Below are 72,089 nucleotides of genomic sequence, written 5' to 3' on the forward strand. Positions count from 1 at the left end.
CAGTGACATCAAATTGTCATTAGCTCATTGTGACATCACCAAATGATAATGGCATCATAGCATTATAAATCATAGTGACATTGTTACATCATAGATGTAGCAGTGTGAACGCCTATTCTATGAATTCATTCTATTTCAAAAAACCATTTTGACCATATAACCATTGTGATATCACAATTCTTTTTGTTCTCGCATTGCCATTGTGGTATCATTAAACTGCTGCTATGCCATCACAAACCAATCCTGTCTTTATATGTTTTGTGACATGCTGCCATTGTCATATATATTAGGCCCTTTGTGAGCTCATAATCTGTTTTCAGTCTCATGTTTCTGGTATGACATGTGATATCAGAAATCCACTGTGACATCATACTGCCAGATGTCATGACCATTGTGTAACATTGTGACATCACAAAACTATTAGAACGGCATTACATTTGTGACAACACATGCTTTCAGAGACTTTACAGCCCCTTTTGAACTCATATATTCATTGCCAATTAATGACAATTGAGATCTGCCATGCCACTCTGACATCATGAACCCATTGTGAAACTTATTGTGACCACATCACAAGAATGGCATCAACAACAAATTGTAGTATCAAAGCATTATTTTGACATGATATTGTGGTATTGACATTGTGATATCACTGTCCCATTGTTTTTACAAGCCTATTATGCTACATTACATCGTAGAAAATTCATGGCCTTTGAGACTTTAAGCTCTTTCTATGAACTCGTGTACTTATGACCTCTAAGGCAAGGAGAAAAACCACCGAGTCACATTTATTATAATAAACTAATTTACACTAGAAAAGGGACTGTGATTACCTTATCCTGGACTGGATATGTCCAAAAGCAGCCTCGACCACCAAACCTCAGACCTCCAAAGGGCAGCCCCACCCTTTCTTAATTGGTCTGCAAACCAACAGCCAAAAAATTATGATCTCCAAAGCTCCAAACCTTAATGGGTAAGGCTTTTTACTTTTCCATTCCTCCCTCCTTCACTACAGACCTGTCCTTCCTTCCTGGTCTTTCCCTTTTTCCCTTCCACCACTTCCTTCTTCAGGCCTCTCCACTCTCCATAGGCCTGCCCTACTCTGCCTCAGTGACCACTTTCCCACCTTCTGCTCTCCCTCAACTTCTTCTCTTCTCAGGTTTTTCCCTTCCTGCTGTCTCATCACTTTCTTCCATCTGGGTAGCTCCCATTTTTATGTCCCCTTCGAGTGCTCTGAAAATGCAACCAATATATAGGTTGTACCCCTTCTCATTCCAACGGGTCTCCTGCCTAACAGTTTCAACCATCACTTCCCAAACTCCCCAATGCTCAATCATTTCTTGTCAGCTCACCATGTAAGGCTTGACACCTCCACCTTTGGCGGCATTCACCACTCTCTCTGGTGGGCCAGGCCAAGAATTTACAATGATTATCAACTCCACAGATAATTCTGGCCCTACTAGTTATTACAGTATACTCATAGTGAATTAGAAGACATTGATATTGTATATGTCATTGTTATATTTCAAACTTGATGAGACATCACTATCCCATTGTGACCTCATCACTGCGGTGACATCACAAATTCATTGTGATATCACATTGCCTTTGTGACACCATGATCACATTGTGACATCCCAAAACTATTATGACCTCAGAAGCTTTGAAGAAAGCATGGCCTTTGTGATATCACAGGCCCTTTGTGTACCCATATCATTTTGAGCTAATGACAATTGAGGCCAGACATGCCATTGCATTAACATTGCAAAACCTTTGTGACATCATCACCAGAGTAACATCACATTGTCATTATAACAACATCAGCCAATCGTCTCATCATAAAAAATGACATGATAACATTATGACATCACATGTTGATTGTGATGTCACAAATACATTGGAATACCTATTCTGTGATTTCATTCTATTTCAAATGTGGCAGGAGAGTTGAACAGAAATACATTGTGACCATATAACCATTTTGATATCACAATACCTTGATGACACCACATTGTCATTATGATATCACTAACCCACTGTGACATCACAAAACTGTCCTATCCTCATGAATTTTTGACATGCTGCCAGTATGATATCTTTGGCCTCTCTGAGTTCATAAATTGTTTAACTCATAATACTTCAGGTATAACCTGTGATATCAGAAATCCACTGTGACATCATGACCACTGTGACATCACACTGCCAGATATCATGACCACTGAGTCACATTGTGACATCACAAACCTGTTACAACTCATTACATTTGTGCCAACATATTCCTTTGGATGCATCATTAACCCTTGTGAAATACTTCATTGTCAATTAGAGATCTGGCATGAGATTGTGATATCACCATCTCATTGTGAAATAAAAACCTATGTGACCTCTTCACCTGTATGTCATCACCAAATATTTGTGACTTCAAAAAATTATTATCTCATGTAATGGTAACATCACCTTGCCAATGGGATTTTCACCATTGCATTTTTTCACCAACCTATTATTTCATCGTATTTTACAAAATTCATGGCCTTTCTGACCACTAGCTCCTAATGTGAACTTGTATCTTCATTGTGATCTAGTAGAATGAAATTCGATATATAATGGTGATATTACAAATTCATTGTGACATCACTATCCAAGTGTGACCTTATCACCACAGTAACATCACAAACCCATTGTGACACCACATTGCCACAGTGATATCATGATCACCTTGTGACATCCCAAACCTGTTGTGGCCTCTTAGCACATTTGAAAAAGCACATGGTGTTTGTGACATCACAGTCCCTTTGGGTAACCATATCCTCAGTGTGAACGAAGGACAACTGAAATCAGACATGCCAGTGTACCATTACAAACGCTTTGGGACATCATCTCCAGAGTGAGACCACATTGTTGTTTTGATACCATCAGCCCATTGTGACATCCCAAAATGACCATGACATCATAGCATTATAACATCACATTTTCATTGTGAGGTCATAGGGACAATGTGATTGCTTATTATGTGATTTCATTCTATCTCAAATGTGGCATATAGGTTGATTTCAGAAATCCATTGTGACCACATCACCATTGTGACATTACAATCCCTTTGTGACCTCATATTGACTTTGTGATATTATTAATGCAATGTAACAACACAAACCTGTCTTGTTCTTATAAATTTTGTTACAAGCGACAACTTTTACTTGGGCTGCATGCCCAGAGCTAAATGGAGCCTTAACTATGAACCCTCAGACCTCCAAAGATCAACCCAGCCATTTGTTAACTGGTCTTCAAACAACCAACCCCCCAAAATAATGATCTCTAATGCTCCACACTTCAAAGGACAAGGCTTTTTCTTGTTCCTCATCCTCCTGCCCTCCAGACCTGTCCCACCTTTGTGGTCTTTTCATTTTTTTCCTTCTACCATTCCCTTCTTCTCTTCAGGCTGCTCTACTCTTGACAGGCTTGCCCTGTCCTGTTCATGTGGCCAGTTGCCATCCTTCACCTTCTGCTCTCCCTCAATTTCCTCTCCTCCCAGGTCTTTATCTTCTTTCAGTCTCATTACTTCTTTCCTACCAGGCCTTTCCCCTTTTTCTCTCTCCTTCTGTTGCTCTGAACATGCAGCTTATACATAGGCTGTACCTGTATGGCATCACCAACTAATTGTGACATCAAAACCTTTTGTGATGTCACAATGGACACAATGATCATGACATCTGTCAGTGTGATGTCACAATGGTCATGATGTCACAGTTGATTTCTGGTATCTCATGTCATACATGAAATATGAGGAAACAAATTATGAGGGCAAAAAGGTCTAAGATATCACAATGTCAGCATGTCACAAAAGATAGGACAAGAGAGGTTTCTGATGTCACATTGTGTTAGTGATATCACAATGGTACTGTGATGGTACAAAGTGATTGATGTCAAAATGGTTATGTAGGCACAAAAATGAGTTTCTAATAGCAACTCTCATGCCACATTTGAAATACAATGAAATCACAGAATAGGCATTCACAATGTGTCTATGATGTCACAATGAGAATTGTTGTCATCATGCAATATATCATTGAGTTTGGTGATGTCACATGAACTGATGTTATAATGAAAAAGTGATGTCACACTTGAGGATGTCACAAACACTTTTTGATTTTATAGTGGCATGTGTGATCTCAATTTTCATTAGTTAACAACAAGGATATGGGTACACAAATGGACTGTGATGTTGAAAAGGGCATGTGATTTTTCAAAGGAGCTAAGAGGTCATAATAGATTTGCTATGTCACAATGGAATCATGATGTCACAATGACAATGTTGTCACAATAGTGATCTAGGTATTGAGGTGCTTACCAATTATTGCCAGGTTCTGTTAGCAGGGATAAGGCAGTGGCTAGAAAGCCAAATAATCAATCTAAGGTGAGAAATATGGTATAGTTCCCCAGTGAGTACCCTGATGCTTTTCTGAAACTTTTGCCAGAAGCCTATAGGATCTATAGGCCTTTGTTACCCTTTCTGAACCTTCTCCCAGAAGCCTATAGGACCTATAGGCCTTTGTTACCCAGACAGCCCCAGATATTAGAAGAAAGCTTCAAAAGTCAAAAGGTTTTGAGGGAAATGTGTATTCTAAGTTGGAAGTGGTTGCCCAGTGGGTGTTTGATAACAGAGATACCCTGGAAAAAAGGGGTCTAAAAAGGGTGTTTGAGTTTTAGTAGGAGTATCAGAATAGGGATCAAGAAACCCTTGGCAAAGACAGTACAATTCATTTGCAAATGGCAATAGAGAACCTCTAGACTAAATCAGTGTATTTATTGCAAGCAAAATGGACTTTGGGAAAAGGAATGTCCAAGGAAGAGAAAGATAGAAAATGACAAGTTAAGTAATCACATTAACCATCTGGAGCTTGGGGTGCTGAATTCCAACTATGTTCAACTTAAAAAGCAGCCCTCTGAAGTTAAGAAGTAATGTGGCCAAAAAATTCATATACTTCTATCTCAAAACACAGGCTTATAAAAGACTGAATCTCCAATATGTGCCCGTCAAACCCCACCAAGACGTTAAATGCACATAGAAGAGCACACTGGAGAAAACACAGAGAATTATTTGACATGAAGAAAAGATTTGAAGTTATAAATTAGGAACTTGTGACAGTTAAAAATGAGTAGAAAAATCCTCAAAAAGAATCTAGAAAACACTCAAAATCAAATGAAATTCAAGTACATTATCCTGCGTGAGCATGAGGCAAATTAGGGGAACACAGGTCAGAGGCTGACAGAAGCAGAGGACAGCAATGCTGCTATCCTTGCTAACCACAAGTGAGGCCAAGAAGAGATCCTGATGCTGGATTAAGAAATCATGGCCATGAAAAAGGAGCTGGACCTGATATAAGAATGTATTAGGCAGGGCTGGGAAGTGTCTCAGTGTTAGAGCACTTACATTGCATGCATGAGTCCCTGGGTTCGATTCCTCAACACTACATAAGCAAAAAGAAAAAAGCTGGAAGTGGCGCTGTGGCTCAAGTGGTAGAGCACTAGTCTTGAGCTGAAGAGCTGAGGGACAGCGCCCAGGCCCAGAGTTCTTGTCCCACGCCGGACCCCCAAGAAAAAGAATGTATTAGGCTGAAGTACATGTGGATTGTAAGCTTTGAAGAGTGTCACCAGAAATTCAAAGCAATAGAGAAAGAAGGAAAGGGTAGTTAGCAGAGAAGATCGGAAATTGCTGTGTCATAGAAGATGAGGCCAAGAAAAGTGAAAAAGAAAATATCAGGCTCAAGAAAGAGAATGTTACTATACAGAAAGAGTTAAAGGACTACATGCTCTGATAAAGAATGCTGGGGAAAGGGAAAGAGCATTAGGAAGGAAAACAGTAGAGCTAAACAAACAGTTGGAAAATCTGTCACAAAAATACACTGCAGTGGAAAACTAGAAAGAGAAACTACTAGAATAAAAGGCCAAAAAGACTGCTGAGATCTTCACCATAAATGTAATGCAGAAGTGTCTTGTCCCAATGGAACAGGTGGAAGTGGGAAAAATACCTCTCAATACCATCTCTATGAACTTAAGGGAGGAGCTAAAGACCAAGAAGGGTGTTGTGAGAAGGAGCAGCAGCTGGCCAGTCAAATGAACTCTCCTGTGACCCTGCCAAAACACTTGCAGGTTAAGGAGCACAATCAGAAGGAGAGTGGTATCATGAAAGCAAGTTTGAGAGAAAAGGAGGAGAATAAAATGGACGAAGTTTTCAAGGTTCATATTACTGTACAGGAGTTAAAGAAACTAGAGACTCTAAGATACAGGGGTTTAAACATCTGAGCTGATCATGTAGTTTCAGAGACTACTCTAAAGCTACTAGTCTTTAAGATTAAAGGAAGAAGCAAAAGCAATGAACACTGAACTTGTGAAAAAAGCATACAGGCTCAAGCTTTCTGTCAGTTTACATGTAGATATTGGCACCCTGGTAAATTGCCCCAGGCCACTGACTAAAAACTGTTCGAAAACCAGTGGAGCCTCAGCCTGAGAATCCTTTGTAATGCATGTACATAATTTCCAACAGGTAACTGCTGAAAAGCTGGAACCTATGGAAAGAATTGATATGTGAGGAACCTCAGACAGTGAATTTGGGAAAGTAGACTCCACAGAGGTAAAGCTTGGAAAGTATGGGTATTGGTATCTGTTAGTAATAGTGGACACTTTTTCTGGCTGAGCTGAGGTGTGTAATAATCCCTTGATTTGGCTTACCCTCAGCTGTTGGGTCCAAAGATGGCCCTGCATTCATGGTGCAAGTTCTCAATTATTAACTAACACCCTAGGAATAAATTGGAAGTTTCAATCCATTTATAGACCTCAAGTCACTAGAAAGAGTGAATATGACCTTAAAGGAAACTTTAACTAAATTAAATACAGAGACTTGACATGGCTAGGTGAGCCTCCTCCACTTTGCTCTCCTTTGAGCAAGATGTAGCCCCTATGTTAAAGGATTTAATCCTTTTGAAATACTTTAGGGTAGACCACTTTCTTTGTTTCCGAAACTTGGGATGACTGTATTAACAGAAATGTCTAACTACAATCTGCAGGCTTTACAATATATTCTTTTTTTTGGGGGGGGGGGTCCAGTTGTGGGCCCTGAACTCTGGGCCTGGGCACTGTCCCTCAGCTCTTCAGCTCAATTCTAGCACTCTACCACTTGAGCCACAGCGCCACTTCCGGCTTTTTTCTTTTTGCTTATGTGGTGCTGAGGAATCGAACCCAGGGCCTCAGGCATGCAAGGCAAGCGCTCTACCACTGAGCCACCTTTCCAGCCCCTACAACATATTCTTTTATGTACTTATCTTTTTGTAATCAAGGCCCACTGGCCGCCTAAGAAAACCTCCACCTGAATGGGAGGGGCCAAGGTGGTGATGGAACAGCAGGGAAACACCACAGCTCTCTCCAACCAAATATAGAGTTTGGATTTCAATGCTCTGTTTCCCCAAGTGACCCCCAAAAAGGCGATTACTCAAAGAGATAGATGAAGTGAAAAAGAAAAGGGAAAAACCTACACAGACAGTAAAGTTGGAAGACCCTTCTCCCACAACTTGTTGGATATGGGACTACGCACTAAGCAGCTTAAGTGCTGGGGCTTCGTACCAGGCTGCTTAGCTGGCCAGGCTCTGGACCCTCCGAGGACCACACACTCATAAGCATCCCAAGGCTCCCAAAAAACTCCCAAGAGGTGGGGCCAACCTAGAGAATACAAACAGAAATCTCAGAAGGCAGAGCCAGCATGAAAACTCCCCTCACCCTCCTTGGCAGGGTGTCTCTGCCTGGCTGGTACAAGCAGCCCAATCCATTCAAGAGCAGCAGCAGCTGTCAGCAATGGCGAACGACCCTAGACTGGCAGTGTGGCACCTCTGTTCTGATGGTGTAAACAGCCTTGCCTAACCTGGAGAAGCAATGGCAGCTGGCAGTGGTGCCTCTTGGCACTAGCCCACAGGAACAGACCAGACCAGACCAGACCAGGGAGGCAGCAGTGGCTGGAGTGGCGACAGCTGCAGTGAACAACCCCAGATGGATGGTGGTTTGTGCTTCTCCATACTGGCCTGCATAAGCAGCCCAGCCTAGCCCGAGGCAGCAGCAGTGGTTAACACCTGACTCGTGGTGGGGTGCCTGGCTTGCATAAGTGGCCCAGCTGATCCTGGGGCAGTGGCAGCAGCTGGGGCAGTGGCAGCAGCTGGGGCAGCAGCAACAGGATCGACAGCAGCAGCAAACAACTCTGGACCCATAGTGGGGTGCAGCGCCTCTCCCTACTGGTTAGCATAAGCAGCCCAACCCAGCCCATGGTGGCAAAGGGGGTGAACAACCCCAGACTTGAGGCAGGGTGTGGTGCTGAACAACCCCAGAAAAGCCTCATGAATGTTCCTGCCTGGGCTGGCTTTGAACCTGAATACACAGATCTGAGCCTCCTGCATGGATAAAATTACAGGCATTCACACCAGCAGGGTCTAACTCTTGTCAACCCCCTAACTTTTTCTAAAATAGATAATTTCTTATTTCATACAAGGGATTTAAGCAATACAAGAGGATCGACATAAAACCCTGTATTCTATCTCACCATAGTGGAATCAAACTAGTTCTCAATAACAAGGCATAAAGTAGAAAAAACTTACACACATGGAAATTAAACAGCACTCTGACATGGGTCACAGAAGAAATTATAGAAGAAATTAAAAACTTTCTACAATTCAATGAAAATTAAGAAACATCACAAAGAAACCTATGGGACACAGCAAAAGCAGTCCTGAGGAACAAATTTATTGCTCTCAGTGCACACATTAAAAAACAAAGACCGGGCTGGGAAGGTGGCTCAGTGGTAGAACACTTGCCTTGCATGCATGAGGCCCTGGGTTCGATTCTTCAGCACCACATAAGCCAAAAGAAAAAAAGCCAGAAGTAGCGCTGTGGTTCAAGTGGTAGAGCGTTAGCCTTGAGCTGAAGAGCTGAGGGACAGCACCCAGGCCAGAGTTCAGGCCCCACCACCGAACCTCCCTCCCCCCAAAAAGAAAAAAAGAAACAAAGACCAAGTAAACAATCTTATGATTCAACTAAAACTGCAAGAGAAACAAGAAAAAAATTGAACCTAAAGTTTCTAGACAGAAAGAGATAACCAAATAAGAGTTGAAATTTATAAGATAGAGACTAAGAAAATTATAAATAAAATTAATAAAACAAAAAGCTTTTTTTTAAATGTCAATAAAACTGAAGGACCACTGGCAAGAGTAACTAACAAGAGACCCAAATCAATAATATCAGAGATACCACAGGAAAATTACAACAGACATCCAAGACATCCAAACAATCATAAAGAAGTAATTCCAGACTCTACTCACAAAGGAAGGAAAACCTAGCAGAGAGGAATTAATTTCTACAAAAATACAAATTTCTATCCCCCCTTTCCTTTTCAGCCATGGGCTTCTCTACCACCTATGGTGGGGGCAGAAGTTCGGTAAACAAACATCTTTTCCTGCCTGAATAGCATGTGGTGTTTTCTTCATTGGCTACCTAATGAAACCTACTTAATTAACATTCCTTACATATGGTGCCATGATTCGGATGGGGTTATTGAGTCGGAAATGTTAGAATTTCCTAACCACCACTTTTCTATGAACCCCACTTCTTTGATACACCATGTGAGACTTTTCACCAATAACATTGCTGGCCTTCACATCCACGTCCACACCACTTCTCCACTCTGGTAAGTGAAACTACTCTCTATAGCTCTCTGTTGCTCAATCTCTGTGCAGATGTGGTGCCATGCCAGAGAGCTCATATGGCCTTTTGACGAAAAGCTGATCACCTCCAAAGCTGAGGATGCTTGGTTTGGGGGATTTGGCTATTTCTCTCTAGAGGGGTCTGGGGGACGTCGGGACACTGCTTCTGCCTGGTCAGCTCTCCTTCATTCACCAGACTGACTCTCCTACACATTTACTGGGGTGCTGTGAGTCATGACTGAGTCATGAAACCCCTCTGAAATGTCTCCTGCGCTCACTGGATAGCCGGAACACCTAATATTTTTATGCTGTTCTCATATTTTGACAATTTTTGAGTCTGCAATGATACATGGTGAGAAGTCTGTTTACTTTCAGGCTCTCTTGGCTCTCTGCTATTAATGTCGAACTTTCTATATCTCCTGTTTCTTTTCTACAACTTTTTCGATTGTGCCCTGAAGAATGCGACATGGGCTAGGTCCCAGGGACCCCCTCTAGGTTCCCTCTCAAAGGCTTTCCAAACTAGGCTTGATTTTTTGTTAAGGCTTTCTTTGCATTTTTTCAGCAATTCGCCATCTTGGCCACATGATGGGTTAAGGGTTTGGCCCTATCCAGTCCTTACCCTTCCACCAAGCTGACTACTCCTCTATCCATGTATTTTAATGTGCGTGCTAACAAGTTGCTCTTTGCACAGACCCTGGTAACTGAGGCCCAATCATCTGATATGCTTTGTTAACAAAGATGTCTAAACAATATTGTCAAAAATTTTAGGTTTCGAGTTTTGCCTTTTTTGTTTTGTGTTATATTCTAGTACTGACTGCGTGATTCTAAAATATTGGGCATATCTGTGCTAAGATTCTCATGTCTAATGAGTTTTGTCATTGCAGAATATTTGGTCAAGTCTTGATAAGGAACAAGTAAGTTCTCCTTACTCAATTTGAACTCAACTTGTTGCTTTAATTGGAAATAACAAAGGGCTTTTGTCACATAGATTGCCGTTCAAAGCCAGCCCGGGCTGAAAAATCCCTCAGACTCCATTTCCCAACTAACCTGCAAACAGCCAGGCAGGAAGAATTTGCTCAAGCCTCTTATCTCTAACCAGCAAACATTGCAAGTGCTACTATAACTCAAAGTGGTAGATTGCTAGTCTTGAGCAGCCGTGCTCAGGGACAGTGCTCAGGCATTGAGTTCAAACCTCCTTGAATACTATATGTGACAAACCATCCCAGCAATGAGCACCTGGACTCGGCCAGTCTGGGGAACAAGGGAACATGGAGAGGAGTAAGAGGAGATGATATCACATCAGCCACTTTGTGCCTGCCCTTTCAAAATTAACCAGAGCCAGGAGGCCAATAGAATTAAGAAGACTGCCCATCTAATGTCAATACTTGTCTACCTTTCAACTGGAAAGGAATTATATTCTTGCCTTTGTCACTTGACTTATTCTCTACCTAGTCAACAGATGTCAGAAATACCTAGGGACATTTCTACCAACATTTCCAGCCCAAAGTCCCTCTTGCCATTTATTTGCTCCCGTATTTTTTTTTCAGTCCCTCAATGCCTGAGTCTTCTCCAGACTTCATCCAAGAGATTTGCCTCCACGAGATTTCATCTAAGCACTCAATGCCCAAGTGACAGTTGTTGCCTGCTGTCTTCTTCCAGAGGGGAACACATCTCAGCCTTTTAACCTACTGTTGATACCCCATGAAAACAAGAAGTAGCCAGAGAGAATCTTCAACCTTTTTCATAACTGTCAAAAGGCTGGAATGTAAGGTCTGAACAGGGACACCTCCCTCCCTCTTGACTAAGTTTCAGCCCAGTATCTGTTACATAGGTAACTGGCAGATCTGGAAGCAGTCACCTTCCTCTCCTTCCCCTCCTGCTAGGTCACATCCTGGGCCACCTCTGGTCACATGACTCCCATCTGACCTTAGGAGGGTCACAGACCCTGAGGTCACATCTGGATCCAGTGTGGCCACACCTTTCCCTCACTTGGCCACACCTCTTCCTGTTCCTGTCTAGATAAGTCCTGGACCAGCGGTAGATCACCCCCTTCGTTTTCAGCCATGCTTCTCCACCATGCATGGTGGGGGCACCAGTTCAGTAAATAAATTCTTTTCCTAGCTGAAAAAAAAATACAAATTTCCCAAACAGTACCAAGAAGAAATAAATCAATTAAACATGCCAATAATCTACAATGAGATGAAGTAATCAGAAATCTTCCAACAGGAAAAGCCCAGGACCTGATGGATTCACTACAGAATTCTATAAGGCCTTTAAAGAGGAACTAAGACCCATACTCCTCAAGCTCTTCAGAGAAATAGAAACAGAGGGAGTAATCCCAAACTCATTCTATGAAGCCAATATCTCCTTCATACCCAAACCAGGCAAAGACCCAACAAAAAAGAACTACACACCAATCTCTTTGATTAAGACATATATATAGCTCCTCAATAAAATTGCAGCCAACAGAATCCAGAAACATAACAAAAAATCATACATTATAACCAAGTAGGCTTCATTCCGAAATGCAAGGATGGTTTAACATATGTAAGTCCATAAATGTAATCCATCACATCAACAGATCCAAGGTCAAGAATCACATGATTATCAACATTGATGCAGGAAAGGTTTTTAATAAAATTCAACATTCATTCATGTTAAAAGATCTGGGAAAAAATAGAAATAGAAGAAACATTTCATAAGATAATAAAAGCCTTACATTTTAGATCAAAGTTCAATATTATACTTAATGGGGAAAAACTACAACAAATTCCCCTAAAAACAGAAACAAGGCAAGGATGCCCACTCTATCCACTCCTCTTCAATATAGTTCTGGAATTCTTAGCCAGAGCAAAAAGGCAAGACAAAGACTTTAATGGGATCCGCACAGGAGAGGAAGAAGATAAATTATCTCTTTTTGCAGATGGCATTATTTTGTAAATTAACAATCCCTAAAGCTCCATCCCCAAACTCTTATAGATTATAAACCAATTTGGCTAAGTAGCGGGATACAAAATTAACCCACAAAAATCATCACCTTTCTGCACACTAACAATGTACAAGCAGAAAGGGAAATCAAGGAAACAACCCCATTCACAATAATCTAAAAAAAAGTATCTAGGAATTAAACTAACCAAAGATGTAAAGGGTCTATTTCATGAAAATTATAGAAACCTAAAAAAAGGAATCATAGAGGATACCAGGAAATGGAAAGACTTCCCATGTACCTGGATAGGCAGAATTAATATGGTGAAAATGGCCATACTGCCAAAATTAATAAACACCTTCAATGCAATTTCCATTAAAATTCCAATGACCTACTTTTCTGAATTAGAGAAAATAGTCTAAAAATTCATTTGGAACAACAAAAGACCTAGCATAGACAAAGCAATTTTAGGCAAAAGATAGAATGCAGGAGGGATCATGATACAGGACTTCAAGCTCTACTATAGAGCCATAATAACAAAGACAGCTTGGTACTGGCACAAAAGGAGACCCAAATATAAATGAGACAGGTTAGAGGACCCAGAAATATAGTCGCATATGTACAGTCAGTTGATATTTGACAAAGGAGCCAAAGACATACAGTGGAAGAGGCATAACTTCTTCAACTACGGGTGTTGGGAAAACTGGCCACATGCAGAAAATGAAAAGTAGATCCTAGCCTATCACAACGCACTAACATCAACTCAAAATGGATTAAAGACCTTAACATCAAGCCTGAAACTCTGAAACTACTACAGGACTGAGTATGAGAGACACTTGAACTTATAGGCACAGGCAGGAACTTCCAGAACAGATTTCCAGGGTCACAACAAATTGGAGAATGACTGAATGGGACTACCTTAAAATAAGTTTCTGCACAGGTAAAAAAAAGCAATCAAACTAGAAAGAAAGCTAAATAATTGGGAAAAATATTTACCAGCAATATATCAGACATGGGTCTAATATCCATTACATATGGTGAATTCAAGAATCTGATTCATAATCCTTGTGACATTTTGGATGGAGCTGATGATCAGCCACGACCATTGTACATTGTCTGGCCTCACAGGTGGGAGCATGACAAAGATCCAGAGACACTTTTTAAGTTATTATTGCACCTAAAAGATTTAGAACTCCCTTTTCACATCTCTGTCCTCGGAGAAATTTTTACAGATGACCCAGATATATTTTCAGAGGCCAAAAAGGCACTGGGATCTTCAGTCTTACGCTGGGGCTACTTACCCTGCAAAGATGACTATTTCCAAGTATTGTGCACGGCTGATGTTGTCATCTCAACAGCTAAGCATGAATTCTTTGGAGTGGCAATGTTGGAAGCTGTGTACTATGGTTGCTATCCATTTTGTCCCAAAGATTTGGTTTATCCCGAAATATTTCCCGCTGGATATCTGTATTATACACCTGAACAGCTTTCAAAAGGACTCCAGAATTTCTGCAAGAGACCAGATGTTGTAAGGAAACATCTCTATAAGGGTGAAATAACTCCGTTTGATTGGTCAGCCCTACATGGTAAATTCAGGTCTCTGCTTACAAGAGAACCTAGGGAAGATTTGTAACAGATGTGGCTAAGTCACAAACTTGCAACCTAAAGCAGAATCTGAAGAACTTTCCAGAGTGTGCCCATATTTACCTGATCAGAGAGAAAAGAAAATCTGCAGAGGAAGCTGAGCCTGGCTGCTTGTCAAAGCTGACACAGAGCCATCTGCCACAAACCTATGGAGGCTTCAGATCTCCAACCCCTGCCACTACCCCAACTCAAATTAAATACAGATTCCTAGAATCATTATGGTAGTTACACATGTCCTCAGATCACATGTAGGAGACTGTTCAAAAAAAATATGTGGCTTGTTTTATAACCACACTCATGTATCCCATATGTGGTGCCATATTGAATTTCCGGTTGAATCCGTTTTTATCCTTTGTACTGGTTGACATGGGGCCTGAATTCTTTCTTTCTGCCAACACGATGGCAGCCAAACTGCAGCTTCAAACGCTCACACTTGGCTTGGTTTCTACCTGGGTTGCCAAGTTATCATCCGAGTCTTCCTGTGTCCTCAAAGGGCCACAGGGTCTGAATGCAGACCACGAATATGCCACCTCAAAAATGTGGGCAAAGGGCTGCTTTAGCATTTTTCCTTTAGCAAATTAACGACTCTTTGGCACACAAATTTTTAAGTGAAGGTATTAATAAGAAGTCTGGCATGTATTCCCATGATTCACAGAGTTATATTTGCATTTAATTAATCTTAAAGAAAGTTGCAAGATAAACAACTGTAATTCCAACAAACAGGGCAGATACAGTCAGTGGAGCCCTCCCACCCATAAAGTGAACACTGAGATACTTGTTTTAATTTTTTCCAGGAGTCAAAATAGAGAAATCAATATACTTCTAACAAAACTAGCAGTTTTGATTAAAATATTCTTCAAAAATATCCGCATCCAGATACAAATATAATCTTTGAAAGATAGATCACTCATTATTCTGATAGTCTGATTCTGTATTTGTTGATATAAAAATGTTTTAAATGGTTAGATTGTAAAATAAATTTTTAATAAAGGGCCAAAAGAAAGAAATTAAATCCAGCTGGAAGGAAAATTTGTTTGGGGAGAGTAGTTTATTCTATAGCAAGTCTCACTTCAGCAATAAAATCAAAAACTAGACCTCAAGTAAGTGAAATAAACTAAGAAATGGAATTGAAAAAAGAAAAAAAGAAACTCCACCCACTCTTTCTTCCCTGGACAGCTGGTGTGGGTAAAAATGCATCATGGTCCTGAATTGGAAACGAAGTGGTAAGAAACTTACTTGGTGGTGCCAACTTCACTGTCGCCTATTAAATTAGCATGAACAGCATTGGCTCCATCAATCTCAAGTGAAATAGGCATTGGACCAATATACTGAGAAGGCTGCAAGATGGACTGTTCAGAGACACTCAGAGGATCGCTTAAGGATAAGACTTACTAAGTGTTAATTAGTAATAACTAGTGTGTTTCTATAATTTACTTGTTTTCTATTAAATTTCCGTTTTAAGCCTGTTCATTGGGTAGAGAGAAGGGAATTTTTAGGATTTGGTACGAAGGAATCAAGGATTTGATTGGACATGAAAACCAGTGGGGGATGTATAAAGCAGCAGAGCCCTAATAATCAGCACGGCCCACTAATCAATGTGGCCCTATGTCCTGGCCCACTGGAGTGCATGGGTCATGCCACCAAAGGGGGCAGGGCATGCTGCTGGAGGGTGTAGGATGTCATCCTCACATGAGCTTTGAAGAAGCGATTGAGGAATGCGTAGTTCGTGAAGTGATGGTTGAAAAGTGTTAGGCAGGTGATCCCCTGGAGTGATGGAGGGGTTCAACCTATATATAGGCTACCTGGTCAGAGTAATAGAATTGGAGAAAATAAAGGGAAGACCTGGAAGGAAGGAAGTGGTGAGATAGAGGGGAAAGTCCTGGGAGAAGAGGAATTTAAGGGAGAACAGGAGGGGAAGGATGACAATTGGCCACCAAGCCAGAGAAGTGTAGGCCTGTGGATAGTGGAGAGGCCTAAAGAGAAGAAGAAAATGAGGGAAGGGAAAAAGGGAAATGAAGTAAAGTTCTATAAAGAAGGAGAGAGTAAGAGAATAGGAAAAAGCCTTACCTATTGAAGTTTGGAGCTTTGGAGATGATAATTTGGGGGGTTGGTGGTTTGCACACTAATGAACTATGTGCAGGGCTGCCCATTGGAGGTCTGAGATTTGGTGGTTGGGCCTGGCTTGTCACTGAATGTACAGCCCAGGACAAGGTAAATGCAGGCCCATTTCTAGTGTAAATAAAGTTATCCTCAATATGCCTCATTGGATTGTCTTGTTTTATGCATCTTAAGTATACGAGTTCACAAGTTAATAGTGTCAAAGGCTATGAATTTTGTAAAATGTTATGAGGTCATAATAGGTTTGCGAAACCCAATGGGACAGTGATATCACAATGGCAATATGATGTCACAATATTAAGTCATAATAATATTTATGTGTTATAATTAGTTGGTGATGCCATAATGGTGATGAGGTCAGAATAGGTTTATGATGTCACAACGGATTGATGATGTCACAATGGCATGCTGGACTTCAATTTTTCTTTTTTTATTGTGAAAATACTATACAGAGGGGTTACAATTAGATGGGCAAGACAATGAGTACATTTCTTATCAAGCATTGTAGCCTCCTCCTTTGTTTCCCCTTCCCATCCCTTTCCATCCTCCCCCTAGCCCCCACCCAATCCTCCCCGTCTCCCCCTCCCCTGCACCAAAGTTGTAAAGTTCGTTTTCAAAATAACAACTTGTACATAACTCCAAATGAGAATATAAATTCAGAATGGGATTGTGAGATCTACAAAGTAATGCATTGGCCCAAATATTATGAACTCCCAACAGGTATGTGATGTCACAATGTGACACAATGTTCATGATATCTGACAGAGTGATGACACAGTTTTCATGATATCAGAGTGCATTTCTAATATCACATGTCATACCTGAAATATGAAGTCAAAAACAGATTATGAGATCACAAAGAGCCTATGTATCAAAAGGGCATATCAAAATTATGAGGAGAGGACCAGTTAATGATGTCACACTGGTGACCTGCCTCCAAGGGTTTGTAATATTAAAATGGTATATCTCAATCAACGACCACAGTGATTATATGGCTAAACAACTGAAATTTTTTGTCACAGAGGCCGTATGCTTTTTCAAAGGTGCTAAGAGGTCATACCCGATTAAAATGTCACAATGTGATTGTGATGTCACAATTGCAATGTGATGATGCGTAGGTTTGTGATATCATGGTGGTAATGAAGTCACGCATGCATATGGTGTGTGTGTGTGTGTTTGTGTGTGAACTGAGAGCTTAGGCTCTATCCCTGAGTTTTCTTGCTCAAGCATCCTGCTCTGCCACATGAGCCACAGTCCCTCTTGCTTTTCGATGGTTAATTGTAGGTAAGAGTCTTGAGGACTTTCCTGACCAGGGTGGATTTGAAGCATGATGAGGCCCCAGGGAAGCAAGAACAAACAGAACTTGCAGGTACAATCCCTATGGTGGGCGAACCTGCCCCCTGCTGGCCAGATGCGGGACATGTGGAGCCGTGCCATTGTCTTCTACAGTTCAATTGGGGGAAGTGACCAGGGCCAAGCTGACTTTTGCTCACCCTGAGCGGTGATGCCAGAGCAGGTCTGTTCCACCCTAGGCCAAGAGAGCTCCAGGAGGCCCGGCTCCCAGGGGCACAAGGAAAGAATAGATCAGCTCCAGGCCCAGCTAAGAGCCTTGGCCCATGGACACCCCTAGTTGGCCTTCCTGATCACCATAAGACCTATCAAAAAGAAATCTGAAAAAAAAAATTGGAGCTGTGGGTCAACGTGTTAGAGCTCTAGCATTGAATCAAAGAGATCAGGGACAGTGTCTCCAAACTTTGAGTTCAAGACCCCAAGCTGACCCTCCCCCATAAAACACCGGTTGGCTAAAGTAAACTAGTAGGATTTGTGAAGTGTTTCTGAAGAATGGTGATACTGAAGAAAGCACCCGAATTCTAATGACAACTGAACTTGTGAGCTATGTGTGAGTCCTTCACAGGGTGCTGTTTGCTGGGGCCTTTCCACATGGAGTTTTGTGCTGAGTCCTCAAAAATTGCTGTTTGCTGAGTCATCCTAAAGGATGCTATGTGCTGAGTCCCTGAGAAAAGTGGGCCGTGCTGGGTTTTTGAAAGGGTGCTGTGTGCTGAGCCCATTACACAACGTACTGTATGCTGAGTCCTTCAAAAGTTGTGGTTTGCTAATAATCCCAAAGGGTGCTGCTACGTGCTGAGCCATTGACAAGAGAGGGAGGAGGTGAATTTTTCAAATGCTGTGTGCCGAGACCTTAACACAGGGTGCTCTGTAATGTCCTTCAAATGGTGCTCTCGGCTGAGTCCTTTGAGTGTGTGGTATGTGTTAAGTCCTTTCACAGCCTGGTATGTGCTTTCAAAATTGTGTTAAGGGCTAAGTTTTTCCAAGGGTGCTGTGCACTGAATGTTTTACACAGGGTGCTATGTACTCAGCCCTTCAAAGGGGTCTGTGTGTATCTTAACACAGGGTGCTATGTACTGAGTCCCTGGGAAAGAGTGTTGTGCGCTTGAGTTTTTCAAAGCATGCCATGTGCTGAGTCCTTTACATGTGGGCTATGGACTTCCTCATTCAAAGGGAGCTGTGTGCTGAGTCCTTTACACAAGGTGCTTTGTGCTGTTTTTTGAAGTGTGCTGTGTGCTGAGCCATCTCAAAGGATGCTATGTTCTGAGTCCTTGAGAGGCAGTTATCCCCAACAATCACACACACACAAACACACACACACACACACACACACACACACACACACACACACACGGGTCACTGTACACCTGCTTGGTGTGTGGAGTGGAGGGGGATGGAGGAGAGTCCCCTCCAGTGGTGGGGCTGAGGGGAAATTTGATCCCCCAGGCTGGTACTGGGGTTGGGGGAATGATGAGCTGAGGTCAGGTTACAATTGCCATGGCCTAGAAGCCTTAGGGCCCAGTCAGGGCTGGGTTTGCAGCAGGGGTGGAAGGTGGTGCTGTGGGGAAAAGGGCATGGGAAAGAGAGGTGGGGTGGGACCCAGAGCACACTGAGTTGGCAGCGAGGGTGGGTGCACCCCATGGGGGCAAGGCAGTCCAGAAGAGGTGTTGGGGCAGAGAGAGAGAACAGAGAGAAGAGCGAGCACACACACAAGGGCAAGCAGCTTCATCAGCTGGCGACCTCCTCAATCTTACCGCAGATCCTGGCGGGGAATGCAGAGCATGTGGAGCCTGTGCAGCAGGCACATTACCACAGGAAGCCACGCAGAGGCGTGATGGACATGGCAGCACTGACTCTGGAGTCTCAGAACAGGGAGCATGGCCATCGCAGTGGATGAGGTGGGGGCACGGAGCCATCACCTACAGCTTCTCCCAGCAGCACACATGAGTGGCTGCCCCATGGGCCCACACCCTGCAAACCCTCCTGCCAAATCCCCCTCTCCCGCTGATCCAGGCCCGCGCCTCCTGCCTCCCTTCTCCTGTCCTACTATCGCCTGCCCCACACTGCACAGTCTGCCATGTCCCTGCCACAAATGTACCCCAGGGGTGGGGGGTGGGGGTGGGTATCGACCAGCGGATCCCACCCCCATCAGTAGCAGCCAGTGTCCCAGGAAATGGGGAGGTGCAGGAATGGGTGAGGAGGGGTCATCACAGAGCCCCTGGCCTGGAGCAGTGGGAGCCAGAGAGCCGCATATCTGCACCTTTCCTCTCCCTGGTGAGAACCTGGTGGCTTTAGTCAGAGGTGGGGAGCAGCACCTCCACAACTACCTTCTCAGGTCTTTCCTTTTTGCTGGGGGGTGGTAGGTGTTGGATGCAGAAGAAAGGCCCTCCTGGCTTTATGAGCCCTTGTCTTCTGTGCTTGGTCACCCTTTCACCTGAGGAGGGTCCCACACACCACTAGGTATGTGAGGGCACTTGGAGTCAGACAGAAGGTGAATGTCTGGGAGGAACACACCCCATCCGACACACATACACCTGGCCTGGCCCCCCACCTCAGATGTCAACAGTACTCAAAGGTTGATCACATTTCCTAGGTCTCCCAGCATCTGCTGGCTCCCAGTCCATCTGGTCTCCTAATGCTTCCCAGGAATCTTCCAAGGCACCCAAAAGTATCTAGGCTGTAAGTAGAGAGTCTGTCCATGTATGCAGCCTTTAGGACCCCATACATTTCCCCAACACTGTCCCCACCCCAGGTTAGACACCCCTCTGGGGCACTGTGACCTGATGCTTGTTTTCAGTCCCGGCTCTGAGGAGCTACCTATCCCGGGACACCTTCACCCAGTGTCTTGGCCTGGGATTTTGGTGAATGGGGATTCAAGCCTAGTTATTCCCAAGGGAAAGGGTCTGACCCTTGAGAAAGGGAGAGGCAGAGTGGTTCTGCGTTATTAGAGTAGTGATCCCTTGGGTGGGAGCCCCTGGTTTGACAAGGGACCCCCTGTGCTCCAGCTTGTACCTTGTCCCAGAAGAGGAACCAACAAATTCAGGAGAGGCACTGCTCTGAGTTTATTTGTGTGTGTGTTTTTGTGAGTGTGTGTATGCATGAGAGAGAGAGAGAGAGGGATGGAGGGAGAGAGGGGGTGGGAGAGAGAGAGAGAGAGAGAATCATCTTTCTCCTTATACAGCCTGACTGTGCTCAGGTGAGTGATCAGTTGGCAAATTGCAGGTGGTGCATGAAAGAGTCTTCTGTCTCATGTCTGGATTTGTGTGTGTGTGTGTGTGTGTGTGTGTGTGTGTGTGTGTGTGTGTGTGTGTGTGTGTGTGAGTGTGTTCACAGAGCAGGGAGATGAGAACAATGAAAACTTATTTAAGTTTGTCTGAAAAGAGCAAAAGCATTTTATTTATGTGTATGTGTCTGTGTATATGTTGTTCTTTTTCATCAATGGCAAGTATGAGTCCAGCCATAATTTTTGTTTTCTCCTTCATCGTTTCATGGCTCCTTGGGGAAAGTTTCAGTAGACGTTCCTTTCCACCTATCTCTTCCCCCTTTGCTATAGCCCACAGTAGCTGCTAGGCCTGGGTGGGTCTCCCCTAGGAGGCCTGTGTGAATCAGAGACCAGAGTTGACACCTGTCCTTCTGTCTTTAGCCAGAAGGCTCATGAAGCGTGTGTGACTGAAGCCATACTCTTCTATCCAGACAATCTGCTCTCGTGTGTATGGTTAGAGCTAATTCAAGGGTTGAGAATATGCCAAACATAATTAAGGAACGAGATGGGGGGGGAGTAGAGCAGGGGCTGTGAAGCCAGAGGGTCTGGGGAATGGTGAATAGTGTGACATGGCACATGGTTCACCATGACCAAGGATGAGAGGGCAACCTTACACAGGGCATTGACTGTGTCCGTGGGCATCTGGACAGGGGGCTCCGGGTCCCCACTGGTGACATGGATTCCCTCCCGGGGCAGTGCACTGGTGGGCACTCCTCCCTGGGGTCCTGGAGACTCCAATTTGTGTCCTGCTGGGCAGTTTATAGCTGGGCACTGGTAGGCAAGTGCATTCCCCCTGCTGGAACCCACTCAGTATCAGGCCGTGGCAGTGAGCTAGGGCTCTCTGAATGCCAGTTTCTGTAACCTGCTGTAGGTTGTCTGGAAGGAAAGGGGGACAGCTGACTTTGGAACCCTTTAAGTTTGATTGGGCAAATCAAATGCCACGTTTTCCAGGGTTTTATCTTGAAGCTGGCAATTTCCCCTGGGATTATGGGTCAAATTAGATGTACCATTTCAGCCACCACACAATGACATTCAAAGCAGTACAGGCAGAGTTCCCTAGCCAGATGGTCTCCTGTTATGAACGTCGTGCCTTGACTGCCTTTCTCTGGCAGCTGTTGATTCTCTTCCTGCTCTCTCTAGGGTGACCACCACAGTCGAGGGCATCGTGGGGAGCAGAGATTGTGACCTTGCCATTGCCAGCCTGCCAGCTGTGAGCAGAGATGATTCCCAGCACCTGCACTGGACTCTTGGAGATTCAGAAACCCGGGATGCCTCAAGGATCCTTTCTCTGAAACATGAAACTTGGGGGCAGGATATGGTAGACCATCCTGGCTGGCCCCAGGGGGAGGAGAGGAGGCCCCTTCAGTCAGGCTTTCAGCTCAAGGCAACCTCATTCATACCTGTGTGGGGAATTGAGTGCCACAGAGATGGTCAGCTGCTGGACAGAGATCTTTGAGAATATAGGCATCCCAGAGGCCCCAGAATCAAGCGAGTACACGTGGCTCACTTCCTCAGAGCCAAAAGAGTTTAGTGCAGTGGCACCAGGAGGGCGGGAAGAGGGAGGAGGGAGAACTGTGGAACAGCTATATCAGGCTTTGCCCCCTACCCCAAGATGCTTACCTGTATCAGATGAGACTTTTCTGTAATATTGTCATAGGAAGATGCTCATTTATTTATCTAACAAACAGTTACAGTGTGTGCCAGTCTCCGGGGGGTTCATAGACGATGAAAGTTTCCAGTGCTGGATCCACAGCACATGAAGAAACCTTGGTTTGAGCTGGATGCCGATGCTTCATGCCTGTCATCTTATCTACTTAGGAGGCTGAGATGGGAGGATAGAGGTTTAAGGCCGGGGCAGGAAAGCCTGTAAGACTCTTATCTCCAACTAACTACCAAAAAGAAAATGTCAGAAGTGGATGTGTGGCTGAAGCCGTAGTCTGTTGGCCTTGAGTAAAAATGCTGAGGGACGGCACCCAGGCTCTGAGTTCAAGGCCCAGGAGTGAGAGAAAGAAAAGAAAGAGAGAAGAGGGAATTACGGAGAGAGAAAAAGAAGAAAGGAAGGAAGAAAGAAGAACATGCAAACCTTGGTTTGGAGTCCCTGGATTAAGGGAGCCAACCATTCACAATTTCTGTGGGCCCAGTATCAGAGCATAAAGGCAGTATGTAGAACCAAGCCACTAACCCCTCAGCAACTTCATGACATCCAAGAGCTTTGTGGTCACTGACTGCAGAGGGAAGCAGCCTCGGGTAGAACCTTGGACTCAGGGTGGGTCACCAGGTTTCAGTCATCCCTGGCCCCTACGAGTTTATTTTCTGGTCAGATAAGAAGGAAATGTCTAAGGGCTAGGGAGGTGTTGGGGTGATGGAGTGTCAAGGGGGGGCAGCAAGGGATAAGAAGGAAGATGAAGAGGGAGGACAATCCCAGGTCAGGTGTGTCAGGACATTAGAGCCATGACCTCGCCTTTCAACCTAAACCATCACTGATAGAGTTTTTGACCCAACCACATGGCTATTAAAGTCCTGGTGCCTGTTAACCACCTGTCTATCATCCACCGCAGGATGCCTGTGCAGTACAACTTTGGGAACTGGGATTTCCAGGGCTCAATCTGAAGATCACATCCCCGGTGTTCATTTCTCGACCAGAGACAGAGGTAAGCATGCCACTGTCACAGTACAGCCAGGGAATGAGGGCAGGAGTCGGGACCCGTGTTGCCCCAAGACTTCCTCGAGGGGGCGCTAGGACCCCATGACTGCCATTTTTAGAGGCAGAGGTGGGTCTGTTTGCTGGCTCAGCCTTTAGTGTAGATGGCAGATCTGGGATTAAGAGAGGGCCAGCTGGGGCTGGGAAGGTGGCTCAGTGGTAGAGCGCTTGCCTTGCATGTCTGAGGCCCTGGGTTCGATTCCTCAGCACCACATAAGCAAAAAGAAAAAAAAAGCCGGAGGTGGCGCTGTGGCTCAAGTGGTAGAGAGCAAGCCTTGAGCTGAAGAGCTGAGGGACAACGCTCAAGCCCAGAGTTCAGGCCCCACGACCGGACCAAAAAAAAAAAAAAAGAGAGAGGGCCAGCTGAAGGAAAGGTTGGGTATAGGCTGGTGGGAAAACTAGAGGCACTGGACTCTGAGTAGGGTTGTTTCTTTGAGGACACTTACAACCTAGGAACATTCCTGGGATGATGAGCCCTTTTCCCCTTCCCAAGAGAGAGGGATCTAGGGCCCTCCAGTCTGCGTCCCTTGGGTGAGAAATACTTTCATTCCCACATCTTGTGGTTACATAACTAGAACTCACCTCACTGCCCAGTGTTGAGGCAGTACATTGAGAGATCCTGAGTCTTTGATAAGGTCAGGGGATCCTCAGTATGAGATTGTACTTGAACATCCTAACTTGGTGTACGGTCAGTCCCATCTATGACTGCCATAATGTAGGCCATAGAATCTAGAGAATCAGAGCAGGATGGGGTCTGTTCTGGGAGTCTTGAGTATTATGTGTTAACTTCGAGCTCCCTTGTGCCCACCTGCTTCCTTTTCTTGGGTTGGTCTTTGCTTGAAAAAGCTTGAAACTAGGGACTGGGTCCTATCCCTTGTCTTTGATGCTCAAAGCTAGCACTCTACTATTTGAAACATAGTTCCACTGCCAGCTTTTTGGGGTGTTTAATTGGAGATAAAGAGTTCTCATGGACTTTGCTGCCAAGGGTAGCATCCAATTACAGTCCTCAGATCGCAGTCTTCTGAGGGGATAGGATGACAAGCATGGAAAAGTATGTTTCACCGGGTCCCAGTAGCTCATGGCTGTCATCCTAGGTACTCAAGAGTTGAGATTTGAGGACCATGGGTCAAAGCCAGCCTGGTCAGGAAAGACCCTGAGACTCTTATGATCAAGGAACTGCCAGAAAACTGGAAGTGGTGCTGTGGCTCAAGTAGTTGAGTGCTTGCCTTTTGCTGAAGAGCTCAGGGACAGAGTTCGAACCCCACAACAGAAAAAAAGAAATAAATTAAGACATTTTTGCCTGAAAAGGATGGTGAAGGTATGTGTTTGGGGGGGGGGGCAGATGCTGTGGTTGGGAGAACAGGTGCTAGCCTCACTATGCAGACATTTCTAAGAACTCCCCAAGTTTGCCCCAGTTTGAAGCCACAGCTTCAAGAGGACATGGCCTGTGGCAGGCAGGAAGTGGGCAAATAGGTGTAGGAGTAGGATTGTTGTGTCTGTATTCTCTCCATTGAAGGAAGGATTTGGATGCTGGGTGTCAAAGTCTGAAGTCAAGGGTTGCAAGAAGTTTGTGGCCTGATGAGATGGGTTTCCTCTGGGTATATGAAAATGAAAGTGGCTGAAGTCGGAAGCCGCCAGTGGCTCACTACTGTCATCTTAGCTACTCAGAAGGCTGAGATGTGAAGACCATGGTTCCAAGCAAGCTTGGGCAGAAAAGTCTGTGAGACTTGATGTCCAATGGACTATCAGAGAACAGGAAGTAGTGCTGTGGCTCAATTGGGGAATGCTTATCTTCAGCTCACGAGCTGAGGGACAGCACCCTGGCCTAGAGTTCAAACCCCCATGACCAACAACAACAAGAGATGACTAAATTTTCCGTATAGCAGTGTGTACGGTAGGAAATGCCATGCTGGTCTATGAGACATTCCAGATATGTGAGAGGCTCATTGTTTTGTCTACAGTGGGTCTGAGGTCAGGAGTGCCACCTTCTCAGGGGTGGGATGTGATCCTAATGGAAGGAGTTCATGGTTCTCTTCTGCTGAAACCTTGGGCTATCTGCATGTGTGTGTTTGTGTTTGCATGTGTGTGTGTGTGTGTGTGTGTGTGTGTGTGTCTGTCTGTCTGTCTGTCTGTCTGTGTCTGTGTCTCTGTCTGTGTGAGTTGGAGGTAGAAAAACTGGGCCTTGAACTCAGGGCCTAGGTGCTGTTCCTGAGCTTTTGTGCTCAAAGCTAGTGCTCTGATACTGAGCCACAGCACCACCTCTGGCTATTTGGTGGTTCACTGTAGACAAGAGCTTCACAGACTTTCCTGCGTGGTCTGGCTTTGAACAATGATCCTCAGATCTCAGCCTCCTGAGTAACTAGGATGACAGACAGGAGCCACATGTGCTGGCTTTGTGTGTGTGTGTGTGTGTGTGTGTGTGTGTGTGTATGTGTAGAAGTGGGTTGTAACAAAGAGCGCCTGAATCTTTGGTAACTTCTAACTGCTTTCTTTGGGGGGTGCATGGGCTTTATGGCTGATGTCTGGGGGCCTGGAATGGTGAGATGCTTGAAGGTGACTCAGCATGGCTAAGTTATAAGACCAAGGGATGTGTGCCTTAGAACTGTCTACTACCTTGGGCCTGGTTGGTGACAGAGGGAGCTTGGGAGGACCTAGGGATGAGGCCCACAGGGGGTGGCTCCCCAAGAGTACAGACAGCCTGGCCAGAACTTACTAATGATGCAAGCCCTGTTAGTATGGAGCATATTGGCATGGGTCAGACTCTGGGTCTTCTTATTATGACGTCTGAGGGGCGAGGCCAACTTATTTTAAATATTGAACTTTGATCTTCAGATCTCAGCCTCCTGAGTAGCTAGGATTATAGGCATGAATCTCTGGCACCGGGCCTCTGATTATTTTTGGTATATTAGGGTTTGAACTCAGGCTTTCCAGTCAGATCTTCTACCACGGAAGCCAAGCCTTTCTGTCTAGATGGATTCTGTTTAGATGGATTGTCCCAAACTCTTAGTCCATGACAGCTGATTCCTGACCACAGTTGAAGCTCTGAGTTGACCATCAGACCTCAGTCTCCTCACAAGACAGTTGTGAGGAAACAAGGGATCAATACAGGGAGATCTGTGGGGCAGGGCCAGGCATAGAGGAAGTGGTCATCAGATACGGTTCTTGGCAATTATGTGAGCATATGACAGGAAGATACTTGGAAAGGGCTGGAGTATGAGGGGTAGCTGTAGATGGGTGCTCAGCTGGGAGAGAGGTAGTCTGTTTTAGCCAAGAAGAAAAGTGTGGCCAGATGCTAACAGCTCATGTCTCATATTCCTAGCTCCTCAGGAGTCTGAGATCTGAGGATTGCCATTCAGAGGCAGCACAGCAAGAAATTTCTGTGAAACTCTCCTCTCCCAAGAACCACCCAAAAGCTGGAAAAAAGCTGTGGCTCAAGTGGTAGAGTGCTAGCCATGAATGAAAAAAGTGAGAGACAGAGCACTGGCCCTGAGTTCAAGCCCTAGTACCAAGATATATACTTGCTCATGCACACGCGTGCACACGCACGCACACACACACACACACACAAAGGAAGTTGGTAATGATGAGCTGAGCTAGAACTGGAGGCAGTCCTCAGGCATAGTCACAGTAAACTCTTAATCCAGATCAAGTGGTTTCTCCCTAAGTCCTTCTTGGGCTGAGGGGTCTGGGCCATGGCAATAAGTTCCATGGATCCTACCCCTCCATCCGTGCACGGGGCCACAGGACCAAGGGAAGGACACTAGGGATGCTCCTTTGTAGTCGGCCCACGTTTGTAGACCTTCATCTGCACCCAAGCACTGGTGAGGAAAGCAGGGCTCCAAGCCCTGGGACTCCTGTGATAGCGACTGCTATAAGCAACAGCCTGTTGGCTGTGGATTCCTGAGCCTACAATCCTTTCATGATCTCAACTAAACACCGGCCCAAGGTGTGCCTGACAAATTCACTCTTGTGATACCTAGATGAGTGGATGCTACCTGGTGTGACATTTTTCAACTCCTGCCCCTCCTGGCCCAGAACCATGGTCTGAGATGGCGATTTACTGCTCAGATCCACATTGAACCCATGACAGATGCCATTCTGATGATCTCCATGCCCCAAGGCTCGACACTTCTCTGGTATTGTGGCCCACTCTGTAGGCAATGGCCTCCAAATAGGCTCCACTCAAGACTTGTAAGACACCTAGACATTGTAAGACCCTCAGGGCCTCACTGGAAAGTACGTTGCCTAGAGCAACAGAGTGAAGTCCAAGCAGGCCAGGTGTTGGTCATGGAGCTTGAACTCTGGTCCTGGGCTCTGTTCCCCAGTTCTAAACTTACCACCTGAGCTACAGAACTACTTCCGGTTTTCTGGAGGTTCCTTGGAGATCAGTGTCTCCCTGAGTTTCCTGCCCGGGCTGGCTTTGAACTGCGATCCTCACATCTCAACCTCCTGAGGAGCTAGGAGGACAGGTATAAGCTACCTGTGCCCGGTTGATCTGGCCTTTCACCACAGTGGACTAGGAGCTCCTGAAAGCTTTTCTTTATTTTTTCTATGCCAGTACTGGGGCTTGAACTCAGGGTCTGGGCTCAGGTCTCTTAACATTTTTCCTCAAGGTTAGCATCCTACCACTTGAGCCACAACTAAATTTCTGGCTTTTGGTAGTTCATCGGCAAGAAGAGACTCACTAACTTTCCTCCCCTGAGCTGGCTTGACTGTCGATCGCTATCTCAGTCTCCTGAGTAGGTAGGATTTACAGTGTTAGAGCCACTGATAACATTGGGCTAGAAGCTTTTCTTAAGCAAGCATTCTTCCCTGCATTTGCCCTGACTCCCATGCAAAGAAGGTCTGAGGGTCAGGAGCTGTGAAAAATAGGATTCCAGCCACAGAAAATGACTGGGGGCCCTGGTGTAAAGCCAAGCTAATTTTCCCCATGGGCCTCATTCTAGGACCCCCACCCTCTGCTCTGTGACTCAAGTACAAACCTTGACCCACCATTGAATGCCCTGCCAGACTTTTCTGAAGCCACAGAGACTATATTCAACCACACCACCTGCTCTACAGCACACCTCAAAACCTTGGCCCATGCTGTACCTTCTGCCTAAGGCTCTCTGTCCTGTATCCACATCTTAGAACTCCTGTGGAATTTTGACACTGGTTATATCAACTCCTGGAGCAAGTATTTCCTTCCCTTGTCCCTCTTTTTTATATTGAGTTGTTAGAGATGGAATTTTTTGCAGGCTGACTGGCAAATGCTCTATCTTAGTGTGTGTGTGTGTGTGTGTGTGTGTGTGGTGTGTGTGTGTGCATGTGTGTGTGTGTGTGTGTGTGTGTGTGTGTGTGTGTGCCTGTCTTGGGTTTGAATTCATGGCCTGGATGCTATCCTATCCCTGAGCTTTTGTGCTCAAGGTTAGCACTGTACTACTTGAATCACAGCTCTATTTCTGGCTTTTATCGTGTTTAATTGGAGAAAATTTTCTCATATAGACTTTCCTGCCTGCAATTGTGATCCTTAGATCTCAGCCTCCTGAGTAGCTTACAAGTGTGAGCCACCAGCACCTGCCCTCTAACTTACATCTTACCTATAACTTTGGTCCTACCTGAGTTCCAGAAAAATATGTCTCACCAGGTTCACTTTTCTTTTGCCAATCTTTGTGCTTGAACTAAGGGTCTGGGCAAGTTCCTGAGCTCCTTTTGCTCAAGGCTATCACTTAAGCCACAGTGCGAATTTTGGCTTTTGTGGTTTGTGTGGTACTGAGGAATTGAACCCAGGACTTAGTGAATGCTAGGCAAGCACTCTACCACTAAACCACATTCGCAGCCCAAGGTTCACTTTTAACGGGAGTTATGAGGGTGGGATTTATTGGCATATCTCTTTTGGCATAGAAATTGCTGACTATTTCATATCTTTGCTAAGATTTGGGACCGGCCTTTGACTAGTCAATGAGGAATGATAAACGACTGATAGCCACCAGGCCCCACAGTTCTAGGCTCATATCCTACCGATTGATAGAGAATATGGAGACAGAGACCTTGACAACTCCTACAGTCTAGGAACTGTGGTCTCCCTGGAGGCAGTACCTGGCAGCTTTGTGTCCCGGTGGGACACCTTAGCCAAAATATAAATCTTCAGTTATTAAATGGTAGAGAAGGATGCTTTGTTCAAGTTGCCAGCCCAGACTTAGTACTATCTGAGGGCTTGTTCCAGCTTGCCCAGGTTGGGGAACTGGGCATGGGCAATCTGCTGAATGCCCATCATCCATACATCATACATCCGTACACAGAGATATGGAGTTATTGCCTCCTTTGGGGGGAGGGGAATACCGTGTTTGTACTATGAGCCTAGGCCCTGTCCCTGAGCAGCTTTTGCTCAAGGGTAGTGCTCTGCCCTGGAGCCACAGCCCCATTCATGTTTCTTTTTTTCTTTCCCCTGTGATCTATTTGAAATAAAGTGTCGCGGACTTTCCTGCCCTGGCTGAATTCAAATTGGCATTCTCTACATCTCAGCCTCCTGAGGAGCTAGGATTACAGGCAGGAGCCCCTGGGTCCTGGGTTTCTTTTCTTCTTGTTGTTCTTTTTTTGTAATCGTAACAATCTGAAATCTTTATGTTGTCATTCCAATGGATTGCATTCGAAGTAAACATCTATTTATCTATCTATCTATCTATCTATCTATCTATCTATCTATCTATCTATCTATCTATCTATCTATCTATCTATCTATCTATCTATATTGGGCACTCCTGTGGCTTGAGCACAGGTCCCAGGAACTTCCTGGCAGCTCAGTTTTCCGGAGGCTGGGGTGCTAAGACTGTGACCCCATTTATCGATTGGCCATTGTAGGACATGAGTTGAAATCCCAGCATGACCAAAAATTTATTCGTGGAATAAGAAGCCAACTTTGACACATTTTTTTCCCTTCTGTGTGAAAGTCCTGGGTCTAAGTTTCAGATATAATCCATATGCAAATATATCCTATGTGATATGATGTAATAAAAGAAATGTTATATGTGTAAGAATACTAATTAAAAAGGGTAATAAACATCATATACAGTAAACCCATGTATTTAAATAGATCTCATATATTAATATTACTTTTTCCAGTGCTGGGGCTTCAATTCACATCCTGGAAACTGGTCTGAGTTTCTAGTCTTCAAGGACAGTGAGCCTTTCCCCTTCACCCATACTGCCACAGAGTTACCCAGACCCTGAGTTCAAATACAAGGCCTGCCAGAAAAATGGTGCAAATTCCAAGCCAGGGCCTTATTATTATTATTATTGCCTGAGCACAGGGATTGCACTCAGGTTTTGGCATCTCTGCCACAGCCAACTCTTGGATCGTAGGACCCGAGTTCAAATCTTGGGGCTGTCAAAAATAAAAATAAAAAGGAAGAGCATAAAACTGAGAAGTTCAAGAAGGTGGTTTTACTTTCTTTTCCCTTTGTATTGTGACCATCCTGCATGTAAATGACAAGGCCCAGAAATTGTACATGACCTTGCATTGCTGATGTTTGGTGTTCTATTAAGGAAGCCATACCCGAAATTGGCAACTTAGGTCTGGAGGTCGAATCCCGGGATTGCCACTAATGAATGGCGGAGATTCTAAGAAACCCATTCCCATATATATCCATATAAATGGAATCTTATAAAAGTAACAATTAAACTAGTAGTGTATGATTGTATTATAAAATTATACACAACAATTATACTACATTGACTAATTTTCAATTAATACTTTATTTTGCATTCATTCATGATACTTAAAAATGGAAGGAATAATTTAATTGCCAATAATCAGTAGTAATATTGTATATGCAATTTCATAGTACACAGACATCTCTGTCTTGTTTTATGCATCTCTCTCTCTCTCTCTCTCTCTATTCATCTATCTATCTATCTATCTATCTATCTATCTATCTATCTATCTATCTATCTATCTATCTATCTACCAATCTACACAATCTATCTGTTTATACTCTTGTCACTACTGGGGCTCAGTGGTAGAGTGCTTGCCTAGTACATACAAATACCTGGGTTCAATTCCTCACTACCATGTGCACAGAAACATCCAGAAGACCTGCTGTCGCTCAAGCAGTCCAGCATTAGCTTTGAACATAAAAGCTTAGGGACTGTGTCTAGACTCTTACTCAAGACCCAGGAAAGGCACCAAAAAATATAGAATGTTCTGAGTGCAACTATATAATGATAGCATTGCAAATACCTCATCACAGAGCAAGCTGAGGGTCTGGTGCTGACAGCTGCCCTCAAACCTGACTTAGGCAGAGGTAAACCGCTGTAACCAAGCTCCACAGAACCAGATGCTGCTGGCTCACTCACCTCTGTCATCCAAGATACTCGAGGACTGAGATCTGAGACTTGTGGGCTTAAAACCCAGCCCTGGCAGGAAGTCTGTAAAACTCTGAGCTGTGGCTCAAAGAGGTAGAGCTCTAGCCTTGAGCAAAAGATCTTAGGACAGTACCCTAATCTTTCAGAGCAATCCCCGTGGCTGACTCCACTTCCCCAAAAAACCCACCCCTCTTAATCATTATATGTGAACTTTGTGTTTGTTATATGTTTCTGAAAGAATGGTGATACTGATGAAAACACCCTAATACTAATGACAACTTGTGGGATACAGCTATGTGATGAGTCTTTCATGAGGTATTGTGTGCTGAGTCCTTCATGGGGTACATTCTTTCACCTGGTCCTTGTAAGACCAGATGATTGTGCAGATGATTGTGCAGATGAGAAACTTGAGGCTCAGATATGTCCCCATGTCAGTGCCAAAATTATGTATGTACTGAACTCCAGTGAGTTGTCTCTTGCAGACAATTGTTTTGGTTTATTTTTCTTGGTCGTGAACTTTGAACTCAGGGCCTAGGCACTGACCCTTCCTTGTTGGTCTCATGGACAGCAGCCTACCATGTGGAGCAAAGAACCCTCCTGCAAAAGAATGTTACAGTTTGGGCATCTGTAGTTGAGGTCTGTCATCCTTCCTACTCAGGAAGCTGAGATATGATGATCTTGGTTCCAAACTATCCCAGACACAAAAGGTCTCATGGGACTATTATCTCTTATTCACCACTTAGAAACTTGAAGTGGAAGCTGGGCATCAGCAACTCGCACCTGTCATCATAGCTATTCAGGAGACTGAGAGCTGAGGATCACAGTCCAAAGCCAGCCTGGGCAGGAAATTCCTTGAGAGGCTTCTCTCCAATGAAATACCAAAACCTGCAGGGTTGTTGTAGCTCAAGTAGTAGAGCACTTGAATTTAGCTGAAGAGCTCAAGGACAGCACCCAGGCTTAGACTTCAATTCCTCCAACTTTCAAGAAAAGAAAGAAAGAAACCTGAATTGGATTGCTGGGAATGTGTCTTAGGGTAGAGTGCTTTGCATGTATGAATCCCTGGGCTTGATTACTTAGTACCACATCACTAGAATAAAGCCTTAAATGGCTGTGTGACTCAAGTAGTGCTATCCTTGTACAGGAGTTCAAGCTCGAGGACAAGTTTATGCACACACATTCATGCACACACACACACAGAGATACCGGAAGTGAAGCTGTGACACCGAATGGTAAAGTGCTGAGCTTCTGTTTTGAGCTCATGGTCAGCACCAAGGCCCTGTGTTCAACCCGCAAACCTAGCTACCCAGGGCCCAACTAGGAGAGGTCAAAAGTTTCAAAACCTGATGAGCTTCACAAGCCCTAAATGACAGGAAGTATTGTGATATTACACATTTGTTTAGATTTAGCAAGCTTCCAGAACCTAGGAAGGCAGCATTGCCAATAATGAATCATTTTATTAGGTTCAGCTCCCCTGTTGCCTACCAGAAGGACCCTTGAATTTATTGTAGCAAGTTATTTCAACACTGGAACGTAGTCTAACAAAGACAGGATAAGTGCAGGGAATTTGGCCTGCCAGAAGACCTGGCAAAAATGGAGGCTTCCTGTCAAAACAGCACTGAGGAAAGAGATAGCTTGAGGTACAAAGAGGCCTTTTTCTCCTGGCCTTCAGAGCCTGCTCACTAATTGGCCTGGATGGAGTTGTTTGTTACAAAGCTGTACAGGAGTGAGGCCTTTTGTTTGCCTGTTCCAACAATGAGGCAGACTTCCTCCAGCAGTCCCTCGTGCGGAGAAAACATCAGGCTACAATGGGAACAGTGAGGGGAGCCCTAGAATATGCACTGTCTTGAAGCACTGTATGTGCTATGAAATCATTCTATTCAAAGCAAATTTCCGAGCTGGGTGCCTTTTATCTTAGGGACTCTGGACCTTCACTGATAGAAATACATTGTATTTTGTAAATTGTGTCATGTGTTTACAACTGTATTGAAGAACATACTCTTAATATGTCATTGGAATACATTGGTTATTGAATAGAATCTATATGAGAATGTTATTTGAACTCATTACACTAATTTGAAAACTACATCTTAGTCCAATAAAATGTAGAAATAAATGGCTTTATTTATAAGAAAATAATACCAGCAAGAAAAGTGAGTATACATTAGAGAGATTGCAGTAATAACATTACAGTTTTTACTGTCTCTACCTGTTTATGTGATTGTATTTCTTGATATTGAAAGTCACCTCTTTTTATTCTTATCGTATGTAATCCAATGCTGTTTATTACTATGTATTCAATGTGGGAAATCTAGCTTCAAAAATGTGTAAAGTTTTTTTCCTTTTCAATCACAACATTGTCATTATCAGGGTACACTGTGTTAATCATAATCTTCATCAAAATTATTATTAACATTATAAGTGCTAACTATTGAAAGTCTGATATGTATCTATGATTTTGCGATTATTAGTCTTGTGATTAATAATTTTAATGTTACCACTGTGCATGCATCCATATTAAATTTTTGAACAAATAAAGAAACAAAAAAAACTAAACCATAACAGGTAGCTTGACTATGTGCTTATAGCAAATTATTGAATAGATTTTTGAAGCATTGCAAATTTCTAACCAGTATGAACTAACTTCCTTTCTCCCCACCACTACGAAAAAATATTTAAGAGTTTGAACATAATTATTTTAAGTAATGTACTGTAAATGTTACTACAATATCATGTGTATATTTAAAATTCCCCTGAAAGTAATAAACTCTACATTCTATTGAAATATTAATTATTTTAAAATAGGAAACTTTTGGGAAAAGAAACTGTATATCTTTGAAATGAAAAAGGTAAAAAAATAGTAGCATAAAAGTTTTAGAGGGAGTCTGTCTTCAGAAATATATATATATATATATATATATATATATATAATGTGTAGAAAGATACATTTTTAGAGATTGTCATCAGAAATATCTACATATATCTATATTTATGTATAGAACAATGTACATTATAGTGAAACAAAAATCTTAAAACTTAATTAAAATTAATAAAATACATCAAACCAAGTGTCAGTGACTCACGCCAAAAATTGGAGCTATTCTGGGTAATAAGATCTTAGAATTGTGTTCAAAACTAGCCCAAACAGAAAAGTACTTGTTAGATTCTTATCTCCAATTAACCACTAAATACAGGAATTAGCTCTGTGCCTCAAGTTGTAGAGTACTGAGTTTAAGCACAAAATGGTTTAGAGATAATGCCCAGCCCTTCAAACAACAACAACCACAACCACAACAACAACAACAAAATATATCACATTAATTTCACAAAAGCATCTTTCAACTACTGTGAACATTTCTTAGAAACATGAATATATATCCCTGGAAAATGTTATGCAAAAAGTATAGAATATTTACGTCTATGTTAAAGACATGATTAGATTGTTTAAGATATTTAGGTAGATTAGGAATTAAGAATAATGATAATATATTGGAACTGGTCTTTTATTCTCTTTTACGGTAGTAATAATATGATATTTTTAATGATTATATAAAATTAGTCTTGTTTGGTATTTGAATTACAATAAATGATAAACATTTTTAAATGATTTCCATAGGAAAGGATCATTTTCTTAATGGTATCAATTGTATTATAATTTCAAAACAATTAAGAATATTATTCCAAGGCTGGTTCACTCTAAGACTATATTTGCTTTCTTGTTCTAGTTTTCATATGTTGGAAGAAATTAAAATTCCAAAAATTCAATGGATGTTGGCATTCAGCAACATCTTCATAGATACTAATATTGGAGTCCCTTCAGTGGAATTGTTTTAGTTCATTTGTTATTTTCACAAATAAATCAAGATGATTGTTATTTTGTTTCTTTTCACTGCTATTGGCTCTTATCTTGAGAATACTTTTTTCCTAGCAAAGTAGAAAAAAGTAATTGGATTGAGAAAGTAACATATGGCTTTCATAAAATGCAGATGCATAGATTTGTGTTTTCTGCCATTTGCTAAAAGTTTCTTCCCGAAAAGGTTATCAATTACTTATAAGTGATGCATAATTCCTAGATATTCCAGTAATCGCATAGACATTTTGATTGAGTTATCTCTGTATAAATTAAAAAAAAAACCCAGAACAATACCTCAAAATAAACAGAAATCACATTTTGTTTTAAAAGCTGTAGTTTAAAAAGAATTTTTAGCAAACAGTGAAAACATCTTTTTAGGTATTCTACAATTTTTGTGAAGTATTTTTAACAATATTTAAATCCTTTCTATGTCAAATTTTTAGAAACCTTTACTGATCCAATGTCATGAATTTTTACATTTATGTTTTATAGTTTTTTACATCTCCCATTTAGTTTGATAATCATTTTTTATTTTAAATTTTTGTATAAGGTTTGAGGTAGTAGTCTAAGATCATTCTTTAAATATAGAGAGGCAATAGTGCCAATACACCCATTTAAGATTCTACATTTATTTCATGAAGTCATGCATCCTTTACAAAATCTATTGATCATAAGACTAAGAATTTATTTTTGATACATTCCTCTATGTGTTTGTTCTTATAGTAGACCTATGTTGTTTTCACTACTAAACATGGTAACAGGATTCAAATCTAGTATGAAGGCTCAAGCTACACCATTTTACAAGATTGTTCTAACTGACCTGTATTCCTTGAATTTACATACGAGTTTATTGAGCAGGTGGACCAATATTCTACAGAGATATCTAGAGGTTTGATAGTCATTCATATTTTGCACCTTGTGAAAACATAAGATCCCAGATATTATATAAAGAAAAATGTCTTTAGAGAATGCTTGAAAGCAACTAAAATTAATTTAGGAATGAGTTAGGATTTAGATAACACTATAGCATAATAAAACTGAATGATAACAACTTCAGCTGTACTACAGAGGAGAGTGAGAGCGGATAGAATGATGGACCACATAGGAGCTGTATATCATTGATATTGCGTTTCAAAAAACAGAAAGACTTAAGAGAAGAGAAGGAAGAAAATAATCAATGTATCCTGAATAAAGTTTCTTTTTAATCCACCTAATAGTGTGGACTAAGAGTCAGAGAAGACGGGAAAAAATAAAATAGAAAATAAAGCATTGTATAGACCTCTTACAATGTAAATAAATTGTAATAAGAATATGTAATTAATTTCCAATTAAATAAGATTGAGAATAAGTAAACTCTAAAGGCAAAAAGAATGAAGAGAGACAAGAAGCAAAGTAAAACTTTTATCAATAACAAACACAAGAGTTTGGAAGTGGAAAGGCAGTGGAAATATTCTAATTAACAAAATAACAAACTTGCTAACATTGATAGAATATGGATCATATTTTATCATATATAATTTTGACAAAAACATATTAGAAATGAAAATTTAAAAGTCATAATTTAAAACTCTATATTATAACTAAACAGTATAGTTCAGTGGTAAAATTTTGCCATAGCATATGTGAAACAATGGTGTGATTTCCCAAGCATTACAAAGTACACACGAAGCACACACACATGCAAAAAGTACATAAACACACACACACACACACACCACATACACACTTTTGGAATATTGATATTATCATATTAAACAGAGGGAATTATCACAAATAGTAAAAGTAGGTTAATATATGAAATCATAATATTGCTCTTACTATTTAAAAGTTTAGTAGAAATAAAATGGGGCTTGGAAGTTGGCTCAGTGGTAGAACGCTTGCCTTGCATGCCTGAGGCCCTTGGTTCGATTCCTCAGCACCACATAAGCAAAAAGAAAAAAGCCGAAAGTGGTGCTGTGGCTCAAGTGGTAGAGCACTAGCCTTGAGCTGAAGAGCTTAGGGACAGCACCCAGGCCCAGATTTCAGGCCCCATGACCGGACCCCCCCAAAAAAATCACAATATACTTGGATTCCTGTAGATTAATCAAATTGAAAATTAAGAAATAGAAGACATGAGAACCTTTGCAAACAAGTTTAAAATAATAAACATTTTAAAACATGTATCCTTTTATTTTGACAAAAGATTGATGTTACTGGTGTTTTAACTCAAGATTTAGAATATGATAGCCAGTATTCTATATGGATATATCTCTAATGATTTCACTCTGGATATTTTAATAATAAGGTCTCATAATTTCTCATGCTCTCCCAAATTACAAACCCTATTTGCAGTTCCTACCATAGCTAGAAAGTGGAAGCCACAAATCACCATGCACAGCTCCAACTTTTTTAATTCAAGTACAAATATTTATAAAAAAGTAACCATGTAATGAAGCCTTTCTTAAAAATTATGTGCTTCTAGAAAATACAGTAAGTTTTTTTTTTACCAGGAAAAATATGTTTATAACTATAAGAAAATAAATTTATTTAAATTCACCAACCATATAAAACTTATTTAAAATAATTTTAAATATTCACATGTTAAATATTTTAAAAGCAAAATATATATGTATGAATAATTTATATGTGTAAAAAACATGAAAAATTAAATTAACTAATCCTACAACTCTGAAAAAAGAATTACCCTAAAGAAACAAAAGAAAAGTAATTAAGTTCAAAATTTGAAATTTAGAAAATAAAATGGAGTACAATTTAGTTGACAATAACTCTAAACACTCTGTATATCAATTTTATAATAAAAAATGCATGAACAAAGGAAGCAAAAGTATCCATTGATCAATAGCAACAGCAAAAGTATCAGTAGTTGTTTGAGTGTACAAAAAATAATCGATGGAGGGGGTAACAAGAAATATACTCATTACCTTACTTATGTAACTGTAGCCCCTCTGCAAATTACCTTTACAATAAAATTAAATTGAAATTTAAAAGAACCAAATAATATACCAATTAAGAATTCTTAGAAGCCATTGGTTAAAAACTTTGTAAAGAACTGCCCCAAGTACCCAAGGAATATATTTTGATGATACTATTTAAATACGTGAACTTCAGCAGAGAAGCAAAAATTTAAAAAACTGTTACAAAGTAAAGTAATAATCAGAATATATTACTATAATAATTATTAGATGAATTTTTAGTGATAGTCAAATATGTAAGCTATGAGGCAATTTGCCATTCATTTGCACTTAGTAAGTGAGAAAGAATTTTCTAGGTCTTTTTAAATATATCATAAGTTTAATGAAGAAACTATTATGTCACATCATATGATAATCAGATAAAGATTATATTACAGCAAAGAACAGATTGTACTGTTTTTTGATGTTAATGTATATACTTATTTTGGTTATGGGAAATTGTGGGGATTTCAACTTGGAGTATTGTTCTTGCTGGCTGGCATCATATCAGTGGTTAATTTTAGGATAGGGGTTCCCTTTCCACAAGAGCATGCACCGGATCTATCCTTTTAGCCTTCCCATCATCAATAGCATCAGAGTTGCACACCAACTTGTCTAGCTTCATGCCTTTGCTGGCTTGGATACTGCAGTCCTTCCAATCTTAGTCTCTAGATAGTGCAGGATGGTGTAAAAGATCCAATGCATCCAGCTATAGAGTGAGAAGGAAGTCCACTAAAATTTGGCCTGGGTTCTGTTCTCAAGCCTCCTACATAGTTAAGAGTACAGATGGGAGCCCCTGGTGCCAAGCAATAACTATTTTTAAAGCAATTAGACATATATATTTATGACTTCGGCTTATGATTACCTCAGGAAAAGAATAAAAGAGTAGTAAAGAATAGAGAACAGGCAGAATTTTAACTAACTACTCAGAGGCTGAATAAGTTAGCTAGCTACTCAGGAGACTGAGATCTGAAGAACACTGTTCAAAACCAGTCCAATCACGAAAATACATGCGATTATCTCCAAAAAGCCACAAGTGGAGCAGTGGCTCAAGTGGTAGACCACTATCCTTGGGCACAGAAACTTAGGGGATAGTGCCCAGGCATTATGAAGCCTCAGGAATGATGAATGCATGCCTGAACATATGCACACAAATGAGTATTTCAATGCAGAGTTCTTTATTTTTTTACTTGCTGTATTTTAATTCCCTGTATTAGTTTACCAATTAACAAGATCAGCTAAGCAACTTTTTACATACAACTCATCATGTTTCTCTAAAGTCTACTCTCTTTTTAGAAGCCTGTGTTTATTTGACCCAAAAGTAAATTATTCAGGAAATCAATTCATCTCCCTCAAATCTGTAGTGTTAGATGATTGTTTAGGTTCTTCCTAGCAATATGATTTTGTGAAATCCTGCTTCAACCAGCATATTTCTTTTATGTGAAGGGATGCCTCTGTTAAACAATTAATAACAGATTTTTCTCCTCCTGGCAAGCATCTGTAGTTTTATTATCTTCATATAATGCATGATCTGTCTGTGTATGCCAAACACTGCTGTGAAAATAAAAAGGCCCTTCTCAGCGCTTAGCATTTGTATGCCATTCATAGTTATGAAGGTGTTTAAATATTACTGAAATTGCTTTGGAATAAATAATGTTCACCTTGACTATCTTGAGAAAGAAGAATTGGTTTCTCAGCACTTTAGGTAAGAACTTGAGTGAAAGAAACAAAAAGAAAAGTGAGGAACAACTCAACACATACATTCAAATGAAGGGGCTGGTAAGGTAGCTCAGTGGTAGAGTGCATGCCTTGCAAGCATGAGGCCCTGGGTTCGATTCCTCAGCATCACATAAACAGAAAAAGCCGGGAGTGGTGCTGTGGCTCCAGTAGTAGAGCACTAGCCTTGAGCTGAAGAGCTGAGGGACAGCACCCAGGCCCAGAGTTCAGGCCCCACGGCAGGCAAAAAAAAAAAACAAAACAAAAACAAACTTTAAAAAAAGGGCTGGGAAGGTGGCTTAGTGGTAGAGCGCTTGCCTTGCATGCCTGAGGCCCTGGGTTCAATTCCTCAGCACCACATAAGCAAAAAGGAAAAAGCCGGAAGTGGTGCTGTGGCTCAAGTGCTAGAGTGCTAGCCTTGAGCTGAAGAGTTGAGGGACAGCGCCCCGGCCCAGAGTTCAGGCCCCACGACTGGACCCAAAAAACAAAACAAAAAACATACATTCAAATGAAACAAAGCAACTTAATAAAACAGAAATTAATTCAGTACTCAAGAACCTGCAATAAATTCAAAGATTTTTTAAAAATCAGCTATGATATGCTTATGAAAATCCTAACTATATGGGAGACTACTGTTGTGAGGATAGTGGTTAAAGCCCAAAATGGACAGAAAGGTCTCTACACAGTGCCAGGCACCTGTTATTTTGAATTCCAAGAAGAATAACATCAAGTGAACTGAGCCCATGATCATACAAAAGTAGGAAGCCAGATTCTATCTGAAAATTAATCAGGATAATTTAGTGCTGGGAGCCTGACAAAGTGGTAGGAACACCGATTTAGGAGACACGAGACAATCAATTCAAACTCTAATATTATAAGTATTAAAGAAAAAAAGCTATGACTTTATTTGGAATAATTGTAAGATTTGAGTATCTGTGTGGAGAAAAATCCATGGCAGTGATAGTGTGAACCCATGTTGCAATGCTTTCTTCTTCAGTGATCATGGTATGTGGTACTCCAGACATAACAGAGTTACCTTGCAAATGAGCATGGATGTGCATTTGGGTGATGGAAATACTCTACTTACACAGGTGTACATTAAATAGATTTTTTGGGGGGTAAATTGAAGTTCTTAAACTAAGAGCCTGGGTGATATCCCTGAGCTTTTTCTCTCAAGGCTACCACTCTATTACTATGAGCCACAGTTGCAATTTTGATTTTCTGTCGGTTGTTTCGAGATAAGAGGCTCATGGACTTTTCTGCCCAGGATGGCTTCAAACCATGATCATCAGGTCTCATCCTCCCGAGTAACCAGGATTCCCAGCATGAGCCATTGATGTTTTTAATAATTTAGTAAATTGTACAGTTACAGAAGTTATAAATTATCATCTGTATAATTATACATTATAACCCATGTAATATATGTGTATGTATGTATCAATGCATATGGAAAGAAATATTTTAACATATTTTTGTATCCACAGTAGATTTATGAAATCATCCTTCGTTATAAAATAAATTGGAAACAACATTAATAAGGAGCAAAACAAAGGGAATTGTCAAGTTTCTTGTTGTTGAATGGAATATGAATTGCGAGAATCAGTTTGGGAAAACGATTTTTACTTTAACAAAGTGGATAATGCCTATTAATTCCAATCCATTTATTTGCGTATATTGTGCATCCTCACACATGTGTGTCAAAATCAAACCACACTTCTTTGCCTTTGTATTTAGATCACCTGTTATAATTTAGGAGATAGATGAAGTAATCAAATAAAGGTTAAAATAATAGTAAGTGAGGCTATGAGTTAGAGCTGAAAATGATTTTAAATATGATAATAGCTAATTAAATTGCATATTTCTTACTTTTACTCTATTGTCATGTCCCTCATTCCCACATTAGAAGTACATAGAAGGTGCTCACTAAATTATGTGTACAATTATTAAACAATGTATTGAAACAATATGGGCACAGTGTGATTTTAGCTTATTGAGACATGTATGGGGTAGTGTGTTTTTGAGGACTTGCAATACGTTGTGATGGAGATGAAGGGAGGGATGTGCTTATTCTGGAAAACTGGCTAGAGGATTGTTCCCAGAAAGATAGTGATGAATTCTTCCAAAAGGCTACAGTAAAATCACTTTCACAACCATGGTCTCTGCTGCACTATTCACCATAGCCAAGTTAGGAAACAGCCAAGATGCCCTTTGGCGGAGGGATGGTTGGAGAAAAGTGTGGGACATATACACAATTGGATTTCACCCATCCATTATGAAGACTGTTACATCATTTGCAAAGAGGATTTAAAAATATATTAATTAAACTAAGTCAGAGCCAGACACCCAAAGGACCCATGTTCTGTCCTGTATTTGGAAACTAGGACTTTATGCAAATTTACACAACAGCATTAACCAAAGCATGCTATTTGCAAAGGAGTATTTAACAGGTGTAATTTTTCATAAAATTGAACTTTTAATCCAACAAAATGAATACCAGGAAACTATCACTTGGAAGATGTGAACAGAAGTCAAAGGGATGGAATTAAGAGAGTTATGGAGGAAGAGAGTGAAGGCATAATATTCAATGCAGATAGTATGAAACTAGAAAAAATGAAAGTGGGGTGGGGTTTGGAAGGGTGTGGGGAAGTTATGTAAACATCCATTGTACTTATAAACTGGGGCTTAAACTCAAGGCTAGGGAATAATTCCTCACCTTTTATTTTTCTCAAGGTTAACACTCTACTACTTGAGGCACAACACCATTTCCAGTGTTTCTTTCTCTGTATATGTGGTACTGAGGAATTGAACCCAGGGATTCATGCATGCTAGGCAATCACCATACCATGAAGCCACATTGCCAGAGCCCTAAGTGACTTTCTTAAGATGGTATTACATTTTCATTCCGTAACTATTTATCATAATTTTGGCCAGAAATTTTAGCTAGAAAAGGATGTAGAACACAATACTAAATCCAGTAAGGCTAGATGGACAATGATTAACGATCACGGTCTAGCCAGGCACAGAGGGGCTTACCTCATGAAGCTGGTACAACAGACTGAGCGAGACAGCTCCTGACCCACAGCCCACCTCCAGAATGAGAGGGCTACCTTGCTTCCAGTCACATGGGGATGCTGGGCCACCTCCTCTAACAACCATTCAATCAGTTCCTGTGTGACAGAGAGAGAGAACAAAAAAGAAAGTCAGAATTTCAATTAAGCCAGGTGCCGGTGGCTCAGGCCTGTAATCCTAACTATTCAGGAGGCTGAGATATGAGGATCAAGGTTCATATTCAACCCCGGCAGGAACATCTGTGAGACTCTTATCTCCAAAGAACCACCAGAAAAATAGCAGTGATGCTGTGACTCAAGTGGTATTGTGCTAGCCTTGAGCTGAGGAGCTTGGGTACAATGCCCAGGCCCAGAGTTCAAGCCCCACGAATGACAAGCAATGGAATTCCCACCACAAGAAGTGGACTGAATAGCACCCAATGTCCTAGGGATCATGGCAGAGAAGTCAGGCTGAGCTTCCTGTCAGCTGGGAGTCAGGTGTAGGTCACCCGACTTCTCCATGCCTCAGTTTCCCCAGCTGGAAAACTGAACAAAGTGAAGGTCTCCTTCCTCATGGGGATAGGGTAATAATGAATGAGAGCCATGCTTTGTTTCATAATCCCATACCTGTCACACCATTAATAACACACAACATCTGAGCCCTTTCCGGGTATCTTCCTCTTATATGCTCATAGAATTACTGAGAACTGTACCTGACTGCCACTTCCCCTGTGCCTGGCACTGCTCCAGAGATCCCTCTGTATTAATCCCTTGTTTCCTCACAACTGTCCCATGAGGAGATTGAGGACCAAGGGTCGAGGCCCAACCCAGAGCTTCACCTGTGGTCAATAATCAGCTTCATTGGACTGAGTTTGGTACAATCCGTCTAAACCAAGGACTGAGTGTGGCGCTGCGTGTCTACCATCCCAACTACAGAGGACTGGCCCTGGTGGTGCATGCCTGAAAGAGTTAGGAGGACCACGATCCAGCCCAGCCTGAGCATATATTAAGTCTCCATCTCGGAAATGCCCAAGACAGAAAAGCTTGGCTCGCATGGTAGAAGACTTTACTGGCAAGCCAAACGCCTGAGGTCAAAACCTAATATACAAAAAAGAACCAGAGGCCCAGTGCCAGAGGCTCATGCCTATAATCGTATTACTCAGGAGGCTGAGATCTGAAGATGAAAGCTTAACATTTAAAATAGGGTTGGCCTTGCCCATCAGATGTCATGATGAGAAGACCCGGTGTCTGACCTTTTCTTTTGCACTCCATACTAGCAGGGCTCACACCCTTACTAAGTGCTAGCCATGCTCTCTGTCCCCCTGGGAAGCCATCCCCTGCAGGCTGCACTCACAGTCCTCCCAAGCTCTCACTGCCACTAACTAGGCCCAAGGGAGGACACAGCTCCAGGGCACACAGATCCCTTGTTTTTGTAATTTAACAGTGTTGAGTCACCTTCAAGCATCTCACCCTTCTAGGTCCCCAGTCCTCAGCTGTGAAGCCCGTGTACCCCCAGTGATAGCAGATAGAAGTTACCAAAGCATCCAGCCGCCTTGTTACAACCCACTTCTACACACACACACACACACACACACACACACACACACACACACACACAGACTGGTGACAGAAGACTAGTCTATGCAGGAACTTCAATTTGCCAACTGATCACTCACCTGAGCACAGTCAGGCTGTACAACATGATCTCTCTCTCTCTCTCTATCTCTGTGTGTGTGTGTGCTCTCTCTGTGCCTCTCTGTCTGTCTCTCTCTGTCTGTCTCTGTCTCTGTCTCTGGATCTCTCTCTCTCTCTCTCTCTCTCTCTCTCTCACACACACACACATACACACACACACGCACACTCAGAGCAGTGCCTCTCCTGAGTTTGTTGGAGACCAGATGGACCAAGAGCATCAGCAGAAGCTGGCAGAGCTGGGAAACGTGATCACCCTGTGAGAAATGTTTATAATTGGGGAAGGGGGAACAAGCCGTGTGTATGTGCATGTTGGGGGGTATTTTCCCAGATATTCACCTTCTGCTCTGACCCTCCCGCACCCTCACCTCCCTACTGGGCTTTTCTTGGTCCCTCTTCAGGTGAAAGTGTGACTGAGCGCAGAAAACAAGGGCTCACACAGCAAGGAGGTCTATCTTCTGCATCCAACACACCTTACCTCCAGAAAAGAAGGAAAAGACCCCAGAAGGCAGGTGTGGACATGCTTTTTCCCACCTCTGACTAAAGCCACCAGGTTCCTACTAGGGAGAAGAAGGATGCAGATGTGCTACTGTGTGGTTCCCACTGCTTCAGGCCAGGGGCTCTGTGGCACCCACTCCTCACCCAACCCTGTATCTCCCCGTTTCCTGGGACACTGGCTCCTAGGGATGGGGGTGGGATCCTCGGGTCAACATCCATCCCCACCCCTGCGATGCATTTGTGGCAGAGCCCTGGCCAGAATGTGGAGCACGGGGGAGGCGTGGGTCCAGGTGAGGGGGGAGAAATCGGATCGGGGGTTCGGTCCTGCTTGGTGGCCACTCACATGTAATTCTGGGAGAAGCTGTTGGCGCTGCTCCAGGTGGGACAAGCAGCGATGGCAGAGGCATGGCAGATACTCAGGCCCAGAGCAGAGGACAGAAGAGCCAGGATCAGGTCAGGGCTGCAAGCTGGCCAGCAGTGCAGCATTGCACTCTTGCCTGAGGACTCCAAGAGGCACTGCGGGTCTGAGCCAGCAGCACCAGGTTTGAAACTCTGCTCTGTGGGGAAGAGGGGGAGGGGACCAGGGCACAGGCAGCCACTTGTTGGGGCTGAGAAAGGCCTCTCCTCCTTGGCCTCAAGTCTCTTGCTCACCATTCAGCCACCTCTATCTTCCTCAACTGCTGGTAGTGGTGTCAACAAACAGAGGGAATCCTGGTGCTTCCAGGCAGCATGGAATGTGGGTGTGGCCGCCATTCTTGTATCCCATTGGTCAGAAAGAACCATGAAAGAGTGGAGATGTGGCTGGAATACTGTGATGCAGGCAGAATTGGCGGAGTCAAGATGAGAGCAACCATTTTTCCCAGGAAACTCTGTCCAATCCAGTTGGGGACAAGAGGGTGACCTGCTTTAGCTGGATGGCTGCACCCTTTGTTGTGTATGTCTGTTGCGAGTCCCAGACCTTGAACTCAGGATCTTGGCACAGTCCTTGAGCTCCTTTTGCTCCAGGGTAGCCCTCTACCACTGGAGCCACATGGCTCTACTTCTAGCTTTGTTAGCACAAGTTGGACAGGGTTCTCAAGGACTTTCCTGCCTAGGGTGACTTTGACCATGATCCTCCAATCACAGCCTTGTAAGTATCAAGTAGGACTGCTGAGAGCCACTGGTGTCTGCCTAATCATTGGTCTTGCTGATGTTCTAGGACAGAGCAGTGAGTTCCCTATCCTCAGGATTAAGTGGTGAGAGCTGGAGTCCATAGTTTGAATCCTGATCCTGCCACCTCCAAATGGCAGGAGATCCTAAGAAACTCATTCCTATCCATATTAATACCAAATGGAATGTGATATATGTCATGATTGAATGGGCAGTTCTTGAGTGATTCTAGGATAATATTATACACAATTATACCTTAGGACACTAATCAATTTTAACTAATATTTTATGAAGCATTTAAAAAATCATATTCATTAAATGGAGGCAAAATTAAATACCTAAGAATTGGGTGTCACGTAGTATAAAGGTGCCATATTTTCTGCCAAGACTGGATTTGAACTCATGGTCTGGGTAAAACTTTTGCACTGTGTGGGAAGGGGAAGCTTGCCTCCTTGAAGTCAAGAAATTCAAGTCTGTTCCTTAGGCCTGAAATCAATCCCCACCACTAGAAAACATCCTATTCGTGTACATTTTAAATACATTATTTATATTTACATTCATATGTTGACTCCATATTGTATTCAGTGTAGTTTTTCCTTTTATTTTTAGTTTTATTCATGTATTGACTGTTTATTTTATTGACTATTATGACATATAGAACAGTGATTACATTGATTACATAGGATATAGGTCTGCATATGTATTCCACATCATACCTAACACCCAAGACTTACACAGAAAAGGAAAACATGTATCATTATCAGATTCTTGCTTCACGATTCATTTTTTGGAAATGCTGGCATCTGAACTCACAGCCTACAATGCCCAATTCATGAATGGGTGAGTGTCAGCACGCCATCCTGGGGCAAATTGAGCTGACAGGCAGTTCCCAGTACCTGAAATCGAGCCCCAGGGGTTGACAAAATAAGAACAGATTGACACGCAGATGGTAGTATGCTAATAAATATATATCTTTATAGAGTGCCAGAGATGTCTACCCATTATTCAGTTATATATACTCCATTCCTACAAATTCTTGGGTATTTATTATGCCTCCATGTAATTAATGTTATTGTTTTCATCCTTAACAAACTATTAAGTAAATCAATCAGTGTCCTGAAATTATTTCCTTCCTGTAAGTAATAGTATTCATTTAATGCTTCATTAATATTAAATAAAATCAGACTCCTGAAATCATGCTGTCTAATTTTATAGGAGCATCATTCATGATCAACTCATTCAACTGTGACATTGATATTCCATTGTTATTCCTATGGATGGGAATGAGTCTCTTAGTATCTCCTGCCATTGGTTGATGTCAGGAGGGGGATTCACAATCAGGGCCTACATTGCCACTTGGGTCTATGGCTTCTCCAATAGTCGGTCAGCCTTCAGCAATAAAAAGTGAAGTACCTTTGCACCAGTGTCATTCAGACCCAGGGGGTTCACCGTGCAAAGGAAGAAAACATAAAAAGTTCATCTCACCACATTTTTCTGTGCATATTTTCCACACAAGGCCTGGGCATCTAGGATACCAGGATCAGCTGTGGGTCCAGTGGCTGAACCCCAGCATAGGGTGATCGAACCTGAGGCAGAGTTGCCATGACATGAGTTCGAGTTCCCTGCTGAGCAAAATTTAAAAAAATAAAAGAAATTAGCTCTCTGGCTTGCAATTCACCCCGTTTATTCTGCCAGGCTTTGGATTTAAACTCAGATTCTGGGTAAATCTGCAGCACCGTGGAAGAAGTGGAAGCTCACTGTATTGGACGATAAGAAAGTCAGGCCTGTACTCTAGGCTTGATTTCAAACCCCAGCCCTGGAAAAAGTACTATTTATGTACATTGTAAACACAGGATTTGTCCTTACCTATGGATGTTCAGTCCATACACATTTGGTATGGTTGTTGCTTGTAATTTTTGTTTTATTCATTTATTTACCATTGATTTTACTATGATGACACCTATTCTGTTTATTATATTGATGACATCTTATCACATGGCATCTAGATTTGCAGATGTGTTCTCTATCATGCCTGACACCCAGGAGTCTCAGAGAAAAGGAAAAAAAGTTTCACACTCAGCTTCTTACTCCATGATCCAATTGTTGGTAGTACTGGGATCTGAACTCAGGGCCTAGCAGGACCAATAGGAGAATAGTTCAAGGTGAACACACCAGCCTGTGAGCAACTAAGGAGTTAGGCCATTCCCAGGATCTGACATTGATCCCCATGCTTGGCCACGATAGTCATAAATTCATTATTAAACATAGGATCTATATTTACATAGATGTGTGGACAGCATCTTGCAGTTGGTGTACTTCTTATTTTCTGTCTTATCCATGGACGTATTGTGTAATTTACTGAGTATGGTGACAGATATAACAGTGCTTACATGGATGACAACCTATTGCTATAGCTGTAGGATTTACTATGCATTCTCTATCCTAGCTGAGACCCACAACTTTCACAGGACAAGAAACCAGGTGAATCGATGGGCTTCTCACATAAGGATTCATCTTTTGGCAGTGTTGGGATTTGAACTTAGAGCCTAGCAGGCTGAATTGGGGAAAGGGTCAAGGTGAGGACACCAGCCTGTGAGCAACGAAGTAGATAGCCTGTTCCCAGGACCTGACATGGAGTCCCAGGGAGGGCCAGATAGCCATAAATTCATAATTTAAACATAGGATCTACATTTACATACAGATGTGGACAGCATCTTGCCTTCGGTGCACTTCTCCTTATTCTGTGTCTAATTCATGGAGGTATTGTGTATTTTACTGAGTATGGTGACAGTTATAACTGCTGACATGGATGACAGCCTGTTTCCATGGTTATAGGGTTGCCTATGCATTCTCGATCCTAGTTGAGACCCAGGACTTTCACAGGAGAGGAAAATATGTGCAATGACTGGCTTCTGGCAACAGAATGAAACTTTTGTCCGTGCTGGGATTTGAACTGAGGTAGCTCTGTTGCAGTGTGGGGGAAGGGGAAGCTCACCATCTTTGAAGACTACAATGCCAGGCCAGGTCCAGGGCCTGATTTGAAGCCCTAGCAGTGGATGAAATAACAAGCTCGCCTTTTTTTAAACTTGGGATCTCTCTTTACCTACAGGTGTGGTATGCATCTTGCATTGAGTATAGTAATTCTTGTTATTTTGTGTCATATTCATGGATGTATTGTGTATTTTATTGAGTTTGGTGACATATATAACTGTGCTGACATGGAAGACAACCTATTTCCATGGCTATAGATTTGCCTATATAGCATTCTCCATCCTCGCTGAGACCCAGGACTTTCACATCAAAGGAAAACAGGTGGATCGATGGGCTTCTCACATCAAGGTGAATCTTTTGGCAGTGCTGGGATTTGAACTCAAGGCCTAGCAGGACCAATTGTTGAATGGGTCATGGTGATCACACCAGCCTGTGAGACACTAAGGAGCTAGGCCATTCTCAGTACCTGAGATCCAGCCCTGTTGGGGGCCAATATAGTTATAAATTCATAATTTAAACAGAGGATCTATATTTCCATACATGGGTGAGCAGCATCTTGAGTTTGGTGGAGTCATTCTCTTTATTTTGTGTCTTATTCATTGAAGTATTGTGTATTTTCTTGAGTATAGGATGACAGATATAACTGTGGTAACCTGGATGACAACCTATTCCCTTGAGTATAGAGTTGTCTATGCATTCTCCATCCTAGCTGAGATCCAGGACTTGCACAGCACAGGAAAACAGGTGCAACGAAGGGCTTCTCATATCAGGGTGAATTTTTGGCAGTGTTTGGATTCAAACTCGGGGCCTAGTAGGCCCAACTGCCCAATGGGTCCACATGAGAACACCAGCCTGTGAACCACTAAGGGACTGGGCCTTTCCCAGGAACTGAGATTGAGCCCCAGGGAGGCCACAATAGTCCTGAATGCATCATTTCTACATGGGTTAAATATTCACATCCGTGTGTGGACTGCATTGTGCATTTAGTGTAATTATTCTATTTTGTATGCTATTCATGGATGTATTATGTATTTTCTTGAGTATATGATGACAGGTATAACTGGGCTGACATGGATGACAACCTATTCCCATGGCCACAGGGTGGCCTATGCATTCTCCATCCTAGCAGAGAGCCAGGACTTGCACAGGAAAGAAAAACACGTGCAACATCTGACATCAAGATGAATCTTTTGGCACTGCTGGTATCTGAACTCGGGGCCTAGCTTGCCCAATTGACAAATCGATCCATGTGATCACACCAGCCTGTGAACCACTAAGGAACAAGGGCATTCCCAGGACCTGAGATGGAGCCCCTAGATGCAGAGGCAGGGGGAGGGCATACAGCAGTCATCCAATCATAAGTACATATTTGTATATAGTAAGAATGACAGTGACCTGTGATGGAATCCAATCTAAGATGTGTCTACTGATTCTTGGATCTTTCCTGAAGCCTCCATTTCATGAATGTGATGATTATTGTCATGTTTAATCAACACTTTTTTACAAATAAGCGATACCCCATGTGTCTTGCCTGTCATTTCCTACTCATATCATGCACGAACTACTCATTCAAGGATGAGATTGATATCATTCCATGACTCTTTGTCATACAGAAACCAGTATTTCAGGATTTCCTGCCATTGCCTTCTCATAGGGGGGCTGAATTCAAGCCTTAGGCATGCACAACATACTCCTTATATACATTTTAAATATAGGATTTATACTTCCATACAGATGTTCAGTACTAATCGTGTTTGGTGTGGTTATTCATTTTATTTCTTGTTTTATTGATTTACTGTTTATTTATTGACTCTGATGACACCTGTACCATTTATTACATTGTTTACATCCTATCACATAGCATCTAGATTTGTAGATGTGTTCTCCATCATGCCTGACACCCAGGACTCTCCCAGAAAAGAAAACATGTGTCACATTTGCCTTCTTAATCCAAGATTAAATTTTTGGCAGTGTTAGGATATGAACTCAGGACCTAGCAAGCCCAATTCATGAATGGGTGATTGTGAGCACAGCAGGCTCTTGCCAATGAAGCTGTCTTGTGGTTCCCAGGAACTGAGATGGAGCCCCAAGTTTGGCCAAAACAGCAGTACATGGATAGGCAGATGGTGGTATACAAATAAATATATATTGGTGAAGAGTGCCAGAGCAGTCTAGCTATGATTGAATGGTATCTTCTACGTTCCTACAAACTCTTAAGTATTTATTATATTGACATTGAAATAATATTATTCTTCTCATGCTTAATAAACTATCAATTAAGATCAATCAGCATTGCAGGATTATTGCCATCAGTATTCTTATTCATAGGAAGGAGTCTCCTGTGATCTCCTGCCATTGGTAGGTGTCAGGACCAGGATTTGAACCCAAGGCCTATGTTGACATTGTTGGCTTATGGCTTCCCTGATAGGCTGCCAACCATCAGCAATGGCAGGTCAGGTCCACTTTGCTACCGTGTCATTCAAACCCAGGAAGTTCACCATGCCAACAAAAAATCGTAAAACTCCCTAGCCTTCTACAGCTAGCCACTTTTTGTGCTGTCTCACTTTTCTTTGTTCTTCCTGCAAGCCCTCTGGGTCTAGGGTCCCAGGATCGGCTATGGGTCTGGGGGCTGCACGTGAGCCTAGGGCAATCGAAGCTGAGGCAGATTTGTCAAGGCCTCAGTTAAGGCCCTGTGGTTGGAAAAATTAATGAATTAGTTAATTAATTAACTAAATTAAAAAAATAAAGCACCCTGGTTTGGAATATCTGCCAGCTTTTTTTCCTAGCCTGGGATTTGAACTCAGGATCTTGGTAAATCCATAGCAATGTGAGGGAAGGTGCAGAGTTGCTACTACTTGAGTTCGAACCCTATGCCAAGTCAAAAATAATTAAGTCACTGACCTTGGCAGGGAGAGGTAGTTGTGGAGATGGGAGGGAAGGGATGGTAGGTGTAGGGCACATGGGCATCAAAGATGGCTCTGAGAGGGAGTTGAGTGGGCAGAGCCCATGTTGTTTATGTTAAAATCTGACTGGCTACCACAACCAGGCAAAGTGACATTAGTGCTTGAATAGTTTGCAATAGAAGGGAAAGTATAGAAAGCTTAGGCACATGATACGGTGACCTCTATGGTGATTGGTTGGTTCCTTTCCCTTCACTTCCATGCCATGCGGTTTTTTGATTTAAAAAGTGCTTGCTGCATGGCAATAAACGAGTTCCTGCTTGACTTGACTCTCCACTGCGTCTGACTGTCTCCAGGGCTAGTGGAGGCTGGGGAATGGGCGAGCACCACACTTACCTTTCCTCGGACCTAGTCGGTTTTCCACAGGACAGATAAAGACCCAACATCTAGCACCCAACTTAGGGCATGAAAGGAAAATATTCTGGCCTAGGCTAAGGGGTCTCTAAGGGTAAGTGAAACCCTTAGTATGGCTAATGCTATCTCACAAAAGGAGGAGGAGGGGGCAACATTAGGCCTAGAGGGAGTAAAATAGGACTTGGGAAGTGGTAAGAAAAGGAATTGGTCATATTCGACTGAGAATGCAGTGATCAGACAGAAGCATGCACAGTGGAAGTCAAAACGAGGGTGAAGATTCCCCCCTCTGACTCAGGTGCCTCTGAGGGTCCTTAGGCCCTCACTCTATTCCCACAATTGGGGGAGGGAGGTATGGCACCTTATGCGGCCCTACAGAGGGACCTGGGAGATGTGGACCCCTACAGATCTTCCACAGAGGGGCCGAGGGCCGGGGAAGTAACTGATGCAGAGTCTTACCCTGTAAAGGAAGGGCCACCCAGGAGCCGGGACCCTGGGCCAAAGGATTCACTTCCCTAAGTGTATTTGGTCAATCTGGCACCAGGAGCTAACAGACCCTTGGAATGGTATCCATGGGAAGCCAAGAATCTTAAAGAGCTCCCCAAGGCAGTGGCGGAGGATGGCCTGAACTCTCCATGGGCCTAAAACTTATCACAGGACATTGCTTATCACCTGTGTGTCCCTAAGGACTAGCTGGACGTAGCCAAAGCTGTCCTCACCAGTTCTCAGTTTATTAAATGGTGTGCCTTCTTTAAGGAGGAATGCAGAGTGTGGGCGGAGAATAACTGGCAGGCTCAACCCGAGATATCAATTACATATGCCATGTTAACAGGGGCAGGGGAAGTGTACTTCACTGGTGTCCAACAGGCCGCAATATCTGGCCCATACCATGACCAGGTGAGGCAGGCAGGACTTGCCAAATGGTACAAATCGGATGAAGGGCCCACTGAGTCCCCCACAGCAGGAGTGAGACAAAAACCGTGTGAGCTTCTAGTGTTCACAGCAAGTTGCCTGAAGGGGACCTCCAAGATCAATTTTTAAAGCTACTGGTTTGGGAAGGGATGAATGTAGGCCACTGAACAGCCTGCGCAGGATTGAGAGAGAGTTCCCTGAGCAGATGGGTGGTGGCCTCACAAAATGTGGGAGCGCAACAGCCCCAGTCCCAATCACTATCTTTAGCTTCACAGGCTCAGACATCTGCAATGACTGAGGCTATTACCCAGGCTCTGGCAGCCCAGGGCCAAGGAATCCCAAGGCCATCAGGGAGAGAGATTTGTTTTAAATATGGAGAGAAGGGCCACTTTAAGCAGGACTGTTCAAAACAATCTCCTGGCCAACCAGCCCGGAGGGTCCAAAGCAACCCCTACACCCAGTCCCAGGTGCAGGAAGGGGTACCATTGGACAAAGGATTGTCGATCCAAATTTGATTTAGATGGGAAACCTTTAAACTAGGGGAGGGGCATCCTCCAGCCCCATTAACTCAAGGAGTAACCAGCTCTGCTGTAAGGCCCAGGCAGCCTCATGGCAGGACTACCCAGGCCCATTGGAACATCCCCCTGTTGGAAGGACCCCGCCCTAAAATAAGTATTTTCATAGGTGGAAAGAGGTTTCACTGCCTAATTGACATGAGAGCAGATTGAATTTTACTCAAGGAGGAGGAACTGCCCTTTGACTGGAAGCTTGCACCCGGGCCCCCGATATTGGGGATGGGAGGCAATTCCCAACCCAAGAGACAGTCGCCCTTATGAAATGGACTAGCCCAGATGGAGAGAAGGGAAAGATGTCCTCTAGTGGCAAAAAAACCTCATCGCCAATTTACTAGTGCAAGACATGCTAAGACAAATGGATGCCATGGTCACTACAGATCATCGACCATCCTATGATGATATCCTGGATAGAGAAGAAGCACAAAGGCTTAAACAAGATCTAGAGGGAATTAAGAAAAAGGATTTTTTTAACTTTCATAAGTATAGAGAAGAACATTAGGGACCCACTCGGGTGCACCCCCAATCCTAAAGGCCATTGTCCCCCTCTGCCCCCCAAGTACCTCCCATTAGGTGGAAACAGGGAAGCCCGATTTGGGTGGAGCAGTGGCCTTTGACCAAACCTAAACTTGTAGCCATCCACCTTGTGGTGGAGGAACCTTGGGCACATATGCCCTTGAGTCTTTGGAACATACCTGTATTTGTTTTCCAAAAAGAATCCAGGGCCTGGTGCATGCTCCAAGATCTACGGAAGGTAAATGAAAAGATGAAGCTGGTAGGAATGCCCCTAAGAGGTATGCCCTGGACTCCCGCCATACCTTCAGAATATACTTTGGTTGTGATTGATATTAAAAATTTTTTTTCTATCCCTCTGCATCTGGATGACTGCAAGAAGTTTGCTTTCTCCATCCCTTCTCTTAATTTTTCCCAGCCTGATCGGAGTTTTGAATAGACAGTGCTGCCACAGGGAATGGCCAATAGCCTAGTCTTTTGCCATCAATATTTGGCCACAGTTATAGGGCCTGTGCTAGGTTCAGATACCTCCCTTGCCTATGCCTACATGGATGATATAATTCTGGAGCACCAAGACCCGGGCCACCTGGAGGGCCTTCTGGCCCAGGTTCTCAACATATTGAAAAAGTTGGGTGTGGGGGGGGTTTCCTTAGCCCTACATAAAATTAGAAAGGTATCTCTTTTAAGGTGCTCAGAACCCACCTTACCTTGACTCAGGCCAGCCCCCTTAAGCCTTTGCTGGATATTCCAGCCTCTCTAACCTTAACCCAACTTCAGAGTCTTTTAGGGGAAATCAATTGGCTGTTGCCATGGGTTCCCATCCCTAAAGGTAGTCTTGTGCCCTTATTTGCCCTACTAAAAGACAGGATGCCCCAAGAAGTTATTACAATTACAGACAGCCATTGGGCAATATTTTTACAGTTCCAAAGAGCCCTGGATGAAGTTTCCCTGAAGAAGTTTTCTATTCTTGTGCCCATTTCCCTCTTATTGTTTGTGAGTGTGACATTGATTTCTGCAGTTTTTAACTCAAAGAGGGGAGTCATTAGAGTGAGTTCACACTCCCCTGGGAAGCATGCCGCAAGTGTACTCTCAGGTAGACTAACTTGCAGATATTGTCAAGGAAGGACCCAAGCCCAAAGGCATTATGACCTCGACCCTCACTCCATTGTTTTTGCTTTTCAGATGGCAGACGTTAAGTGGCTCACTCAAGCCAATGCTCATCTTGCTCTCTCCTTGGAGGGGTTTCTAGGCCAAATTGACTGCCATTATGGGCCATCCAAATGGACTGTCATGTTATGGCGACTTCCCCTCAAAATGCCTTCTCTATTTTCTCCTACACCTATTCCTAGAGCCCTCCATGTTTTTACTGACGGAGGTAAAGCAGGCTCTGTGTATGGAGCCTTTGAGGAGCAACAAAAGACCCCAAGCTAACAAAGATTTCAACCTTGTCAAGGGTCAGCACAATATAAAGAAATGCTGGCCATAATTATGGCCATTCAGGACATTAAAAATCCCTTTAATTTGTATTCTGATAGCCTATATATGATTAACTTGCTCCCTCATATTCCCCAGGCACATATGAAAATGGATGAAAACCCTATTTCCGCTCTTATTGTTACCTTTAAGGGCCTACTAGAAGGGCGAGGAGCTGCTATTCATATTCAACATTTGAGAGGGCATTAAAAACTTCCTGGGTTTTTATCCCTAGGCAATAATTGGGCAGACCAGTTAGCTACTGGCCCACAAGCATTAACCTTACAAGAGGCTACCTGTTTGCATGATTTAACCTACATAAATTGGAGAGGTCTTCAGCAAAGATTTCCTCAGATTCCTGTAAAGGACCTCAAAAGGATAGTACATATCTGTAAAACATGCCAGCCCTTCTTAAAAGTACCCCGCTACAACCACCAAGGGTAGATCCCAGAGGCCTCAAACCCAACGTCCTCTGGCAAACTGATGTTACTCATTTCCCAGCCTTTGGTAAGCTTAAATATATCTTTGTCTCTATAGATACCTACTCAAGAGCATGCTGGGCCACAGTACATACAGGAGAAAGAACTAAACATTCACAAGCACATTTTCTTCAATGCTTTGCTACCTTGGTTCTGCCAGCACAAGTTAAAACCCATAATGGATCCTGTTTTGTTAGTGAAGCAATGTCAGAGTTTTTGACAAATGGCATATTAATCATACTACAGGAATTCCCTATAATCCCCAAGGCCAAGCAATTATAGAAGGAAATCACCAGTCTCTTAAGGAGCAATTATTAAAACGAAAAGGGAGAGTTAACCCCCATATACAGTAACAGATAGCTTTGTTTACCATTAACATTTTAAATTTTTCAAAAGGGACAACTGAATCCAGATTTCAGAAGCACTGGGGACAACTAAACCCTAAGCCCCAACTGAAAGTCAGGCAGAAGGACCCTCTGACACAACAATTGAGAGGACCTGACGCCCTAGTTACCATGGGCAAGGGATTCAGATATGTTTTTCTCATAGGGGAGACAACCCCCATTTGGATCCCGGCCAGGAACCTTAAGTTTTTACCCATTTCCTCTATACAGGAGGATGCCCAAGGATAAACTAACCAACAAGGAAAGAAAACGGCTATGGTGGTTGAGGCTTGTGTTTAAAAAGAGGGAAAGCTAAAAAGATAACTACTAACAATCCCCAAGGGCAATTGTATTCTAACAATTGCAGATGGTGATACTCCAGCTGTTGGCTCTCCTGACCCTCCCAGTCCAGGCAATGGCCCTATGGAATCCATACCAACCTCAACGGGTGACCTGGGCAGTGATCAGCACTGACAATGGAGAAATCATCAATAGCACCAAAAGAGAAATTGTCCCTTCGCTCTGGTGGCCTGACCTTCATTTTGAAACCTGTGACCTGGCTAGAGGATCCTGGAATGTTGGAGATTGGGCCCCCCTTTACTAAGGACCAGCTGAGTGTGGGGGACCACGAGGATTCACTGTGCCTCATGTGTGGTACCCCCAATACTCAGGCTGCTCCCATGCTTTAAAGAGGGCAACCTTATGAGATATTGACTTTTATATATGTCCTAGAAGTAATTGAACTGCTTCAGACATTTCTAACTGTGTTGGGGCTGATGTTTATTAACTTTTACTGAGCAGGGAAAAAGGAAAGCTAACTGGGAGGTGGGCAGGATAGAGCCCAAGAGATCCAACTCATGGCTCTCCACGTCCATCATGATAAGCTCAGTGCTGAAGATTACCCAATACCTTAGGGGAAGCAAGAAAAGAAGAGGTGTCAATTGGGCAAACCTCATAAGAGATGCCCTGACCCGAACTTCAGCAAAGAGGTGGATCTGCCGTTAAAACAAAAAGGGGGAATCTGTAGGGCACATGGACAGCAAAGGTGGAGTCGAGAGGCAGTTGAGTGGGCAGAGCCCGAGTTGTTTATGTTAAAATCTGACTGGGTACTACAACGTCAGTACTTGAATAGCTCGCAGACAGCAGGGAAAATATAGAAACCTTAGGCGCATGATAGGGTGACCTCTAAAATGATGGTTGGTTGCTTTTCCTCCCCTTCCATGCCACATGATTTTGCTTTAAAAATTGCTTGCTGCATGGTAATAAAGGAGTTCCTGCTTGACTTGACTCTCCCCACCACCCCCGCTGCATCTGACTGTCTCCTGGGCTAGGGGAAGCTGGGGATCTGGCTAGCAGTGCACTTACCTTTCCTTAGACCCCGGCTGTCTTGAGAGGGACAGACGAAGATCCAACAGGTAAGGGGAGAACAAAGGAGGAACTAACAATGCTAAATAGGACATGCACTCCTTACTTTGCTTATGTAACTGTAACCCCTCTGTACAACATTTTTACAATTAAAAACATACAAAAATAATGTAGTGCTCAAAGAAGCAATTTAGGGGTAAGGGAAGGATATCTGAATAGCTGTACAAAATTCTACATTGCTTTTTTTTAAATGTTCAGTATGGAACTGAATAAACATAACTGCTTCCATTAAAAATATTAAGTTTCTGTCTTGGAACTGGGGCCAGTATTTCTGCCATTGATGGGATTTGAGCTCACTGTCAGGGTAACTCTTTTACACTATTGGTGAAGGGGAAGTTCACTGTCTTTGAGAAAAAGAAATTCAAGCTAGAGTTCCCAGGGCCTGCATTAAGGCTCTGCAATGTAAAAAATATTTCTATACATGTGTAATATATGATATATATGTACATATGCATGTTTATTATATATATTATTATTGATTTTGTATTTATTTTATTCATTTTATGTTTTATTGTATTTAGTATTATTATACACATAATATTTATTATGTTTTGTACATCTATTATAAAATTATACACAATAAATTAGGTCATTGACTCATTTTTCATTAATGCTTTATTAAGTGTTGAAACATAATACATAATTAAATGGAGGCATTTGTCACAGTCATCACATGTTTAGAGTCAGTCCCCAGAATGAGCTTTGTCTTATTTATCTTTAGACAACTTCCTATAGGGATTTCTTTAGATGATTTATACTCAGAAGCCTTTTCTTGAAGATAGGCAAATTGTAGGATAAAATTGCAAGGGTGGAGCTGGGAATGTGGCTTAGTGGTAGAGAGCTTGCTCAGCATGCAGGGATGCCAGGGTTTGAATCCTCAGTGCCACATACTCAGAAAAATTCAGGAGCTGTGGAGTGGCTCAAGTGGTAGAGCACTAGCCTTGAGAAAAAGAAGCTCAGAGACAGTACCCAGGCCATAAGATCAAGCCTCAGGACTGGTAAAAACAATAGGCCAGATGCCGGTGGTTCACACCTGGAACCCTAGCTTCTCAGGAGGCTGTGATCTGAAGACCACAGTTCAATGACAACCTAGGCAAGGAAAGCCTGTTAGACTCTTATCTCCAATAAACCACCAAAAGACCCCATGTAGTGCTGTGGCTCAAGTGGTAGAGTGTTTGTCTTGAACTGAAGGGCTCAGGAACAACGCCCAGGCTTCATTTTGAGACACACAACTGGAAAAAGAGTGAGGAATAATCAAAGTACTTTTCCTATTTGCTAATTATGAGAACATTTTCTGGAAAATTAACTCTGATGTGCACCAAAGTTGGAGTCAGGCTCAAGGTTCAAGTATAGCAGATCCAAATGCCAAGCCTCTCAGATTCTAGCAATATAACCTGTGTCCTACAGGGTTCTGAAAGGTCCAATGTTGAAAAGAATAATATTCTCCTCAAACCCTTTGTGATAAGCACTTGACTTCTATTGTCAATGTCATTACAGTTCTGAAACTAGCAGAACACCAGTAGCTCAGGCCCCTCACCCTAGCTCAGGAGGCTGAGGTATCAGGATCACAGGATGAAGCCAGCCAAGGCAGGAAAGTCTATGACACCCTGACTTCCACTTTTGGAAGGTCAGATGTTCAAGAGCTTCCTGTTTTTCCCTTGGTGATGAGAGGTCACTTAGAGTTCTCAAGCTATAGAAAAAGGAAAGAAACATTGTTGACCCATTCTGGCTTCAAATGAAGTTCTCAGGAACCAAGCCTTAGCCTTGTTTGCAGGAAGAACTCCAGTGTACCACTGTATTTGAAGGAAAGAAAACAGTTGAAAAAGCCAGGCTAGGATAAGAGACCTAGGCCTGCAGGATTAGGAGGCAGAATGAACACACTCAACAGGGAAGTGAGCTGCAAAACCACTTCATTCATTCCAGGCACAGGAAGCAATGGGGGGAAACCTGAAATATTTGTTAGAGTTACACCAGAGTCAGGCTTTTCTCAGCCTCTTCAAAGAATGACTAATTAACCTTCCTCCCTCAGGTGAAAGGAGCCTCAGGTTATCTTTACGTTAATAATAGAGAGCCAGTTTAATGGGTGATAGGGGAGGAACAGAGTAGAAAAACCATACTCTCTGGTCTTAGGGAGTGCGTTTTTGACTCAGTCAGATTTGAAGGCCCTTCTTCTTCCTCTGCCAGTCCATTCTCCTTCCTTCATTCTCCACATCATTAATGCAAATCTTCAGTCCAAGGAGAGGCAGGGCCTTTTCTCTACTGTCTCCAAGCACCTGAGTTAGAACCTGGCTCTGCCCTCTTGGCTCTGGGGCCTTCGGCTGCCTGAGAAGTGGGACAGACAGTCTTCCTGCTCTGTGGTTGTGTGAAGGCGATGCTGGTGCCTGGTGCACTGCAGAAGACCTCATGGCTAGGAATTGTTCCCTTTTTTCCTCCTGACATCCAAGACCAGATTCATCTATCATCTTTCCATCTATCTATCTATCTATCTATCTATCTATCTATCTATCTATCTATCTATCTATCTATCTATCTATCTATCTATCTATCTATCTATCTATCTGTCTGTCTGTCTGTCTGTCTGTCTGTCTGTCTGTCTGTCTGTCTGTCTGTCTGTCTGTCTATCTATCTGTCTGTCTATCTATCTATCTATCTATCTACCTATCATCTATCTATATCTACCTACCTACCTACCTCCTTACCTACCTACCTACCTAGTGAGTTAGCTATCTTTTTACCAGTTCTTGGATTGAACTCAAGTCCTGGGCACTGTCTCTAGCACTCTACTACTTGAGCCACAGCACCAATTCTGGCTTTTTCTGTGTATGTGCTACTGAGGAATCGAACCCAGGGCTTCTTGCGTGCTAGGCAAGCACTCCCTCTCTAATCCACTCCCAGTCTCTTCATCTTTTTCTTAATGGCAGTTTTTATGTAAGTATGGTACTATATTATGTCCCCAAGTTCCCCAAGTTTAATTTTCTGAATGCCGGTTATTTCTACGATCCCTGATCTTCTCCTCCCTTGCCTGATTTGTGATTGTTCCTGCCTTGGCCTCATAATAAAATCTAAATAAAGGCTGCTGAGAGCATAAGTGTGCATTATATAAGGACACAGGCCTGGAACCCTGGAAGATAAAAGCCATGGTCCAGAAATGAAGAGAATGATGTGGTATGTTCAACAAGCATATCTGAAAAATAAATCAGTAAATAAAAGCAGAAGCAAAGCATATGGTCTGTTTGTACTCAGGGAGGTAATATGCACACATAAGTAGGTAGCACACTGATACATAACTTGGCCTTCTCTTTTTGAGTTTGTGTGGCCATTCCAGGCCTTAAACTCAGGGGCCCATGCATTCCTCAGCTGTTTTGCTCAAGGCTAGTTCTCTACCTCTGCCACAGCTCCACTTCCAGCCATCTGGTCATTAAGGATATAAGGACCACCCAGGCTTGCCTGGTCTGTCCGGTGTCTCCTGCTCAGCTCCCTCAAAGCTGTAAGTCTACCCTCTGGGCCATTGCTCCATTTCTGATTTTCTAGTGGTTTATTGGAGATAAGAGTCTCACAGACTTTCCTGCTCAGGCTGGCTTTGGATGGCGATCTCCTGAGCAGGCTTCAAGCAGTTTTCCTCAGGGATTTGCTGAGAAGCCGCTCCATGGGAAACCTTAGGCTAAATCTTGGGAGGTACTAGGAAAACAGAAACATGAAGATTCTCCTAGTGTGTTCTAGATACTTAAGGCTGAAGACACATAACACACATAACTATTAAATCATTTTATGCAGACAGTATGAGGATCACTCCAGCTTTCAGTGCTCTCATCCTGTGCCACGCCGACTCCAGTGGAGTCTGCTTAGCATGGGAAACCATCTATCAGACCAAGATAGGGGCTTCAGAGACCTATCTCTGAGTTTTGGGACTTCACTGAAGTCTACCTCGGAGAATACGGCTTCTAAGAGGCCTACTCCTGGAAAAAGGCTGGCAAGCCCCTGGGAAAGATGTGTTTCTGCCTTTCTTTTCCTCACTGTATAAGAGTGCCTATTAATCTTTTACTGTTTCTGCTGCTCATTGTGCTTACTCATTGTCAACGTTCCCTTATTCAAAGCTCTTTCTTAAGAGTGTTGACGACTCCAATATCTGATGAATGTCTCAAAAATATGACTAACTCACCAGAGTTAAGTGCTACCCTGCAACCCCTCTTATGAAGGCTAGTAGACAAGTTATAAGCAAATATAAAAGTATTGGGGGTTTCACAAAGTCACTCCAGCAGAAGGAATTGTAAGAGATTTACAAGAAGCTGTAGGCGCGGCTAGAACAGAAGGAATGTATGGCAATTGCTGAGATAACTACTTAGGAGAAAGAACTTCCTGTTACTCTCTTTCATTTACTAAGAGACTTGCTAGATCTAGGCCTCGGTGACCTTGCTATTGAGGAAAGAACAGGAAAGATCTTATGGGACAGTTAAGGCCTCTATAGAAATAAGGTAATGGTTAGTTGATGACAAAACATCGAAACCCATTATATTTCTTAGAGATAAGCAGGAAACAAGTTCCTATCAGGTGACCAGCTGGTGACCACCCAAGAATGAAGCCTTGCAGCAAGGTTGTGTAACCTTTTGCCCTTTCAGGCGACCAGCTGGTGACCACCCAAGAATGAAGCCCTGCAGCAAGATTATGTAACCTTTTGCCCTTTCTTATGGAGACTTTTTGCTATAAAAGTTTGTTATCCTCTGCATTAAATCGCACTCAGCACTCAGCACTCAACATCCACTCCTAATGTGTGTGAGTTGTCTGTTTGCCATCTCCCCATTCTATTCCAGGTTCCTCCCCTAGGTATCCTCCGTCGTCCCGACAGAACCCGGTCCGCGGCAATCCTGAGGCAGTAAATTCACTTCAGGTCAAAGCTATGTGACAGAGCTGGCATGTACTGGACCTTAGCTCCCAAATCCTATGACACTCATTTCTCACTTTTGGCTGCTAACCTGTGACCAGAGGGGAAATTGAGGAGAGAAAATCCTTCTCAGAGAAAGCAGCTATAATGAACATTTGGTAGTTTGCATATAAATTCAAACTCTTGGAATGACCCTGTGGAGAAGTTAGATTGTCCAGATTAAAAAATGAAGAAGAAAAGAAAGGCAGGTGCCAGTGTCTGCTGACAATAATCCCAGCTCCTCAGGTGGATGAGATGTAGAGATTCTCAGTTTGAATCCAGCCAAGGTAAGAGAGTCCTTGACATGCTTCTTCTAAGAGATAACAGAAAAACCCAGAAGTGGGTCTGAGATTCAAGGCTAATGCACTACCTTTGAGCAAAAGGAGCTCAGAGTCAACCCCTAGGTTCATAGTTCAACCCCAGGACCTGCCCCCCCCCAAAAGAGCCTTTACTTCCATGTCTTTGTGTCTGTATGGATGCATTCCTATTGGTGAAGCTCCAGAATAGCTATTATGAATGGCATCAAGCTTGGAAATTTTTCTCAATACAATGATTTCATAGCACAGAGATGGCTTTCATGACAGTGCATGTTCTGGGGCTCCCCTAAGTGGGCCCAGTGTAGCCTGAGGTTTCTCTGTACCTCAGGCTTGCTGGAAGAAGTCTGTCTCATTGTCTGAACAGGCAGACAAAAGCCCCACTCCTGTACAGCTGTGTAACGAACAACTCCATCCTGGCCAATTAGTGAGGATGAGTGTGGGCAGGCTCTGAAGACAGGAGAAAAAGGCCCTTTTGTACCCCAATCTATCTCTTTTCCCAGGGCTCTGTTTTGACAGTAAGTCTTCATTTGTGCCACCTCCCATGGCAGGCCAAGTTCCCTGCGCTTATTGTGCCTTTGTGAGTCTATGTTCTGGTATTCACATATAGTGCTAAATGTAATTCAGGAGTCCTTCTGGAACACACCTAGGGTGCTGAACCTAATGAAATCTTCCATTACAGATGATGATGGGCCTATGATGCCTCTCCTAGGTTTCCTGAAGATTCCGAAATCCAAGCTCATGTTGGATATCACAATACTTCCTGACATATGGGGCTGGTGAAGCTCATGAGATTTTGAAATCTTTCACCTCTCCTAGTTGGACCCTGGGTGACTAGGTTTTGATTGTGAACACAGGGCCTGGGTCCTGGCCCTGAGCTCAGAGCAGAACTCCATTGCTTGACCATTTTGTGTCCCAGCTTCACTTCTGCTTTCTCTGTGGTGTGTGTGTGTGTGTGTGTGTGTGTGTGTATGTGTGTGTGTGTGTGTGTGTGTGCATACACTAGTCCTGGAGCTTGAACTCAGGACATGAGAACTGTACCTAGTTTCTCTTGTAAAAATATAGCCCTCTCCCACTTGAGCCACAGAATAAATTCAGGCTTTTTTTCTGGTAATGTACTGAGAAATCAAGCTTAGGGTTTCATATATACAAAGCACTCTACCCCTAAGGCACATTCCCAGCGCTTTACTTCAGGTTTGTTAGTTTGTTTCTGTCTTTTTGTTTGTTGTTGTTAGTTATAGGAGTTGAAGTCACGGCCTGGGTGCTGTCCTTGAGTTCTTTAGCTCAAATCTTGTGCCCTACAACTTTAGCCACAGTGCCACTTCAGGTTTTCTCATGGTTCATTGAAGCCAAATGTCTCAAGGGATTTCCTGCCCAGGCTAGTTGAGAACCATAACCTTCAGATTTCATCCTCCTGAGTAGCTAGGATGACAGGCCTGAGCCACAAGCACCCACCCAGCTTCCATTTAAGGATTCTTAGTGGTGAATTGGAGATAATAATCTCATGGGACCTTTTGTAGTTTGGAACCCAGATCCTCGGATCTCAGCTTCCTGAGAAGGCAGGATGACAGACCTCAGGTATAGACCCTTAGGCCATGGCACTCTGCTGCAAAGGGGTCCTTGGCTCCACGTGGTGGAGTGCTAGCCAAAAACCCAATAGTTAAGGGTCAGTGCCTAGGCCATGAGTTCAAGGTTCATATCTGAGAAAAAAACAAAACAAACAATTTTCTGCAGGAGACATCTCACCCACTCTTCAGTAATACATAATTTTGTCCCTGCCATGGAGACATATCTGAGCCTCAATATTCTTCTCTGCACAATCATGTCAGTTTTAGAGCTCTTACAAGGACCAGATGAAAGAATGGACCCTGTGAAAGACACACCACATGGCACTCTTTGAAGGACTGAGCACACAGCATCACATGAAAGACTCAGCACACTGCACCCAATGCAGGACTCAGCACACTACACCCTGTGAAGGACTCAGCAGATAACACCCTATGCAGGACTAAGCACAGAGCACCCTATGAAGGACTCGGCCCATAGCTCTATTCTAAAAGCTGTCATTAGAATTAGGGTGCTTTCATCAGTATCACCATTGCTTGAGGAACGTTTCAAAAATCACACAAGTTCACATCTAATGGTTTAGTGGGGTATTTTTTGGGGGGGGAGGTTACCCATGGGGATTGAACTCAATGCAGGAGGATATTGTACTAATAGCATTTGCTCAAGGCTAGAGCTCTACCACTTTGTGCCACCTTTCCAATAATCTCACAGACTTCTTGCCAGTGCTGGGTTTTAAAGCCCCCAAGCAGCCAGAATGATGGGGGTAAACCAGCAGCATCTGTTTCTGTGGAGCTGGGTTGCAGCGGTTACATCTGGCTAAGTCAGGTTAGGTGGCAGCTGTCAGCACCAGACTCCTAGCTTGCTCTGTGATGATGTATTTGAAGTCCTGCCCTTGTATAGTAGCAATTAGAACATTCTACCTTTTATTGGCGGCAGTCCTGGGCCTTGAGTAAGGGGTTACACACTCCCTAAGCATTGTGCCCCAGGCTAGTACACAATTGATTGAAAGAAAGCAGAACTTCAGTGTTTTCTGTTTATGTGGCACTAAGGAATCTAACCCAGAGTTTCATGCTTACTAGGGAAGCACTCAACCACCGAGCCTCAGGAGTGAACAAGGTATAAATAGATAGAGCTTCCTTATATAAATATTATATACACAAAAGAGAGATATCTCTATATTATTAACTCATAGATATTACTGCCAATTATTAGATATTAAATTATGTCTCCATTTAATGATGTGTACCAGTTGAACAATTAATAAAGCATTAACTAATAATTACTCAATAACTTGTTATTGTTTATCATATATGTACATGTATGCATACATATATGTACATATTTTATAGAATGAGACAGATGTCTATATATAATTAAATTATGCATCATATGTCACTACCAATTATTAGGTATTTAATTATGTATCGATTTACTTTTTATTCTGTTAATGCTTAATAAAATAGTAATAAAACTTAATACACATCCTATAGTTATTGCATCTAATTTTATCCTCGAATGATTCACTAATTCAACCCTTTATCATTTATTGTAGTGACAATTATTCCACCTATGGCATTTATTACATTTATGACATCCTATTACATAGCATATAGATTTGCATATGAATTATAGAGCCTACCTGACACTGAGCAAATTTAAAGAAAAAGAAAATGCGTCTTGCTCGGCTTCTCACTCCAAGATTACATTTTTGGCAGTGCTGGGATCTAAACTCAGGCCCTAGAAGTTCATGAATGGGTGACTGCCAGCACAGCAGCCTCTAGCCAATTCAGCTCCTAGGCAGTTCCCTGGCCCTGAGATCAAGCTCCATATGTTGACTCCATATTGTGCTTATTGTATTTATTCATTTAATTTTTTTGTTATATTCATTTATTTAACATTTATTTTATTGACTATTATTACACATGGAATATTTATTACACTTATTACAGAGGATATAGATTTGCCTGTGTATGAAACTTCATAACTGACACCCAGGACATTAACAGAAAGGGAAAACATGTGTCACCAAGGGATTCTACTCCATGATTCAATTTTTGTGAGTTGTGGCATCTGAACTCACAGCCTACAAGGCCCAATTCACGAATGGGTGAGTGTCAACATGCCAGGCTGGTGCATATTGAGCCAACCAGCAGTTCCCAGCACCTGAGATTGAGGCACAGGGGTTGACAAAATAAAAACAGATTGACATGCAGATGGCAGTACACAAATAAATATAGAACTTTATAGAGTGCCAGAGATGTCTATACAATATTCAGTTATATATGCTACATCCCCACTAATTTTTGGGTATTTATTATGCCTCCACATAGTTAATATTGATTTCATCCTTAATGAATTATTAATTAAAACACTGTCCCGAATTATTGTGTACATGTGCGGGGAGCCAGGGCAAACGCCATTACAAGATGGCGCCCACTTCCCTGCAGCTTTGAGGTAAACAACTCCATATTAGGCAATGCTTGGAGGGATTGTAGGTCCCTGGCTTTGTGCATGTGTGAGCCACGTAGAGTCCCCAGCCAATCCCATGGCACCTGGTGACGGTGAGAGGCAGACGACCAATGATAGAACGACCCGTGTTCCTATTCCCTATATAAGCGGCCACATTTTCCTGTACGGGGTCTCTCGCTCAAGCTCTCCCATCAACTCAAAAGCTCTCCAATAAAGTGTGATCTGAGAAGACTCCTGGTGTGGTGGTCGTTCTTCCTCGCTGGCCGAGAAGGCGTTCGCCGCATACATGTAATTAATAGTATTCTTTTAATATGCCAAAAAATATTCATTAAAATCCATCGGCCTCCTAAAATCTCTCTAATTTTATAGTAGTGTTATTCAGCAACAACTAATTCAACCTTGGCATTCATAACCTTCCATCAGTATTTCTATGATTAGGAATGAGACTCTTAGGATCCCCCGCCATTGTCAGGACGGGCTTCCAACTCAGGGCTTATGTTGCCATGTTGGCCAATGGCTTCCCTGGTAGCCACCAGCCTTCCGCAATGCCAGGTTATCAACACTTTTCAGCAGTATTATTCAGACCTAGGAAGGTCACTTTGCAAAGAAACCAAATGTAAAACCTGCAGCCATCTGTAAGGTGCTGTTTTTTTTTTCTGTGTCATTTTATTTTTTTTCCTGTCAGTCTTTGGGGCCCAGGAACCCAGGTTCAGCTGTGGGTCCAGTGGCTGCATCCCAGTCTAGAGTGATTGAAGCTGAGGCAGAGTTGCCACGACCTGAGTTCAAGCCTGTGCTTGACAAAATAAAAATACATACATATATACTTACATGCATACATACATACATTAAAAATATTAAAAAAATTTTAAGGCTCCTTGGCTTGGAATTCATGTCATTTATTTCTGCGAGACTTGGGATTTGAACTCAGGGTCTGGGTAAATCAGCAGCATTGTGGGGGAAGGGGATGCTCACCGTGATGGAAGACAAGAAAGTCAGGCCTGTTCCCAGCGACTGAACTCAAGTCCTAGTAGTCTTATATATTCTAAATACATGACTTATATTTACGTACACATGTTTACTGCATATTGCGGGTAGTGTACTTATTCATTTTGTGTTTTATTTATTTATTATGTATATATTAGTGAGTATGATTACACATATAATATTTTTTACATCCTATTACATAGGACATAGATTTGACTGTGCATTATACATTATTCCTGAGACGCAGGACCTTCACTGATTAGGAAAACAAAAGGGACAATTGGCTTCTTCCACCAGGATTAAGTTTTTGGCAGTTCTGTGATTTGAACTCCGGGCCTAGAAGGCCCACTTCATGAATGGGTAAATGTTAGCACACCAGTAAGATGCAAGTGAAGTTGGCAGGCAAATTTGAGGTCCTGAGATCAAGCCCTAGGAGTGGCCAATATATAAACACATAGATGTGTAGATGCAGTGCGTGTGTGTATTTACATATGTATATGCAGCTATAAATGTATACCAAGACAGATAGACATTTATGTAGATTCTAGTGTATAACTCTATATAAAGTGATGTCTATATCTTATTTTTATATATTCTATTACGATCAATTATTTGGTCTAAAATTTTACCTCCATTAATTAATCATAGTAGAAGACTTAATTATTAAATTAATCAGATACTTGAATTTATTGCAAAACAATCTTATACTAGAATGACTAGCTAATTAGTAATTCAATTAGTACATTTCAAATATTCTATTAGCGTTCCTATACATAGGAACGAGTTTCCTAGGATCTTCAGCGGTGTGTAGGTGCCAGTCCCAGGATCCAACTCAGGGCCTAGGTGTGTGGGTTGAGCTCAGGCTTCACTGACAGCCCACCAGCCTTCAGCCATGCAAGGACACATTCAGTTTTCAAGTGGAGTCATTGAGAGCCAGGATGGTCAAGGGCAAAGGAAACAAAGGTAAAACGGCTGTGTACAACTTCCTGTTTTTTTTCCCTCCTCCATTTGTGTTGGTTTGATTTTTTTTTTTTTTTTGCCAGTGCTGGGAGTTGAACTCGGGTCCTAGGGTCCCTGGATCATCTGTGGGTGTAAAAGCTGCACCCCAGACTAGGGTAATCATGGTTTAAGACACAATAATATACTTCTTTGAACAAAAAGAGTTCAGGGAAAATGTCTAGGCTTACAGTTCAAGCCTCAGGATTTGCCACACAAAAAAGAGTCCGTAACTCCATGTGTCTGTGTATATATGCATATATTTCCATTGGTGAACATCCTGAGTTGCTATGTTGAAAGGCACCCAACTAGGAAATTTTCTTTGAATAGAATTATTTCATTGCACAGAGAATGCTTTCAAAACAATGCATGTTCCATGCTCCCCTCACTGTTCCCAGTGTAGCCTGAGAGGTTCGTCACACCCCAGGCTGCTGGAGGAAGTTTGCCTCATTGTTGGAACAGGAAGACAAAAAGCCTCACTCCTGTATAGCTGTGTAACAAACAATTCATCCGGGGCAATTAGTCAGGATGTGTCTGGGTGGGCTTTGAAGTCCAGGAGGGAAAGGCCACTTTATACCCCAAGATATTTCTCTCCCCAGTTCCCTTTTTTGACAAGAAGCCTTCATTTGTGCCACCTCTTGGGGCAGGCCAAGTTCCCTGTACTTATCCTGTCTTTTTTAGACTATGTCCCAGTGTTGAAACAAACTGCTACAATTAATTCAAGAGTCCTCCTGGCAGACAATTGGGAGCTGAACCTAATGAAATGATTCATTATTGGCACGGGTACCTCCCTAGGTTTCTGGAAGCTTGCTAAATCTAAGCATATGTGTAATATCGCAGTGCTTCCTGTCATCTAGGGCTGGTCAAACTCATGAGGTTTTGAAACCTTTGTCCTCTCCTAGTTGGGCCCTGGGTGGCAAGGTTTTGTGGTTGAAAACAGGGCCAGGGTGCTGACCATGAGCTCAGAGCAAGAGCTTGAACTCAGGACCTGAATGTTGTACCTGAGTTTCTCCTGTTCAAGGATAGCACTCTAACACCTGAGCCACAGAGCCAAATCAGGCTTTTATTTTTTCTAGTGATGTGATACTTAGGATTCAAACCCAGGGATTCATATATGCAAAGCACTCTTCCGCTAAGACCCATTCCCAGCATTCTACTTCAGGTTTCTTGCTTTCTTTTCTTGTAAGTTGGAGAAGTTGAAGTCTGAGCCTGGGTGCTGTCTCTGAGCTCTTCAGCTTAAGCTCTACCACTTGAGCTACAGCGCCCCTTCAGGCTTTCTGGTGGTTTACTGGAGATAACCATCTCAAAGAATTTCCTGCCAGGCTTTGGACCATGATCCTCAGCTCACAGGCTCTTGAGCATCTAGGATGACAGACGCGACTAAGCGGCTCCCTGCTTCCACTTCAAATTGCTAAGTGGTGAGTAGGAGATAAATGTCTTATGGGACCTTTTGTGTCTGGGATAGTTTTTAACGAAGATCATCAAATCTCAGCTTCCTGAATAGGCAGGATGACAGACCTTAGCTACAGATGCCTAGGGTCCTTGGCTACACGTGATAGGGCACTAGCCATGAGCCTAACAGGGAAGGGCCAGTGCCTAGGCCCTGAGTTCAACATTTATGACCAAGAAAAATAAACCAAAACAATTGTCTGCAGGAGACAACTCATTAGAGTTCAGTACATACATAATTTTAGCCCTGATATGGGGACATACGTGAGCCTCAACTTTCTCATCTGCACAATCATCTTAGTTGTGGAGTTCTTACAAGGACCAGATGAAAGAATGTACCTCATGAAAGACTTAGC

General features: G+C 42.7%; 1 protein-coding gene across 1 annotated transcript; it reads left to right on the forward strand.

Moving 5' to 3' along the window:
• The first annotated feature begins 13,672 nt into the window (after positions 1-13,672).
• Positions 13,673-14,297, forward strand: LOC122116229 (glycosyltransferase-like domain-containing protein 1). Its single transcript, XM_042689889.1, has one exon. It carries the CDS (start codon positions 13,673-13,675, stop codon positions 14,291-14,293), a length of 621 nt encoding a protein of 206 aa, XP_042545823.1. The 3' UTR covers positions 14,294-14,297.
• Positions 14,298-72,089: the final 57,792 nt, after the last annotated feature.

The sequence above is a fragment of the Dipodomys spectabilis genome, unplaced genomic scaffold (genome assembly GCF_019054845.1).
Source record: "Dipodomys spectabilis isolate Male_0828 unplaced genomic scaffold, ASM1905484v1 ptg000129l, whole genome shotgun sequence".
Classification (NCBI taxonomy): Eukaryota; Metazoa; Chordata; class Mammalia; order Rodentia; family Heteromyidae; genus Dipodomys; species Dipodomys spectabilis.

What these genes read in the sequence shown, in the direction of transcription:
- LOC122116229 (XM_042689889.1), top strand. Translation starts at nt 13,673, where the DNA reads ATGGGTCTAATATCCATTACATATGGTGAATTCAAGAATCTGATTCAT.